Source organism: Cuculus canorus, chromosome 16 (assembly GCF_017976375.1).
Source record: "Cuculus canorus isolate bCucCan1 chromosome 16, bCucCan1.pri, whole genome shotgun sequence".
In the NCBI taxonomy this organism is placed as follows: Eukaryota; Metazoa; Chordata; class Aves; order Cuculiformes; family Cuculidae; genus Cuculus; species Cuculus canorus.
The window spans coordinates 14,645,293-14,717,015 of NC_071416.1; the positions used below are offsets into that span (position 1 = coordinate 14,645,293).

Here is a 71,723-nt window from a genome sequence, read left to right on the forward strand (position 1 = left end):
GAGAAAGGGTGGACCTTTCTGAAGCAAACCCAGAGCCGCTTTTGATCCCTGAGCATGGCGGGGCACTCTGGACGGGTCTCACTAATTTTGGTGGCAAATGATTGGGCCTTAAAATGCCTAAAAATAGCATTAATACTGACCAGCATTCTGGCTTGCCCTCTGTGCACCATACAATTATTTCTGCCAGATGCACAAACTATTTGAATTGTGGGGTTTAGCAGTGCCCTGAAAACCTGTGCCCTCTTTTGACTTTCTCAGGTTTTTATACAGTGCCTGTTACTTCGGCATCAAAAGCCAACTTCTGTAAAAGTCTGGCTCTGAGAAACCTCTGGGAAGAGAACTCCGCCCATTTTGAGAAGTCTGGCATCACAGCACAGTAATTTTACCACTTGGACCTTTGTCTGGCCTCAGATGTCATCAGGCACAGGGGTTTCTTTCAACTTGGTACGGGAATAAGGGCGATCTGTAAAATTCACACCCAGACTCAAGCAGTAAGTCCAGAAGTGGTTTTGGTTTGTGCCAAAATCAAGTATTATTTGTATATGTAATTATATAAAGCAGTAGATAGCCTAGTGTAGTCTAGGAGACTGCAGATATAGCAGTAAGCCAAAACTCCTGTATTCTGATCTTAACGCAGTGACTCAGTTTGCTTATCTTGTACAATGCAGATAATAATCGTGCTGACCGGCAGTGGCACAGGCAGCGTCAGCACGCATCCAGCTCGGTCCTGGCAGGGGCCGGGGGAAGCCGCCGGGAGATGCTCTCCCTCCACCTGTGCACCATGGTTGATGAATCGCTGCATTACTTTCCCTCCAAGCTCCAACTATCAGTCCCATGATTAAGCGTAAAATTTTACATCCCTAATAAAAAAAAGGTTATCCGCGTTTGTTATTTCTGAGGGAAGTTAAAATTGAGATCTGTATGCAGCCAAAGAGCTTAAAAACAATTTAATAATTGCTGTATTTTCTAAGACCCTTATGATTCCTAAGTCAGCTGAGGGGGTGAGGGTAAAGTGTGTCCTGACTTCTGAACGCAGGAATGACATTCCTAATTGTTTAGACTAATACAGATAGAGCATATTAAAACATAAGGCAGGAGGTTGTTTATCCCTCTGCCGGGGCTTCCAGGGGGTGCATCACACAAGAGTGCTGTTCTTGCTTCTTTCCTTTAGTCATATGCAGATGCGGAATCCAAATTACCATCTAGACATTAACCAACTATTTATTCAAACCAAATTCAAACAGCTAATTGTTCCCAAGCTTTTTCCTTCACTATTCATTATTTGGCATGTACAATCGCTCCCCTAGGACCCAGGTCATATGACATGCCTCTTTTTTTGGGCCTGTTTGGATAATTAGAGTGTGAAAGTATGATAAACAGTAAATACCAAATTTACTTGGCAGCAATCAGTTACAGACGCAACCACCCTCCGTTCCCATCCCCTAATATCTCTGCTAATAAAAACTCATTCATGCCAGGGCTCACAAACAGCAAATTAAATGGGGCACAACATTGAATGTAAAAAACAAATGTGCTTTGCAAATGTTTGCAAATCCTGACTTGTAGACTGCGTTAGTTCTGTTAGCCATGTGCAATACCCAGGGATGTGAAGGTGACAGATATCTCACCAGTGTTTGCAGTAGGACATCAGTCAACTATAATAAATATGACATCTTTGAAGTATTACATCTGGAAGTGGCTAGCATATTTTCACATACATTTTCAATCTTGTAGTTAAAATCTATTCTAACCTTCTGCTGTCTCTGACTAGTGAGTTAAAAGTCCAACATTCTGATTTGTTAATTTTTAACCTGGGTATGTAAAAATGTTCTGATTTTTTTAAATTAAGATGAAAAATTAGCAAACCTTGCCCACACGTATTTCTATACTTGGATATAAAACACACAGTTAAGTATCATTTGAACAATACATTAATAACTAAACTAGATGACCTATCTGGATGTAGTCCAGCCTGAACAAAGACAGCAGTTCAAGTTGAAACTGAAAGCCGGTATTTACTATATGAACTGGTAGAGGCAGCATTCAATTTAACTTTAACAGAATCATAAAAGTTTAACAATTGTGTGGGGTTTGTTTGTGAATTTTAACCTTCTATTTATTGCAAACAGGAAAGAAACATTTTTCAAAGAGCAGCTGAAGAAGCTGACAAATTAAATTACATGAATGTGTCTAATCTGGGAAGAAGGAAGTTCTGCTTCAGATACATGCTTTATGCAACAGAGCCGTTTACTTTATTTGTAAACCCTTCAAAACACTGTCCAAAGTTCACTCTTTGTTCAAGGTAAGAATGTAATTGCATTACCTGAAATGTAATATAAGTAATAAAGTTAAGATTCACTAGAGAAAGACAAGTTGGAATTCAGAAAAAGCAATTTAAACAATCTTAATGCCTCTCTTCCCTCCCCTTCTTAATGACTCTCTCTCGTCCCCTTAAGAAATCTTTGAAGTAAGTCAAAAAGCACGAGTGAGTCTGTTTAAAGGTCATGTGTATCTCTGCTCTGTTTCCCCTTGGTGCAGTATGCCTTTGATAATCCCAGGAGTGTACACTCTTGTTCTACATTTTCATCCAAGTTTCATTTTTAGGGAAGACACAGCAATGTCCAGGTTTTATATATAAACCTTTGATATGTGTTTAACATTGCTAATTATACTCGTATTCAGACTTTCAAAAGCAAAGACTATCATTTGAAGTTCAAGGGAGATTTATTTGCAAGCACAGAGCATACTTGCAGAGAAATAAAATCAGTGAAATAGGAAGGCATATTGAATATAGGCACTTCTTCTGCAAAGATAAATGATTTAGTAATGAATAGATTCTTCAGGCCATAAAAAATCCATTTATTTTCTTTTGAATTTCAACTAGAGGTCTTGCACTTTCCCACTCAGTTATAATCAGTTAAAGTTAGAATACAGAGAATGAAACCAGAATACGGGCAGACCAGACAACAACCGTCATGTATAATATTAGAAGTTAAATTAACAGACATTTTAGAAGAGTCAACATTTCCACAGAAAGGTACTCATTTATTACGTGGAATGAAGATGTGATCTAAAACACACACTGCTTTTACAAATTATCTGCCTCTTAACAACATGCTGCCAGATTTTAATCAACTCATTAAAATGAAGGATCCACTTGACCTCTTCTGTAATTGTGGAAATGAACCAGAAATATGATTAGTCCAATAACTTTTCAGGTTGCTCCGCATTAAGCTTGCCTTATCAAGGAATCTGGTCTTGCAGCAGAGTGAACACACTCAGAGCTGGTTCTGGTTCACTTGTGTTTTCCTGAGTTTTATCTACACACCTGGCTGTGGAGCACAACACACTCCCCTTGCTTTGTGCTCTGCTTCATTCCTCATTTTCAGAGGGAATGAACACATCAGAGGGGTAGACATGGGAGTTTGTCCAGCTTGTAGCTGCATGACTGGAATTTCTGGCCCCAGGACTTGCCGATGGCCACATGTCTGCTCAAAGGCAGAGTCCTTGGGGCAGGTCTGCTGGGACAGTTCTGTGGCCCAAAAGATAAACTCAGCCCAGGATGGCCAAACGGCCTTGTTAGGATTGAAAGAGTAGTGACTCAGTGGCTGGACTCAAAATACGCTAAGGAGTGATCAGCTGTGGCTGTAGCACCATTTTCTCTTCCCCCTTTCTTTTTGGTGGTTCCCAGGGCCTGACGGAATGAGGTACATGTATTTTTTTCTTTTTAAATACTAACTGGAAGCGGGTCCGGTACTGCTACCGTCTGGCCCACAGGGACTTTTGGTATTGAAAAGGTCCCACTGAGGTCAATAGCCAGAGCTATTCGCACGATTAAGGGCTTACTGAAACAAAGGCGAAGGACTGGAGAAATGTAAGGAGAAACTGGCTGTTTAATTTTTGTGTTACCTGTAGCCTTCCTATTTCGGCATTAATGTGAGTAAATATGTCAGGAGTTGGGTAAATGTATTGAAATAAACTGGAAGATTACAGAACAGTGAGATGCAAAAGCTCCATTCCCAACACTGCTGCTATTTCTCCTTGACACGAAGAGATAAAATACAGTTGCCTTCAGGACTAGTCAGACTTTACCACCTCCTGTCTGCCCCAATTGCTGAATTTACCACACTATTTTCATTAGAAAACACGATTTTCCTTAAAGCACCCTTCTGAACACCACAGTGGCTCAGGAATTATTAAGCAGTGATATTTGCGTGGCGCTGTGACCGGGCACACAGCTGGGAGCAAGGGCTGGATCTGCTCAGTCCTCCTCTGGAGAGGGGAACATTCAGACTAGATGTAGGGAAGAATTTCTTCCCCATGAGAGTGGTGAGACACTGGCACAGGTTGCCAAGAGGAGCTGAGGCTGCCCCATCCCTGGAGGTGTTCCAGGCCAGGTTGGATGGGCCTTGGGCAGCCTGAGCCAGTGGGATGTCCCTGCCCATGGCAGGGGTGGAACTGGATGATCTTTAAGGTCCCTTCCAACTCAAACTATGCTATGATTCTATGATTCTATGATTCTATGATTCTATGATTCTATGATTCTATGATTCTATGATTCTCCTCACTCATCTTATGGCTCAGAGCGTACAATAAACTCAAGTGAAGGGACTCTCTGCTTTAAACACCACATTGACCATTCCAGTGTTTTTTAGCAAACACTTTTCAGGCAAAAAGAATTGATCTTTAAAGTATTTTCTAAGTTAATGCCTATAAAAAGTTGTAAGCATTATATATGTTTTCAAAGCAGCATACAACTGTATAAAGCTTTGAAAACATGCAGATTTCACCATTTTGGTCTGCGCAGATTAATAACTGGAAAGGTCTGTATCCCAATCAACTGCCCTAAAACACAGAAATACCTGGATCTCATTTCTCTAATGATAATCCAGATAGTCGAGAAATTAGAATAGAAAGAGAAATAGAAGGGAATAGAAATTAGCTAGAGAGTAAGTAAAAACATTAGTTCTGATTTTCTCCTGTTATTGTTTTCTCTTTCCTCATGCTGCGTATCAGAGCTGTAAGGAGCTTCGCCCCCAGACAGATGCTGGAAGCACACATCTGGAAGCCGAGTGCTGCAGGAGGCATCCTGCTTGTTTATTACAGCTGTACTTGAAAAACACATTCAAACCAAAAGGACCTCAGGGCTTGATCCATACTTATTATCTATAACTCTACCCATGGAATTTCTGTATATCCTGAAGTCTAGGAATTTTAGTCTAACTGTTTATGTGGTTAAAGACAAGATCTTTTGGTCACACGCTCTCGCTGCTCAGTAGATCACTATAAATCTAAGCAAATTGCTGAAGACTGAAACTCCAGAAGGCAGGAGGAATGATGTAAACAGAAGGTCCTGTTCTGACTCAGTCACTTACCAACTTGTGCTACATTTTTATTGCAGGTCAAAAGTCGACAGAGTATGCAAATTAAGAAAAAAAAGGTTCTTGTTTTGGAAAAATACACCATTTTAGTATTTATAATTACACACTGAGGGGCTTTTATGCTCTGCCTCATTTATCTTGGATTTTTGCATAATTTGAATTAGAAGTGGCAATATATGTAGAGCTCATTTATTCAAATTATACAGGGTTAGTGTTTTCCCTCCCTTGAATATGGTGTGCATTTTGGGATAAGTGCCAGATTCAAGGAGGGAGGAGGAGTATAAAAAGAAGAGACTGGAAAAAGACTACAGTGATACTTATTGCACTTTTAAAATGGCTTCCAAAGCCTCATGAAAAATTAGATGTGTAAGTTAAATCCTCTTCCCTATGCAAGACAAATAGATTCTCTGCAGATCTCAATAAATCCAACTGACATTTGCGTATTACTCATGCCATCTCAGGTGTACAGAAAATTGCTGTCCTCACCTGTGTAATTTAACAGAAGGTGGCTTTTCTGCATCCTCAGACACCAAGTCTTTCCTTTTCTCTTGCCATTCTTTAAAATGACATATGTCAAATATATTAGCTTAAGAACTGGCTTACCTTGGCTGTGTACACCATGTTACAGATTTTACTGTAAGGATTACTCACCGGGCATCCTGTTGTAAATAATGTTGTGACTAGATCTTATCATCCATCACAATCCAGGCAAAACATGTTTACAGTGTGGTTATCCAGTAAATGCAGTGTTTTGTATTCAGTTTTGCGCTATAATAATGAACACAACATGGTTCAAATTAAAGGTATGAAACTCCTGCTAAACTAAAGTGTCCAGAGCAGCAGAACTACTGTGCTGGACAGAATGGTCTCAGCCCTTAAAGGGAGATTAGCACAGGACAGTCTTTAAGACTTAATTATTCCCCGATGTGATGACTGTAGTTTGTACTGCAGTTGTTCCATACCCTCATGTGCAAAATGTGATCTTCCTGCAGGTTATTCGGGAGAGGAGGGACTTTTGCACAAATATGTCTATTGAACAAACTGAAATGAAACTGTGCGTTTGCCATGAAAACTCACAGCTGAGCGGGCCAGGTTCTTCACTCTCACATGCAAACCATGTGCAGAACATTTTAATATATTAGGAGCCTTAGTGATCTATACTTAAAAAGTAAATTCGCTATATTCTCCACTGGTGTAAGTCAACATTCGCCCATTAAGTGCAGCGTAATTTTATGCCAACATGATGATCTATGAAACCCATAAAAAAGCGTATCCCATCAGTACATAAAAGAGAAGTTGCGCTTCTGTGGGCACAACACAAGATTCCTAAACAGAGTAATTTTTTGTGAGCTTAAATTTCCAAAATGCGCTTTGGTAAGCAGGAACAGATGCAGCACAGATGTGAGCTGGACATTCGAACATCGTTCCTGCCTTCCTTGCCCCCAGTTGCTGCAGCTCACGTGGCCAGGAGGCAGCTCAGCCTCACCACCCTGACCTTGGCCAGCAGCAGCTCTGGCTCCCACACGGGCTGTTCGAGCCAGGGTGCACCAGACCCTCACCCAGGTGGGGCTCAGCACGCAGAGAGCCTTGTCCCACCACCTTCACAGCATGGGCCGCCGGGCTGCCCTGCCAGCTCCCAGGTCCTGCTCTTTCCCAGAGACCTGGCCCTTCTCACAGTCTTGCTCCCATTCCCAGGACTGTGCTGGCAACTGAACTCTCCCTGGAATATGAGTGCAATTGTCACTACTGTGCTTTTTTTATGCAAAAAGGTAGTTTCCAAGCTTTCAGCTTGTGCCTCCTGTTCCAGGCTTGTGTGCTCATTTCCTTCTACATTTCCAGGTCGTGAACCCAGCTGGGTCACAGGCTTATCTTTGGGAACCTCTGGTTGAACGTATGATCGTAATTCCATTGCCAAGCTCCACTGAAGTGCTGTGATTAGCAGGATTTATTTTTTTTCTAATAATACATTTGTTATGGAAAGAGCTGAAGTTGATATTCTATTCCTTAGGAAACAAAGATGCAGTGTTCCTTTTGTAATGAGATGGCCCCAAGGAATGAGCAATAGGAAAAAAAAGGGGGGGCGGGGGGTGGAAGGCAGATATCCACTTTTTAAGATATCAAACACTAAATTGTGCTGTACAGAAAATCTTTTAACAGCTCCTGCTATGCTTGTTCGTCTCCATCATGGGCCATGTTGTTGCCCCAAGGAAATATGTAGAAAACTCTCATTAGAAAGTTGCTTTAGTGCTGCTGAAGGGCAAGTTCTGTATCTATACATGTTATGTTTTGAACCATTCTTTCTCCATGGCTTGGAAAAAAGCGCCACTGCTTCCACATGTAAAATATTAACTCCCAGTGATACTCTTCCCAAATGCTAATGCACAGCTGTGGAGTTTGGATATTCCAGAGCTGACTCATTCTGCAACACAGCAGATTCACAGAGATGAAGTGGAGGAGGGGCAGTGCAAAATAGCTCTTTCAGGAATTAAAAGAACTCCTAAACCCCAAAGTATTACTATTCCATTACAGTATTTCTTTCATTGAAAAGTTTGGGTTTTAATGACCCCTAATTGATTTTTTTTTTTTTTTGGCTTTGCTTTGTTTCAACATAAAATCTCTGTCACTCCAGTGCAGGCTGCCAGTCTTTTGTCTGATGTTACAAACAAATCCAGCCAAACATTAAGATTCATAAGGGGGGTGGGGGGAAGCACAGCTTCTTAAAGCCACATCAAGTATGTTAGAGACAAAACATTTAATTTAAATGGTAGAAACTAACACAAAACAGCTTCAAACCTAGTAAGCAGAGTTAGCTAAGTAGAAACACATGTTCTTTTGACATTTGTTTTCATGACAATTAGAAGAAACTAGTTTTCAGCTAAGGTCCTTGTTCATCCCTTTGAGGCTTTGGCTAATACATTAATTCAGAATTACTGCAGAACAGGTGCCGATTGGAACAGTATAGGTAACTACAAGCAGCTTTGTAGTATGTAAGGCAAATAAGCCAAGTCTGGTTCAGGCACATACATAATCATATATTCAATGAGTCAAGCAAATGAGGAACGCAAAATGCTTTCATTTTTATGTTGCTTTGACCTCAGTGTATGTTTTGTTCTAATATGTTTTGCATGCTCTGATCATCCTGATCACATGCATGTGTCTCATTCACTTGCAGATCATATAGTTCTTTCCCTCATTTGAAGACAAAGCCCGGTGACAGCTTGCAAAGACAAGAACGGGTTTTCAACTTGGTGTCATTAGCTGGTTGGGTTTGGTTGCAACAGTTTTAATGTCAGCCCAAACCCACTGAGAGGATTAACTCGTCAATAGGTTCTTCCTACCTTTTTTTTTTTTCTCTTAGCTAAGAAGTGAATCCTCATTTTTCTGAAGTCAGTGGATGGTTTCAGACTGATTTCAACAGGGAGAAGATTTCACGTGTGATTAGAGAGACACAGCTGAGGTTTCAAAAGGGCAGATGGGTCTGGCAGACCCTGCTGGCTGCCGGGAGGTGATGGAGGTACGGGGACCATACTCTCTTGAGTAAGTACATACATAAATCTTAGGCTTTTGGGATGATTCTGAAAGTCCTAAAGAACCAAAATTACCTCAAAGGTGTTCAGCAACGTGGGCTACCCTGAAATTTGTTGCTCCAGGAATAAAGGAACACAGTTTGGGCAAGGCCAGGCTGCTTTACTTGCAAATAAGGGTGGAACTGGATTGAGGAGACAAGGGGAGAGCCAAGAATGATTTGGCTGGCTATTCCTGGGTGCCTAAACCAGGTAGGAACGATACTGCCAGTAGAAATGTTGACACATTCACACCCTAGTCCCTCCTGGGGTGGAGCAGCATTGACATGCCTTCCCTCTGGTCTGACACAGATGCAATCCTGCACACTATTTTCACTATTTTGCATCCCCTTCCTTCCTATTGCCTTCGGCAACTGCATGCCTTATCAATGCGGTATCAGTCCTAAGAGCAGAGTGCCTTGGTAAGGGTCTAACAGACAGAGAAAAATCAGCAGGTTTTACCCCACAGTATATGTAACGGGAAGACATCGCTGGGAACATGAATATAACTTGTATGAACCCCTCTGAATCCCATTTTCAGAAGAGTTCTGAGAGCTAGAAGCACACGCTGGTGCTGCTGTCGAGGGATTTGTCCAAGTAGGTGACATTTTCAAGAAATCCAGTTGTTAGCCAATTAATAATTATTTTCTTTTTGTTTGTTTAAACAGGTTTACCATGCTATTGAAAGACAGGAGTAATCTTAAAAGTCTTGCTAATGAGTTCGGAAACACAGAAATACCACACCCTTCATTTGATTTATTTCAGTCATGGAATAGATTTGTATGTGATGAAGAGCAACGTAGATGGTGTCCTAGGACAAAGACTTTCTGGATCCAGCCTGCATTAAATGGATATGTATGTGACCTTAGCCTTTATTAAATAAACAAAAAAATTGGCTTATTATTCTTAAATCTTAAAAATACTATTTCAGCATCTACGTATGCTCTTGGCATACAAACATCTGTATATGCAGAGCTGGATTTTTTCCCATATAGCATAGAAATTACAATATTTCTAGCAGGATGTCACAGTCTTCCCCATAGTTCTGTCTATGGCAAGGAGCAGATGGCTGAGGTCCACATCCCTCCTCAGTTCTCACTTGGTGCCATTGTAAACCCAAGCGAACAAGATCTTAATTGCTGGTGTCAGCCACTGCTGTGCCTCCGCATTAGAGGTGGGCATTTGCAGTGGTGTGCATAAATTTTAATACCAGTACAGATTTAATACAACCATGTTAATTTATTTTACTTCATGTAATGAAATAGGTAAAATCTTGCTAGAAGTACCGGATTGAACTATGGTGTCATAAATGTAAGAACGGTTTCACAGGCAGTGAAGGTTCTTATCTTCAATCTATATCAGGTTTCCAGCAATTGCTCACCCTCTGACCTGATCAAACCTCACCCTTTGTTTAAACGTTTTTTGGTTTATTTATTTTTTTTTTGTTTGTTCTCAATTCTCCTCGATAATGTATATACATAGACATCATACACATAATATTCTACTTCTAGGACAAGAAAAAAAACTGTGTTACTGCCCGGGCAACCTGTATCTATCTCGGGTGGGGTTTGCCACTATAAATGGCTCAGTATAGCGACAAGGTAGACTATTTCTTTGTCCTGAGGTGTGGCAGGAAGCATAAGTAGTTCAGTGGGAGGCTCCCTCCCTCCCCAGCAGCACCCAGGCAGTGTACAGCATGATCATGGGGACAAAATGTTGTCATTCCCATGAAACATAACACTGATCCTACATCCCCCACCCCACCCCCCCACTCATCAGTTTTAGCAACAGTTTTTGCAACAGCAGGGCGTTCACTTCGTATCAAAATCAGATTCTTTTACTTTAAAGACCTTTACCTCCAGCTGGATCCGGTCCGGTATAATCTCACTAGGAGGAATATTGGTTATACCAGCAGAGAAGCTGTCCCTTAATTCCAGTTTGCTAAGCCTGCAAAACACTTCAGAATCAGCCAGAGCGAATGTTGGTATAAATAAATGCTACTATTATCCTGCTGTTAAATTATGCCTTTTATCTGATGATCCCAAGCAGTTTATCAACAATGAATGATGCTCTCACAACATCACTGTGAACCTTGTAAATAACTGGGATAAGATAATGCAAAAGAATAGAAAGAGCTTTATACCAGCTCTGTGCTTTTTAACAAGCTGTAATAAATTGGGTATCACAGGGTGCAAAAACACTATACAAATGACTCTTTTTTTTGCCAATGCTATATTTTGTGCATATGATTTTGATTTAATCTCACTTATTTCTGAAGTCTATTAAACCAATTGTCTTAATCTCTCTTATTCTGCAGTGTATTTGCTCTGCATAGCAACAGTATTAATAAAAATCCCTCTATAAACACACACCAGCTGGAGAAAGCACCACAAGAACCCAGAAGGGTGACCCACATGTGCAGCATTATCCATACTCTTTTTATTACAGATAAACATTTTGTCTGGTCCTCCTCAAGAATGCCTTCTCCTGGATGCCCTGCTCCCTCCTGTCCTGCCGGAGCAGCAGCTGCAGCTGCAGCACATCAGGCAGTTGCCATCATCCTCCCCACCCCATGGGGAAGTGGAAATTTCTCTTCCCCTCCCCTTTTCTCTCTGTTCAGCCAGAGGTGATAATCCCCTCGGAATGCAGCATTTAGCACTTGTCAGGTATATGGTAATTGCTGCATTCCCAGAGGATTAAATCCCTGGAATCTAATTACAGTGGGCTGAAACCTCCCTATAAGAGAGAAGCTCTTCTGTACAAGAGGAGTGAAAGTCTATGTATGTGGGAATTGAGGGAAGGTGAGGCCTTTACCTCTTTCCTATCCAATGGAAGCAATGTTGTGGTCCCTCTGCTCTTTTTGGGATGAGTGTGGGTATCGCTGTCTCCAGCTGCGAGAGTGGACCGAAGGCTGTGGGGAGTGCTGTGCTCTGACTGCAGCTCCTGTGAAGGTCTGGGTGTCCCTGGGTAGGGTACACTAGTGCCAGAGCCTGGAAAACCCTGGCAGTAAAGCCATTTTATGGCTATAGCAATACTTGAAATACATAGGAAAGGCTAATTTTTTCTCCCCCTAGATGGGAACACAGGGCTAGATTGGTGCCAGGCAGCCAGGAGTGGATGAGGTGGAGAAGCAGCCCGTGAGTAGCAGGACAGACCTTGGGAAAGCTCAACAGCAGCAGAGCCTCACCCTGAGAGCAGTGTGTCCATGTCCTGCACCAGCTTGTACGAAGTCATAGAATCATAGAACAGTTGGGGTTGGAAGGGATCTTAAAGATCATCTAGTTCCAACTAGATGACGTCACAACTTCCTTTGGAAGGGTGTTCCAGGTGGCCCTAATGGCTACAGACTTCTTTACTTCTCCTCGAGTATACCTATCACGACAATTTTTATCTCCACAATTCTGGACTTCGGTTAATGAAGCTTGAGCTTAATTGTACGTCTTTTTCTGGGTGTTGACCCTCGCATTTAAGGTGAGAAGTAGCTCTTGGGTTTGGCCTCGCTAGTGAGGGTTTTTTTCATTCCTTGAATAATACGGATGTAATTCAAAACCCACTGAAGTCAACTGGAATTTTACAACTGACTCATAAGGCTTGATCAAACATGATTTTACTAAATCAGATTGCAGTGTACATCAACAAACAGATCCATATACACTCCTCTATCTATGTCCATAAAAACTGTATTATGGATAATCTAAACTTTCATTGTTACTGAATTGTCATCGAGAAGCATTTTATTTCAATTCAATTTGATGTCATAAGAGCATATTGCAGAGGAGGAAAAGAAAATTCAACAGTATGTAATACAAATACAATGATCTATAGATGTTATCAGAAGAAAATGAAGGAGACAGGAAGAGGTTTCTTTATAAGAAGAACGATCTCACTACAGACACAAAGATGAAGTGTGTTGTGTCAAGGTACCATGTAAGATTTTTGCTGTTTTACTTAGATCAAAAAAAAAGAACAGATGTGCTGCAAACTCATCTACATAAGCTATTTTATTGCATTCAGTTTTTCCAGGGGATAATTATATTTGGAGAGTGAAAAAATACATATAAGCCCTCAGTACCTCAAATCAAAGCCCTTTGTAATTGTATGTCTGCTTATTCTAAGAAAAGGGCTCTGTCTTTGATTACTCAACCTAATATTCTGAAAACATGAGTTTCAAGGAGACGAGTTTCTCCTCTGTTAAAATCTACACCTGCCAGCTCTTTAACTGATGAAACACAAGTGGGAAGGTTTTAAACTGTTACTGTCTATCTGTGTTATCTGTGTTTTAGTATTTAATGCTACCAAGACTGTGTTGAAAAACAATAGTATTAGAAATGAAGTAGTAGAATTGACTTTCCAAAGCCTTAGATTTTAAAAATATTGGCTTCTTTTTATTTGCTTGTGATTGTTGAAACTTTATGTATTCTTGGTTCCTATTTTCAAGCTTTTGTTTTCATTCAGAAAGACTAAAAAGAAATAAATAACTTTAAGAAAGTACTTACGGTTCTCATGGAAACACATGAGAACATTTCAGCCTCCCAGAACTGAATCTTAAAAAAACCCCAATATTGTAAGACTTAGTGACACGCTTAGAGCTTACACACTATGTAAAACATCACTGCTGTTGTCCTTGAATTATTATTTACAAAACAAAAAGATGAACAAACAGTTCTACAACAAAAATATTAAAAATATCTGTACCAAGTATGTAAAATTTTATACAGGAAAACCTGCACTGAGAATTAGGAGACCTGGCTCTGTCCCTGCCTCAGCCGCTGGATTTCCATATGACTCTATTTCATTACTTCTTTGCATGTCCAGGATCTGCAGTATGAAGTTGACTTGTAACGCTTAATAAATGAATAATTAAAATCATTCTCTGAAATTCCTGGGTGGAGGTCATACACACGTGTAGAGTATCAATCCATATTATTCATGCTATGACTGAGAAGCATGCACAACTAGAATTTGGAAACATAACCGGACAGTATGTATATAGCCTACTATAGACACCTCCCCGGCGGAGAGATTATTTCTAACTATGCCATTGATTTATTTTCTCACTTGGGGTAAACTATGTCTGATGCTTGTTGTTTGCCTAAAAAATAGAAAAGGAATACTAATTTTTCCTATTTTTTCTGGAAATGCTTTTCTTCTGATTTGGGAAATGTTGAGTGTTTAAGTCCCAGCAATTTTAGTTAAACGTTAGTACCAATATAATATTCATATGAGAAATGCACCGATAAAGTAATTATTTATTCACTTATTCATAAATCACAAAAACCCCACCTGATTGTCCCTGGCACAGCTATCAGCTAAGCAGCATAAATCATTTTACATCTCTTCTCCAGCCTCTTTTTGGAATTTTGTTCTATCTTTTTTCATTTTTCCTGGGTATATTTGGAACAACATTTTGATATGCAGTAGTGTCCTTTTGTAGTTTCTTTTTTTCTGTTTTCTCTGTAGTATTTCCTGTAGTCACCCTCTATTACAGTGTACAATACTTTTAGACAAGAGGATGCACGCAAAACAAAAATGCTCATTCAAACACAGGCAGAAAAGCAAGAGTGCATTACAACCTAATCTCCATTAGTCCACAAGTGACAAATTACATTGCAGTCACCTAAAATTTCCTCTGGTATTGCACTGAATTTTTGCATGTTATTTACGAGCTGTTGCATCTGACTCCAGAAGTGGCTGCACTTCCCTCAATGAAAAATTCACCGTACAGTTTTGAAAAACTCATTAAGTTAGCTCACATTTAATTTCATCTTTGCTCAGTGTGTGACTGGGTGTAAAAAACAAGTGAGGAGTTGAAGAGCTGGTCCAATATCTGCAAAGTGTAAAGTGTTGCTTTGTCAAGAAAAATGCCCGTGTAAACAGAGAAAAGGCTCTTTGTGGGGATGCCTGTCGGTTAATATAAAATCATGTGTCCTGGGGAGCCAGCTGGGGGGAAAGTGTTAAACGTGGCTGGGGCAGGAGAAATGTACTGCAGTTGAGAAGAATGATCTGATGGGTTGAATGAGGAGTCCAGAGGTGTTTCTGTCTGATGATGGAGCTTTGTCGCTCGCAGGAGGCATTTCAGCCGCTGCTGCAAGCCCATAGAAGGAGCTGGGAGGGCAGGAGATGGCCAGGGATGCTGGGAGGAAGCTGGGTGCATCATCAGAGGGTTCTGAGAAAGGTGGTGACACGAAAAGGCACGTGCCGCTTTCTCTCCGTTAGCCCGCTTCTGTTCTGAAGGCTAAGTCTTCCCCCTCACCCAATTATAATGTTTTAGTGCATTATCAACGTGCCCCTTGCTTGCTTGTGGCCACGCTCAGCTCCAGCCTGCTCCTCTCCACGCTGCCCAGGCTCCCACTGGGCGTGCTGGGCTCTGCCTTGTCAGTCACCCGTCCCCTTCCCTGGGGGGCACAGCGCCTACTGCACCTGCTCTGGTTTATGGATCCATTCCTCCATCCGATAGCGACATGACTCGTTCCGTTTCCCAGGTCAGAGATCCAGTATCCTCAGATCCATGTCCACAAACACATCTATTTCGTATTACTCTTGTGTCAAAAGCCATAGACTTTAGATACTGATTTTGTGACCTTCAAAATCCCCCAGTGAGGCAGGCACCGAAACCCGCTCTTAATACTGACACTAACCTCTGTTCTTACCCCTGTAATCTCGGCGAGAGTCAAATGAGAGCAGTGAGTAGGTTTTTGTATGTTTCTATGAACCTGTGCATTTTTTTCACTACCTACAATTTATTGTAAGGAAGATCAAGTAACTTCGTGAATAACTTCACTCAATTTTTTTTTCAGTAGCTGCTCAGCTATTAAAAAGAGGTGGAGTTTTTTCCAGCGAAATAATAAGGGAAAATAACATTCTGATAAATTATTATATGACCTTGTCACAGAACATTTTTACTATACTATTTTCTTAGTTTTAACTACTGAGCTATTGAATGTCACGTTTGTTTGATTTTTTTCTTTACGTTTGAATCATAACATTTATGCAATAATAGCAGCAGAGCCTACTAGTGAAAAACAATTGCATGTGACTCCAACCCAGATGAATTTTGATTGAAAATTGTCACCTATTGATGAAACTGACCTATTAATTTAGTGGCTGCAGCTGCACAAGGCTCTACACCTGAAGTCCATCAGATTGGTGGGCAGTGTTGGTGCCTGGTGAGCGAATCTCAGGGAGGAGACGGTGATTCAATCTCTCTCCCTCCAGAGCTGCTGTTTTCAGGTCAGAGCTGAGCTTCTGGCTGTGTTTGAGTGGTCAGGACATCTTGGGAGACATTTCCTCCTTGCTCTATTTTTAGAGGAGGAAGAACTTGATTTCTCAGGGTTATGATGTTCTAATAAGTACTAGTATTTTTTCTTCCCCGAGGACTGGAGTTAACTCAAGCAGTAATGTAATAATATCTGATTACAGATAACTGGAGAGTGTGACCAAAAGCTTGAGCTTGATTGCCAGAGAAATTTAGAGAAGTCCCACCTTAGCAGTATGCTTTGTCTTGATAAAACACTGCGTGAAGGAAGTATATTTCTGATTAATAGTGGAAACACGTATAGATGGAATTAGCAACTGTCTACACACATAAAGTGAATTCGCTAAGTATGAAATTACCAGTTTGCTTCTGAGCTCAGGGTTGCTGCAAATTCACAAGGCAAAATACGCAGGAAACCTTGGATTAGTCCTCAAACTGTCATTTGCATTAAAAATATGCATATGCATGCCTACCGGGAAACATCAGAAGTAGGCAGTTTAGGGCAAATTTGCAATGCAATATGTAATTTCTTCTAGGGAGCCTGCAAGATGACTGGTCATCGTATGTTTAAATCTTGCAGCTGTTCATTGATTCATTCTCGTAGTATTTGTGCCAGCTATTCTTCCTTACTTTTTCCTGTGAAGACGAGACAAAATGAGTGGAAAAACTGGAGGGAAGGCCTCGCAGTTCTGCCTGTCGTGGCTCACATGGGCAAACGAATGGGATTTCTGCAAATACAGCAGAGACATCGGGGCTCTGGGGTTAAGAGACATCATCACTTTATAGAGCAGGTTAAAAAAATTATTTTACCTAAATCTTCCCTCAGAGACATACTAATGCAAGTGATTGGAGCTCTCTGTGTACACAGAATTAGCAGGCTTTTAAAGGGAATATAACATCTGATGAGCAAGAAAGGTACTTCTTATTGTAGGTGCTTACTGAACTTTGCTCACGGCGAGATCTGTGAATGTGCTGGAAATTTGTGCATAATTATTTTTAGAAGCATCAAATTGATGTCACTGTGACACTGCGTTTACAGCTTCGTGTGCTGCTTTCCTGAATTGCTCACCAGTTCTTCATCTCATCAAGACAAACTATCAGAATCATTTAAAAAACGAGAACAAAGGATAAATCATTCTCTGCTATTGCCAAATCATTTTACGCTCTTGCCAAATGGTAGGACTTCTTTTTTTTTAATTGCTTGAAACAATATTCAGAAGTGTTTTTTAATTTAATTGAAATTGCATGAGGGGTGAGGAAAGAGAAGAAATATTTTCCTTATCAGAATAAGTGACATCGTCCACGTAGTGAAAAAGAACAACACATTTCTAGGCATTAGATATAAAACCTATATTTTAGCAGACTAATCTGCAGCCATATAACGACTGTCAGGCTAAAACAATTATTTAATAGAATAGGTGGTGTTTTCCTCCTACCCCCCACCCTGCCAAGCCATCTATTCTTCCATTATTTCTAATCACTACATGTAAGTGCTTTGCTAGGAATACATTATCTCTGTTTGCAGACTGCAAACTTATATTTCTGATGATAAATCTGCTGAGACATTGGCTTCGTTATGAGCACAACACATGGGTAGCTGGATGATATTTCATGTACTGTTTTATGTCTAAATTCGGACAACACGAACCTTATGTTCTTAATACTGCCAATTCTGAAAATGTTTAACAAATGTTAATATTATACCTAAAACTAAGTTAATGGAAAAAAGTAGGAAAACCCTTAAGCTGAAAGCAGGACTGTCATGAGACAAAAAAAATGTGTATACTTCACTTTAGGTACTTATTGAGGTCCTGTTACACTTAGGTTTGTTTTGAAACGATGTCTTAATGCAATTATAATTTAATGTCTTCATATTGTTAAAAAATATATACATTTAACTTCTCCATGCACTTCTGAAAACAGCGTACCTTTCCACCCATAATAACCAGTCTGAGCAGTGGGTATTCACAGCTGGAATTATACTCAACGAGGTGTCCTGTGCGTTACAGCAATCTCTGAGCAGGTACAGCAGTTAATTAGTCCCCTAGTGTGAAGTTTGCAATCAGGTGTTGAAGCAGTTTCAGTTACAGTGTTGTGGTGAATCATTTCCTTCTGATGCTTGTGGTGATCAATCATGTGGGGCCCTCTTCTAGATTTTCACACTAGCTTTGAGACAAAAGACGTTCACAAAGAAAAACAAAATATTATCCATCTGGGTACCCAGCATGTATCTTGCATTTGCTTATTTTCAAACTATAAGGTTATACAAACATTTCACTTTTTAAAATTTAAATATTAGTCTAAAACAGGCTTCACAGGTAAATGTTCTAGAAAAAATATCAGAGACTAAAATACAAATACTATATATATATTTTAAATGATGGTTTGGGTTTTGTTTTTTTTTTTTTCCAGTTGCTGGCCTTCTTTCTGAGCATTAAATACACGATCAATATAACATTTGGGAAAACGCCCTGATTTTCCAGAGGCAGCTTTTAAACTGCATAGCATATAAAACTAGATACTTTCTTTTTTTTTCTGAAATAAAGGCAATACAGGCCTGCACTTGTCTGACCATGCATATTTCATTACGTACACAGAAAGCACGTATGAAGAATTTTTACCTACAGCTATTCTGATAGATTGATTTGGATTCAGGAATGCATCCCTGTTTGAGACCACGCTTAAGTATGCGGTTAACAACACGCAGAAGGTAGAACTTAAAGCTGATCACGCACTTAAACGCGGTCTTGAGGAGGGCAGGATTTGAGCATGTGCAAAAGTGATTTTTTGACTTGTGGCCTTTGTCGTTGCAACACAAAAATATGCACAGGGAACGCCAGTCACACACAGCAATTACCACAGCCCAACCTCCTGTGCTCGGTCATGTTTTAATATATAAAATAATTGTGTGATGATGAAGACCTTCAGCTCTCAGAGGTTTCAGTGGGAATTAAGGATCATTGGAGGTGGTGAAACTAACAATATTTGCATAAAAATGCACATGGGAAAAACAGAACATCAACCAGATAATAACATTCCAGGCCTATTTTCAGTGGCTTCTTTATCTTTTTAGCTGACTGCCACATTCAGGATGGATTTTGCTAGAAAAATAAAATGAAAGACATTTCCAAAGTTATGCCATTTTTCCTTACCTGATGGTAATAAATTATAGAAAACAATTTTTAACTTCCCCCATTGTTTCCTCCATTTTCCAGATCTGTACCCTGGGGTCTGGGAACATTATTAACTGTGAAGATTGCTTCCTTTCCATTGCTACTTATAATTATAAAACGGTTAAACGAATAAAGAATAAGGAACGTGACCTTGTCACCCTAATCCATGAGTGATTGTCAAGCAAGGTATCCCACCAGGTCAAATACTGAAGTCTTCGTTTATTTTTTTCCATTTCATCATGAACTAGAAATGGAAATCCTGATCTATCAAAGACTTGTGCGCATTCATACTTTTAAGCAACAGCAAGCAAGCCTGCACTTTAAATACATATATGTTATGGAAAGGAGACCTAAGGAAATCACAAGTCAGCCCCGTTGACTTCAATAGAGATTCTCCCATGAAGGATTGCAGGATCAGATTCCTGGGTGATACAAAGGGAGGTTTACAGAAAGTGCTGGGGGTGGGGGAGCTGTTATCGAAGATATAATTAAAGTTGCAACAGTAGTTACTAATGATCAGTTCTGATGAAAGAGGCACACTATACGCCAAGTAAATTTGAAGGTCTCTGCTCTTCTCTCCGTTTAATTTCTAATGATAAGGATCCTTCCTGAAAGCAAGAGGGGGGTAGGTCCGGGGGATGGGTGCATTTGCATTTTTGTAAGAGATGGGGAAAGTACAGGCTAGCGATTCTATGGAGACACCGGCACTTGAACATTATTGCTCCTGGTACAGTATTTTGGGTAGCTGGATCAATATAACACTGGCTGTCCTTGCAAAACACAACAGGTCAATAAATAAATTTGTCAGCATTTTTTCTAGCTTGCCACGCTGGGAAATAATGCAGGTTACTAAAGAATCATCACCTTTGATTTATAAAGCTAATTAAATGTAGGTGGTTTGGTTTCCCTCAAATCATTTAACAAATTAAAAGATACAGGGGAAGAAAACTCTACAAGTGAACCAGAGAAACAGAGCACATCTGAATACTTCTCAGCTTATGGAGACATCTGACCTTGATTACTACAAATGCTCTTAACGTAGTGCTTTAGTGCCATTTCCCCTTTATTTATTGACAAGATATGATATTCCAAATAAACCTGCAATGAAGCAGTTTTAAATTAGCAGTTAAAATTCTAGGAATTCATTCCGGCTTCAGTCTTGGGACAACATACTTTCCCTAGTGATTTCCTAATTTTGCAGCACAATTTTACTTACTATTTTTTATTGCTTTGCATGATACTATAGTAATAATATTTAAGTTTATTTCTTTCATTGGCATTCATTTAATTTGCAAACTGGCTTTATTCTTATATTAACAAATATTTCAGTTCTTCTTGTAGCCTTTGGAAATACTACACACTATTTTGTCTCGTCGTGTTATAAAGAGTGGCTCCTGCAAACTAAAGCAGCAGTTCCAGGGATTTTTGGACTTTTCCTTATCACATTTGGTTTGTAAACAATGTGAGAGTCCCAGATGAGAGTCTCTAACATTCCATCCAATCAGGATTCCTTTGTTTCCTTTTTCAAAAAAAACTTGGATTAAGGTTTTCTGCATCCGACTGCAGCGGCCCAAACTGTGCTCCCAGTGACGCTGTGCAGCCTTTCTGAAGGAAATCAGAGCCCGGCTGGTACTTCCTGCATATTGCGGGATGAAAGAGCAATTTGGACAGATTTAGTCCTAAGAAACCTACAGGAATGAGTCGGGGGAAATGAAGCTGACACGGTAATGGAAATTTCCCATATTTCCCCTTGGGATTTTACATTGAGGATGATGGGTATTGTCTCCAAAGCCATGAGTCAATATATTCCACTCAGCCCTTCTTGGCTATGAAGAGCTAATCTGGGGCTGATACATTTCTGTCTGGGATTTGCTGGACAAAAATACACGCACGTGTGCTGTGTAACAGCACGTAGAATAAACCTGATGTATCCAGGGTACATCAAACCTATTGCACATGCATGAATCAATCAGATGTCCTGCGCTCAATAAATCCAATATTTCCAAGAAAAGTGGTACAAGAGCTACACATCCACTACGTAGATCCCAGGAATTTCAGAGCTATGAAAATTCATAGCCAGAAATCCCAGATTAGAGGCAAATCCAGCACTGAGTTTTTCTTGAGCAAAGAAGGAAAGGACAAAAAATGATTTTCTTCATCTCGGTGACAGAAAAGGATGCGCTTGCCAATGTCAAAGCATACAGGAGCCCTGGCTACCCCACTGTATTGCATCCTCCCATTCCATTTCTCCATTGGCTAATTACTGACAGATCCATCGTTTGTCAGAAGACGTCAAACGGCTATTGTATCGTACTCTTTAAAGTTTTTATACACTTGGTTCAGTGGCTGCGCCTCATACTTTTAGTAGCTTGGGGGAAATACTGTGCCTCTCCAAGCCTCAGTTTCTCCATCTATAATACAAGTGTGGTGGTGCCTGTCACTATTGTATTGCACCAGCACACATCAGTGGTTCTCGTGTTCTTATGGCCATCTATGACTTTTAATTAAATGGTGGACAGTTTTAAGTAAGATTTCTGCTGCCTATGCAGATTGTGCCTCTGTAAGTCACTCACTCCTACACAATGCAATTTTTTTTAAGCCACATAAAATTCATGTCACCTTTGACCTACTCTTGTTTCTAAGACACAAGACATGAAAGTCTAGGACATTAACATAGTACACGACCCTCTCTAAGCTAGCATAAAAAATTTTATATCGTCACAGCTATCTTCAAGAAGTCTTTTTCCTCCCTTTAAAAATGATCAAGTCGAAACAAAGGCTGTTCAGATGATGAGTGTTTCTTACTAAGAACAATTTAAATCAATGAAAATATTTATAAAAATATATAGTAGGTGCGTATAGTGAGTCTGTTGACTTTATGTAACTGGTTATTATTATATTAAATACAAGCCATACTGTTACTACAAATCCATTATCATTCAGTATGTGGCTTCTTGTTCAAAGCAGTTAATTCAGTTATGAAGCTTTAAAAAGGATTAGTGACTTTCCTGCCTTAGAAAAGGATTATTTTCCCTTTATTTTACAAATTATGATTTCATTTTCAAAGCTGAAACAAAGGCAAGACTGTACTCTGGCAAGGAGACGCACTGCTTAAGGCTGACAGCTGGAGTACTGTATATAGGATGGCAGTTCTTGATTTGTCAGCATGTTGCTAGGGGTAGGGAAACTGAGAGTACAGTAAAATGCCTATTGAGATATTCCTGTATCTCATGGTACATATGCACACTTGCTCATTCCCTCGTCTATCTTTATTCACTGCAACATCTAAAAAAAAAGAAAAGACACATCCTGTGTTTCCTTTCTTCTCTCTGCCTTTGTACACAGATCTAAAAAGTAGCAGAATGAGGGGCAGCACAGAACCCAAGTGTGAAAAACAAGTGGGGTTCTGGGATGGAGGAACAGTGCAGCAAAGCTGCGCTCCCAGGGCAGCGGGAAAGGAGATGGGGAGGCAGTCAGCAAGCTGGCACGGCCAGGGGCACCGAGAACTGCACGGTCTCCTCACTGCAAAGGCAGTTCTGTATGGGGATCCATAGCAGGATACAGAACCTTATATATATATATATATATCTATCTCTTTTTTGGTCTTGGTGCAGGTAGAAAATGCAGAGGGCGCGCATTCACAGTGAGCTCTTCTGATTTCTCCTGAGTGTTTGTACAAGTAAAGTGAAATAAAAATTTGCCCAATTAGCTCTTTCCATGTACAATTAGCTGGTTTACATACCTGAATTAAAATAATTACACGCCTAAAGCAGCCATCCAGCTTCACGCATATTCGCAATACTCCATCCAGCTCCTATTTTCTCTTTAAAATCTGCCTTTGGTGACAAATGTCTAAAACAATTTTGGTCTCTAACCCAGTAGAATAGATTATGGAGGTTTTCTTACCCTTCATAAAATGATCACATTTACTATTACCTTTCAACATTTGCTAACGGTATTTATCTAAATCTCCACGTACAACACCAGAGGACAGAACAATACCAGTTTAGAGATTTTCCTAAACTTCTCCGTGCTGCGTTCAAGGCTTTAACTCACTACGCAGCCCGATAAAGATGTAACGTCTGAGACAAACTGGTCGGTGCCGTTCCTGCAGCAGGAGCAGGAAGTCTGCAGCAGGAAGCATTTTTTCACTCTTACGGTTTATAGTGTCACCAGAAGTCCTTGACAAAGCTATGGTTGCATCTGCTGGGCAAGGATTTTGTCAGCACCAAAAGCTGTTGTTAGGAGACATGGGAGAGAGGTCTGCTTCTCTACAATGTTAATAGCTAGCTACTGCTGTGTACTTCTGACAAACATACTTCTTTTTCCTGTAAGTATGCATGTACGCGTCCTCTCCAATTATTATATATAGATTATACCGAATGACCTGCTTTCTTAATGACAGAAACAAGCTGTCTTCTCCCAAACCGTGTTAACAGAAAATTCATTATTATTGAACTCTAAAATCCTATAACTTTGGAAGAACATTCCCATACTAAAAAAATCCCTGTATAAAATTTTCCCCCTATTATCTGCAGTAACACCATCTCAGATGAATGAACTGAAAGAGGTTTACATTTCAATTGTACTCATAATCTCATTTCTGATGGTTTTGTTTTTGCATTTGCTTCTACAGAACAAGTCACCTTCCTCTTTGTCTGATGTCAGTAACTTCAGCTTAAAATGTCCTCAGTTGCATGTGTTACTGTGAGGATTCAGTGTCTTTTTTGAAAACAGGCTTTTTAACTGTAGGAATTTTTCCAATCATGTTAATTTCTTCCTTAAAAGCCTTCTCAAAAACTTCCATAGCTAATTTAACTTTTTTTTTTTTTTTTTTTTTTGGGGGGGGGGCGAAACACACAGGAAATAATGTAACAATGGCAAAAATGAAGCAAAATCTGATGATCTACTTTGAATAATATCCTGACACAAAGAGACTGCAGGGACAGTATTACTCTGTCCCATATACAGTACTGCCATTGTAGATGAGCACCAATTCCACATGAGTGGCAATCCTGCTTGTTGATGGGCAGACTTCAAGGGGCTTGTAAAGCCTGTAAGATCTTGGATTTTTGGTGTAGATCAACTTATTTTGTAACAAGTGTGAACAAAGCTCATTAACGGAGCGAGGAAAGTTGTATTAACACATACAGAATTTAAGCATTGCCTCGTATCAAAACCATGTCCACACCACCGCCTGCTCATCACTGCAGGACTAGCGCTCACGGGACAATAATAGGTTTACAAAATCAAAACTCCTCTTAAGCATGCTAAAATGCTGTGCTGAAGCCACAGCTGCTGGAAATTATTGTAGCTCCATTAAAGGCAATAGGGTGATATTGATATGCACCAGCTGAAGCCCTGCTCTGAGCAGCCCCTTGCTGGCACCATCAGCAGTGTGCCCCAGCCTTCCCACCCAACTGCACCCCAGCAGCGTGTGCAGACTGCAACTTGGCATTTCCTTACATGTATTTTGATTGGTAAGCTTTCTGATGCTGTCTGGCTCTCAAGAGTTGCCTGTATCTAAGCCAGGGTATTGGCAATGTATTGACAAAGCTTCTTTTGGGTGATTATTTGGGAAATTTTGGCACAGGTCAGCAGGCAGGAGTTGTGGAAGCTGTGCAAAGAGGTTGTGCTTTGGGCTGGGTTTCGAAAGTTACGTGAAAGCTTTTTAGATCTGGGAAGTGTGGGTTTTCCTGTTCCTCCTCCCCCTTTAACCCAGAACATAGATGGCAAATGTTCATCACCTGTTTATCACAGCACCGACTGTGTCCTCTCGCACAGTTGCAGAAATGTTATTTTTGCAAGAAGAGGGAGGCAGAAAAATGTAAATCAAATAAACATAATAAATGTAAGCCCAGGGATCAGGTTACTAGTTAGTTGTGAAAGAGGGGGGGAAAAAAAGAATCCCAAACTAATGTGTTTTGAAGTAAAATGATATCTTTTTATGGTGTTGGAACAATAATTCTCAAAATGGGGAAGCACATTCACCGTGTGTGCAAGGACACGTGAGGCAACTCCCTCTTGCTCAGATCAAGGAATACTTGTTCTCACTAACCAGCATTAGAAACCAGTGAGACCTGGCAACATACCATGCCTTTGTCAACTGTCATGCTAATACCTCATTTTAAACAATTGCTTGTCTCTTTTTTTATAACCTTTCAAATGCACATTTTTGTCATACCAGCTCCATGGCATTCAAAACGTTAAGGAGCCTCAGGTTTTTCTTCCTGAATTTCTGATACAAAGAGGAAATGCTGATGAAGGTACAATAGGGAGAAACAAATAATTATAACAAAGAGCCAAGCTCGGGGAATTCTTTGTGTTATCGGGTTAGGAAGAAGAAAAAAAAAGTTGCAACCCTCCAAGAATGGTAATACCACTTCAGGATTGATCAATATTAACTTTCTATTTATAGAACATCTTTCATTCTGAAGCTGTGCGGTGTTTATAAATTAATAAACACATGTGCAAGAATCCCATCATCCATTATTAATGTATCAGCACTTTCAGTTTATGAGAGACAATTATTATTATTTCAACATCATGAAAGTTTTGGAAATAATCACAAAATTGCTTTTTGCATCCCGTTCCCTCTGCCACACGACTGAGGCATTTAAATGCTGTCATAACACCATAGCTGAGTGTGAGGACATTCTCTAAGGTAAATATTTTTCAAAAGTATGACTCAAAAAATTAACTCACCATGTTTTTCCTAGGGATTACACCTAATCGAGTCTCGGGTAGTCTTGTGTAAAAACCTTTACTTTTAGGAATATTTCCTTACCTCTGAATTAATATGCATAAGTGTCTTCAGTTTCTCTGCTATCTTAAGGCAGACAATTTTGTTTCCTTGCCAGTGGGTCAGTTCTTGGAGTTCTGCCTCTGCATCACAATTACAAGCAGCAGTAACTGCCTTCGTTTAAGTCTTTGAATACACTGTATAAAGTAAAGGAATTCACCTAGAGATGCCTCTCGCAGTTTGGGGAGGTGGTGTGAAACTCCTAGAAGCGACTTCCATCATTTTGAATATGCACCCTGTTGCAAATATTAGTGGTGTGCCTAAAATTTCAACTCAATTTCTTTAAGATCAAAACAAAGACAAGTCAAACTTCTTTAAGGGAGGCAAAATAGAAAATGACCCCTAAAAAGAGAAGTGGTGAATAAGGTGAAATTTGAACTACACCTACAGCAGAGCAAAAGTGTCAGAATTGAAATGAGGCTGTAAAAGTCTTGTTTTACAGAAATCTGTAAGATCTTGGATTTTTGGTGTAGACCAACTTATTTTGTAACAAGTGTGAACAAAGCTCATGAACAGAGTGAGAAAAGCTTTATTAAGAAATACAGAATTTAAGCATCAAAACAATGTATTTAGGTTTCAATTTTGGAACCAGTTCAGTGTGCACCTACCTCTGGATGTGTGAGCAGTCAGCTCAGGGTTGGGCTCTTAATAGGAGATTTTTTTTGTTTTTTAATTGAAGAATGGTGTCAGGTGCTAATTAGCATGGGTCAATACGCTTTTATTTTGTCATATCCAAGCAGCAGAAAGTAGTTTTTATGAACTGAGAGTGAGAAGACTGGAAGCTCAAACTAATGAAGGAAGAGAGAGGATTAACAGCCAGTCTCTAGATCTGACTCTTGATATTCAGAGTAAAGGCCATGTGATACCAGGAAGGACAATTTGGAAAGTTACAACAAAAGTTTAGGGCCTCTGGTGCTGATAACTCAGCCAGTCTGGGCAGAGGGTAGGACTTCATTATCTTCGGTTTGTTTATCTTCTCAAGCAGCCTTTTTTACATCATTTATATTTCACTGATGTATTTTTCTTCATTCACTGCACAGTACAAATGTACGCATGCTTGAAGTTTGTTTCTGTTTTCAGTCCTGAGGAAGAAGCTGCATGCCTGAAAACTCTCTCTTCTCTTTTCAGCTAACAAAAGACACTACTTCTCCATGCGAAGCTTTATTCTCTATCACCACAGTAGCAACAGTGCTGCTGTTATTGCTATTGTGATATACCTTATCAAATAACTAACATGTTCTTGAGTAAATTACAGTAAGATCCCAGAGATCTTTCACCCCACGAGTTATCAGAAAAGAGAACATACCCACCATGGTGTGCCGTCATTTTGAAAAGGATTCATTTGCAGAACAAAGTACAGGAACAAAACTGCAGGTTGAGCAAAATGAACTTTCAGAAAAGGATATGTTTTAGAAATACACGTTATTAAACGAGTTTCTGTTTACATGTCTTTTTCTAACCTATATGTACTGTGATAAGTAAAAAGACGTGTCATGCTTAAAGTCTGTTTAAAGTTCATACGCAGCGAAAACAAAACAAAATCAAGGTCAAATAGAAAATCTTTAATAGCTGTACTGTCAACGTGCCTCGCAGGACTTGAAATCTATGAGTTTATACAGACAGGATGTATTAAAAAACAGAGAAAGAAAAACTTTGCAATTTCTTTCTCATTATAAAAACAAACTGTTCCGTGTTTAATGCACTGCTTGGAAAGTAACTAAACCTACACACTTCAGCTGAGCATAAAAATACCTAGGAATGCATTTTTAAAGAATGCAGCACTTTGGTCTAGAAAGCAAAGGGGGGGCGGGGGGAGCTGCTCTTGATGAGAGAGAGCCTGGTAACTGAATATGGGTTGAGGAGATAGTTACTAATGCAACAGCCAGGCGCATTCTTAGGGGGGGAGGGCGCGGGGAGCCTTCTGCATGGTTACTGCACAAAGTCGCTTCATGGATTATCTGATGTTGCAAGAACCTGATTGCTTGCAGCTTTCTCATCACCGTCTCATCTGTGTCTTCGTTTAGTAAATCGAATCATGTGAGCATGTTAGTCAAATCTGAGACCGTGTCTAACTACCAGAGTGCCTCTGCAGCAGGCATTTCCTGTAAACACACCACTGCCTGCGCTTCTGCGGAGGCAAAAACAGGAGAATCATCTGACACGATGGGATTTTCTTCTACTCGTTGCTGAAATAATGCTGAAAGAAGTAATTTGTGCAAAGAGGAAATTCAAAACCAAGCCACAAAACACTGATAAAGACTTCTCATTAAAAAAAACTGCCTATTTTTCTAGTCTTGGTCTCATGTGAACATTGCACAAGTAATTTATGAACAATTTTGTAAGCAAAGAAGCAAAATGATCCTGACTTTACACACAGAAATTGTTGTGCAGTAATGAAGACCGTAGAATTTTATATTCCAGATTATGGCCCAGGCACCCTGTTTTAAACCAGAGTTCTAAAATTTGTTCTCTAACTTCGAGCCATTAAGTTACGCTGATCGTAGTTTCAAGGTTATCTCCTTAAAAGTTAAAATATTGAGCATTTACTTTATTTCTCTATTCATGCCAGCAAATGGAGAATTTCATGTAACGACTTGACTGCTAGAGCAGGGGCTGAAAGCAACCAAAACCCTAAACCTGCCAAATTCTGTGTGCCCTGTGAGAAGACTCGCCCAAGATCGTGCAGGAAGTCTGTGGCAGAGCTGGGACTGAGCCCAGATCCCCTAAATCCCACTTGTGCCTTAACCACATGGCGGGGCAGATTTAATAGCTGCCTAAATGTGAATCTAAAATAAGAGAACAGCCGTGCAAAAGAATGAAACTTGGCTGGTCTCCTGCTGCCAGGTATAAACCAGGTATTTTTCTCTTTAGGTCAGTTGTGCGAGACAAACATCCATGCTAACCCTCGAAACACTTTAAATTTAGGTAGAGGCTTCCCGTTGCCTCGTCAGCTGTGTTTTCATTCACTCTGACAGTGAGGGTTTTCTCCTGGGCAGTATGCAGAAGAGCAAGCCTTGAATAAGTTTGCAAAACTTTTAGTATAGATTTTTACATAATGCAAATCTACATAATGCAATTTAAAAGAACTCAGAAATTTTAAGTGCATTATTTATTTGGGGACTGAAACTAAACTCTTCAGCTTTTGGCAATGTTATTTTTTTTTTCCCCCGTTGTTATGGAGAAGATTATCACAATTTTAGGCATTCTGCCTGGTTCCAAAGTCTAGTTTGGGGCTAGGTTTAATATTGTGAGACTGTGTAGTAACATATAGCGCAGAACAGTAAACACAGGTCTGTCAGTCTTTCCTGTGCATTTGTTGTAGAAGTTTTTACTTCATACATAATACATCGATTGCTGAAACTTCTCCAGAAAGGCAGCAAATGTCCTCAACTCAAGGCAAACAGAGGGAGAAGAAAATATAAGATTTATTTTTACAAGTTGGCCCTTGCCGCATATCAAACATTTCCAGTGCTATGAGCGTAAATCACAGAGGTCATCATGGCTAATCTGTGAAAATAAATTGGATGTTTTCATTTTAGTCATGTAATGTGATATTACATGATACGCTTTGAGGGAAAAAGAAACAAAAAAAAAAAAAGGAGAAAAGTTTTAAGAGATTCTAAGACTCTCATTTTTTTCCAGTAATAGACTTATTTTCTTATGTTTTTCCACAGAGGTACCATATCTCAGCGGATAAAACCCATACGGCTTCTATGTTCTCTGTTAAATCATATTTACAGTCATCCAGAGTCCTGGCTCCAGTGAAACGCCCCTTGTGATCAAGAAGGTCAGTTCATACTCCATATTTCATATTTCATATTTCACCTGAAAAAGTATAGTCTTTAAAAAGGGGCAAAAAATGAAAGGAAGGGGAGGAAATAATGGGTTCTGATGTGTCATGAAAACAAGAAATATTGCGAAACTTGACTCTGAGTCTTTCAAGAGACATAGTTAAGAGCAAAAGTTTAATATTTTTAAAAGTTTGTGGCCCTTGAAGTTGTTTATAACCGTTCAATATAAGGACTTAAAAACCTGTTAAAATTAGAAGACAATAAAAGGACTAATTTTTTTAAGAGTCATGATTTTTAAAAGTCATGTGACTTGGGTAATAGGGTGTAGCAAAACTGGTAACTCCCACACCCATTTCCAGGGAAATTCTCCTTCGTTCTTCTTGCCATGCTGCCATTTGCAGATAATCTATAACTTACATAGCAAGTCCCGCTGAAGAGAGCTGGCCGACTCCTGTGCTTAAACTTGGGAGTGTTTGAGGGATCAGGTTTGATCACATAATACAAATTAATTACAAAGAAATCTGAAGCTTTTGCAATACAGTGGAATATTTTGCATGCATGTATAAACACCTCACTCAGATACATCATACTGCCAAAAAATCACAATGAAAAAGCCAACTGAAATTGCTCATTGTGTTGTGTAACAAGCCCTCCATCAGTTTCCTCCTGGATCAATTCAAAACTCTCAGACCATTCAGAGCACCAGGAGAGCCAAAACCTATTGTCTAAAAACGTGTAAAGAAGTAGACCAAGGCAAAACTCCATGATCTTGGCTTACACAGCTGATTCATGTAGTGTTTTGGGTTTTTTTTTAATTTTCAGGAAACCAGTCAGTGCACCATCTATCTGTATGACTCCTTGAAGTCAGCTCTTCAACACATATATCTTAGAAGTTTCACCTTACTGGTTTTGACTTTCTTTTCATGAAAAGAATGCTGTTTCAACGCAGTCTGAGGCAAGATTAGAATTTGCCAATAAAGATATTTCATCTTCCAGAACTACCTGGTGAGTAAGAATATTACCACATTCTGTGAAGTTTTTGATTAATCTTTATTTGCTATTTAAGTGGCCTAAATTCCAACCTGAGTAGCACAGCTTATTTTAGACAGGGAGAACATTTTTGAGGAAACTTTAAAAATCACATAACAACCCCCTCCCCCCCTTAATTTTAGTCGCAATTATTTTAGAAATGCCCGACATTCAGGCAGGATGATTTTTATACTGAAGCAAATAAGCCCCTGGGTGCGATCTGAACCCAGTGATGTAAACCGAACTGACTTTAACAGGTCTCGGTGTGTCTTTGGGGGAAAAACAAGAGAGACCATATGGAAACTCACCTCTTTCTTATCCCATTTAAGTGAAGAAGGTGTTAACCTCAGAGTCTAGCAGAGATTAAGCACTTAACGCTATGCAGGCTGTATTGAACTCCTAAACCGCTCGTTTCCAAGCGGAATACTTAAAAATTAATTTAAGTCTTTGTCTGCTGCGTTTAGACCCACTTCAGCGCCCATACCTCTGGAGGAGGAGTAATGCAACGCCAGACAGAACAGCTGAGCGCTTACGCCTGCCAAAACAAATGCAAAATTACTAATGCTTGGCGGTTTTTAAGCGGAGTGTCTGCAGCGAACGGCCCCTTTGCATGGGGCAGCCTTTCCCGTGAGGTACTCACGAGGGGCATCGCCGCCATTTACATTTGCAAAGGGTTGGCTCGGGGGCAGCCGGGACCGCTCCGACCCACGAGGCGCTGCGGAACTGCCCTCCGCCGCGTTTTGTTATGCGGGGCGATAAGCATCGCCTCCATCTCCCTGCATCACAAACGGCCGACGAGGACCCCGAACCGCGCTTCAATAACCGCCCCCCCCCCCTCCGCTTCGCACAAAGGGAACAATCGCGGCGGCCCCGAGGCACCGCCGGGCGCCACACGAGGTGCCCCCGCGCACGGGTTAGTGAAGGGCAGCGACTGCCCGGCCGCCCCGTCGGGGGGGGGGGCGCGGCCTCTGCCCAAAGGGGCGTGACCTGTCACAAAAGGGGGCGTGGTCTATAGGGAAGGGGGGGTGGCCTGCTCCACTGCGCGGCATTATCTGCCACAGATGGGCGTGGTCTGTGTCGCTCAGGGTGTGCTCTGGCGCCGACGGGGCCGTGGTCTAAGAGAGAGGGGCGTGGCTTGTCACTAGGGGGCGTGGCCTGCGCGGGGGGTGTCCGAGCAACAGCTGCCGCGGGAGCCGTTTACAAACAGTGCCGTGAGCGCCAGCGCCGCCGAGTCCGGGCTCCGGCTGCACCGCGGGCGGTAGCCCCCGCTCTCCCCTCCTCCCTCTGCCCCCGCCTCAGGATGCTGGCCGGGAGGCGGCTCAGGCACAGGTGAGGGAGGGATGGGGGTCAGCTTCCACGGGGGCTCCGTTCCCCGTCCCCTCCTCCTTCTCCCCCTCACCTGCGGGAGGCGCAGCCCCTTCCCCTCGGGGCGGTCTCTGCATTCAGGGGGCAGCTGCCCCCGGGACGTTGTGAGGGGACCTGGGGGTGGTGGTGCCCCCCTTTGTGAGGAGGGGGTGCATCCCTTTGTGAGGAGGGGAAGCCCAGGGAGGACACCCCCTCCTCTGAGAGTTTGCCCGCCCATCTCCGTGCTGTCCGGTGGCCGCGAGGCGCCCCGGGGGAGAGGAGGACGAAAAGCAAGTGGCGAGGGGGGGTGGGGGGGCGAAGGTCCCGCGGAGGTGGGTGGAGAACGGGGGGGACAGGTGTGAGCGCAGCGCAGGTACCGACCCCCCCCGTGCGCATCCCCGGGGGCAGCGCAGGTACCGCGCAGGTCCCGCCCCTCCCGGGGCGCGCAGGTCCCGCCCCCCCGCGCGGGGTCCGTCCCGCAGCGCCCGCAGGCGGGCAGGGCAGCCAAAGGCGGCGCGGTGGGTGCGGAGAGAGGGGAAGGGTTTCCCTCTCTCTCTCTCTCCTTTCCCTCCCACCCTCCTTCCCTCCCACCCCTAAACTTCTCGCCGTCCCCGATTTCCTTCTCCTGCCTGGGATCGCCTCCCCCTCGTCCCCCCCCCCCGCGCAAGTAGGTGTCTCGCACTGCCATTGTATACCTGGGTGTTTGCTTTCCAACGCTCGAGCCCTGGTTTTGGGGTGCTTTTCTGCCGGGAGGGGGAGCGGGAAGAGACTATTTCTTTGTGAGTCAAAGATGTTCCTGGAAGAAGGATTTGTAGTAAGTGGCTCATGGGGCGGAGAGGGTGTTAATGAAAAGTTTATTGATCGGTTTGGGCAGTTTTTGTTTCGTTTACCTTTGTCTTCTAAAGACTAAACCCTTCCTGATAATTTCTTCGGCATCGCGTTTCTCTCTTTTTTATTTATTTATTTATTTATTTATTATTTTTAAGGGGAATAGGAAGTTTAGAAAATAAATAAATAAGCCTCAACTGACTTCTGAAGCAACAAAAGACGTTGCCAAGGGAGGACAATAAAATCCTAGAATATCTAGAGATTCGATTTCATTCCCGTTCTGTGATACCCACTGGACTTTCTGTCTCTGGGTGTGGGGTTTTTTTTTTTTTTGTTGTTTGTTTGCTCCCACACAGAAAACCAGCAGCGAAAGTAAGGGCTATGTGTACTCTAATGAGCCATCCCATAAAATGTGCTGTGTGACTCCCAGTAAGTATTTGAATTGAAGTGTAATAGTTTTGAAGTGGTGGTGAACAAAAATCTATATGTTGGGTTATTGATCCGCTGATGAAAGGCGTTTGAATTTGAAAAGGGTCTAGGTTGGGGGGGGGGGTTGTGTGCTTTAAGGGTTTTTTTTTAAGGCAACGTCTTTTTTTATTATTATTCATTTCTGAAATGACCTTGAGAGCTTTAAAACTACATCAGTTTCTTCCAGTGGGTTTGAGGAGGGGCAGTAGCAGAAGGATCTAGTGAAAATCGAAAATAGAAATAGGAACTGAAGTAGATGCAGTGAAATGTTTTCTTATAGAAGTATGTGAAAAGGGAAGTTTTTTGTAAGAATGTGTGAATAAGAAGAGAGGGAAATAACGCAGTTTCAGATGCAAGGAGAGAGAGGGAGCATATCATTCTTCACATTTTATTAGGCCCTGAAATGCAGGAGTGATATGATCTGTAAGACACAGAAATAAAACGCCTAACTACAAGTTGAATAGCAGGCATTGACTTGCTGACCAATGCTTACATGCTTGTTGGTTGGTGGGGGCTGGTTTTGTGCCTGCAAAGGTATCAGAGCAGTGCTGTGACAATGGCTTGCAAATGCTTTAACGCCATGTTTTATTGCTCTTAGGATCTCCTATTAACTGTAGGTTTGGGAATACGGCTAATACTTTAATTTGTGATGTCCACACTAAGGTTTAAGCGTTTCTTTGGATAATACAAAAGGACAGTTTCAAATAAGTAGGATAAACTGCATTCTTTGGCAGAGGGGGAGGGAGGGGGGAAAGGGTGGAGGAAATGTTTTTTTTTTTTTCTTTCTTCCCCTTTACTAGTTTCTGTAACTGAGTCAATATTTTAAGATTTGTATTAGGAATGTGGCTTTGTGATTACTAATCTTTCTGTAACGTTTTTTTTTTTTTTAATGAGCAACATTGTAATTTGGTGCAAAATATTTGGATTTTGTATCTCGCAGCTCATTCTTGCAAGCAGTAAGTGTTCTCAAGTTTTGCCTTTAAGTTTTTAGGATGACAAATATGAAAAATAACTTTAGAAACATGGTCATTACAGTGATTATTGATTGGCTTGGCCTGCAGCCAAGCAACTCTTCTGCATGCACCAGAGTTGCTGATTTAAATTCTATAGATTCCTTTTTCATATGTTAGCCTTTTAGAATCGTTCAACAGTATATGTAGCTATTTAAGAACACTAGATCAGTTTTTTAGTTAAGGTTGTTCAATTATGTCTTCATCGGTTTGGAGTTGTTTGAATGACTTGACATGAGATTAAGCACAACAAAAGAAAAGGCAGGGGAACAACAGCTGCCTTCCAGTACCAGAGCACCAGTACTCGCAGCAGTTCAGCGTTTTACCTTTTAATATTACGTGGTGTCAGGTTTAAATGTTAATATTTATATGCGTGTTTACAAGAACATTAGGCATGCTGATAAAACATCACACACTCCAATCCTGGGTATTCGTGTTTTGGGGTCGTTTGTCTTTGGCATTTTTAAGAAAATTATCTTAAGATCTGATACTGAGGAGTGAATTGATCTCATTAACTTTTCAGACAAAAGTAGCGAACAGTCACCACTAGTTTGTACTTGTTTAGTTACTGTGTGGTAAGAACTTTAAGGTGTGTCCTTAATGGCAACTGACGATTCTTGCTGCGAAGCCTTGTTTATTTTAGGTAGATGTTTTATACAGAATTTCCAGTGGGACAAATTACTCCACTGACTGCACTTATTCTTTCTGAAGACTGGCTGTAAGCAGAGGAGAATAATTTTGCCATGCTGCAATCAGTATATATTTTAAAATTGAAGCCATTAAGTTTTGCTGTGTATTTTTGAGGCTTTTCCTACTTCCTTTGTTTAAACAGTCTTAAACAGTGCATATCATGTATGAATTTAAAACATTCTTATGGCACTATTGGGGCCGAATTTAAATTTAAAATGGGCACCTATGTCCTTGTTGATCAAAATAGAAAAAACATTTCTTGAAATAAGTGGATGTTTTCTGGTTTTGAATGTGGTAAGAAGGCTATATTTGTATCTTGTAAACAAAGTTTCATATTAAGTAGTCTTTAGAGAATGGCTTCCAGGCTTTGGATTAGAGGATTTTCTTTTTTTTTTTTTTTTCTTTCTCCCCTTCCTTTTAAGTGAATAATGTTTTTTTTTGGTTTTGCTTTGTTTTGGTAGAGGTGGGGAGAGTAAGATTTAGGGTAGGGGCTAGAAAGAGGAAGATAATAACTTTAGCACCTTTTATCAAGCTGTCTTACACAAAAGCTTACTTCATTTTGGTTTCCTCTTTTATTAGATCATACTCAAAAAATTCCTTTTTGAGCATTTAGTTCTAATCTCCAGAATGTATCTTCTCCTTACTACTAGATTTTAATTTAGAACTATGTTGATAGATTAATATCATTTTATATGAGCAAATGCAAAGTTATTGCTGTGATCAGGGGGAAATATTTTTAAAAGGGAACTGTGGGTTTCCCTTAGACTTTCAAAATGGTGATTACAATAAACTTTTAGTTACAAAAAGCTGAGAGTCTGTAATTAAGAAGCTCTGGGGAAATCTTATGTACGTTTTAACTTCCCTTTGTTCTTTGGGACTTTCTGTTGTCCCAGCTCTTTCTAACCTGAATCTTGATTTGGGATTCATTGTCCTAGTAAAAGATTCCATACCCTGTATATGTAAATACACTCCCTCTTTCCTGTGTTATGAAATGCTGTAACTACCGCTGGCATATGGAAAGAACAGTCCCCCCTTCCCTAAGGTAAAATGGGCTAAGCTTTCTTTTCTTTGCAAGAAGCTGAAAGAAGAGTTTGACCTTTGAACTCACCCTCACACTTCTACACTGCTTTCAGGATGATTAAATAACCAAGGATATTTGCCTGTGTCTTATGCTTATTTATCTCACTTAAAATGTTCTAATACTTAACTGTTGAGGTATTGTCTTTAAATATAGCCAGACAGTACATTTCAGTTACAGCAGGGCTGCCATTTGCCAGCTCAGCCCTCTTATTTTTGAGACTCTTGATTTAGAACATCAGCATTCCAAACAGATACTCTTTCCACATCTCATAACTACATTAATTTCAAACTTCTATTTACTTTTGATGGACTTTGGGTCATTTCTGATGACCCTCGACCCCTTTCTTTTAAGGTGACTTTAGGAACAAAAAAGTTTTTCTTTCGGTGCATTAATACAGTCGGGGGATTCTGCTGACTACTGTATGCATGCTTTTAGAGAGATGTGACTCATGCCACTAGAGATTTGCAACTGAATACAAAAGTAAGGAAAAGGATATGACCAAGCTATGTAAGAGTCTCAGTATGTGTTGTATTTTAGGATTAAAAAAAAAAAAACCCAAACACACTTTTCCAGCCTAAACTTACCTAGATTTTTGTGCACCTCTGAACAGAAAGCTACTCTCAAAACTATTTACTTTTGGAAATCAACTTTTTTTTCCTAGTGAAATTCCCAAATAATCTTGTTTTGTTTTTCTTGAAAACCTATTTATGCTAAAGTGTGTATTGATGGGGGGGATAAAGATTAGAACTTCTACTGTTACAATCATATAACTTTGGTCAGAGCATAGTTTATAGCTTATCATAAATCTGGCTTTTTTGAGTCTTCCTCAATTTTTTTTTTTTCTAAGAGGAGCAGCAAGTTAAGTGATACAATAAGAACAGACTTTCTATTTCAAAGTAAAACATAAATACTAGGAATAGATACATGCTAGGAAAATACATACATACTAGGAAAAAATAAATAACAAAACCCACCATAGGTGACCTATTGTTTTAAAATAAGTCTTTTGAGTTCATTGCAGATGATGTAGTTGATTATCAGAGTGCCTTGAGAATTTCAAAAGAAAGTACAAAAGGGAATGTGGTAAGAGCGTGTAGCCTGACTTAAAGATCTGAGCAGAAACCCATCCAAGTATAAGTGAATAATTGACTGGATAGTGATTTTCTATGTGCTGAAGATTTTATGTAACTAAAAGTATCAAAGTCTGAGTTTGTTTATGGGCAATGGGTACACTTGCATTTTTCAGTGTAATAAAGTGAGTGCAGTTCAGCTCAACGTAAACTACATGAGGGAAATTAAAGGCCCTTGTATTGTGCTTGCACTTTATCATGATAGTTGAGAACTGGTTGGGTGAAGTGAAATCCTTGAGGTTGTGTCAGCCTCTCTTGGCACACAGGTAGGAAAAAGCAAATTAGATGTACTCCATAGACTGGTATTTAGTACACTGTAAAGGAAGTGGATGTAAAGGTGGTCTGGAGAAGCCATGATTTCTGTTTAGCTTTAATGTTTGTTTCTAGTATTTTTTTTCTTATGGTAGTAAAATATGTATATGAAACTACTGCCTGTTTGAAAGATCAGTTTCTTGAAGATCCTAACTCTTCTTTCTAGTTTGGCACTCTGTAGCCCGGTATGTTGGAATACTTCATCACATACATCCCTCCAGTCCACTAGTGTGAGATAATGTAATGCTTGGCAATTGAAAAGATTTAGCCTCTGTCAGTCTCTGTGGGTCTCTGGAAGATCTCCCACCTGCATGGAAGAAAGGAGGCAGCTACTTGAAATGTGTATTTCTAGCCCTTTTCTATTTTAGTATCTTCAGATGCTAGTCCAGGGGATGACTTAAGTAGAAGTAAATGTCTTTCCCTCGGACTGTGTACCTTTTTCCATCTTTCAAGACTGATTTTTGCAAATACCTAATTGTGGATATGTTTGAAAGTGACAACTTCGAAGTCGGTGCTCTTCAGAGGAGAGGGATACAGACTTGCTGCTTTTTGTTCAAAGGTACAGTGGCTTGAGCTGTGTTGGGTGAGAGTTAGATTCAGAGTTGAAATCAGGTGAGAGCACTAGGGGAGATTAATGACCTTAAAGTGAACTCTCTGGAAGTGAGTACCTTTCTCAAATTCGGGAATAGTAAAAGAATCTTTTCCTGTTATTTCACCTATGCTGCCCAAAGGGATGCAACTTGCATATAATTGCTACAGAGGAACTCCTGGCTCTTGAGTAATAAGGAATTAAGTCTAATTTGGTAAACTCTGAATTTACCACTTCTTTGTAGTTGTGGTCGCTGGAGAGACCTAATATCCTTCTGCCAAGAAGTAAAAAAGTCAAATTTGCTTTAAAGGTCTCTGAAAAGATCTTCTTTCAAATGAAGACCAAGACTAAACATATGAGGCAGTCTGTGTAAGGTGGGCAGTCTGTGTAAGGTGAGACTGACTCAACAATAAAAATGTATCCCTCACTCCACCAGGAGAGTCTTTACCTGCTGGGAGAGAATAATAAACTGTTTTGTAAGGTAAGGGGTCATTGCCAGTTTAAGTGCATGTAACTTCTTAATTTAATGAAGTTGCATCATCTTATAGTAGTGGTGAAATGTCACAGACTTATTTAAAATAGGATCACCCTTGTGTCTTTCAGCCTTTCTACAACACGTATTTGCCACTTCATATTGTTTGAAGTATACTTTGGTTTTGTGGTGCCTGAGAAATTCTCTCCTAATCAAAGGGGGGGAAAGGAAAAAAATCTGGCTGTTAGAGCAGTCCTTCTGAACTTTAAAAGTCAATACTTATTTGTAGCACTTCCTCCTTTAATGCCAAGAATTAGTCTCTTTTATATTTGCTCTTGCTCAGTGGAGGAAAAACATGTGCAAAATGATGCAGGCTTATATGTTCTCTGCTTTAAAAGGAATAATTACATCTTTTGATAGAAGAGGCATTCAGTTCACTGAGGAGACACATTCAGCTCATCCATCCTCTGCCAAAACAGTTAGACATATAGCCTTAAAGAAAAAGAGACTCCACAGGAAAAGGTTTTTTAGAGAAAGGATATCCTTTGTTTCTATTAGTATAGATGTCTGAAATTGAGGGAGGGAGTTTTCCTAATATTGTTCATTATAAACTATTATTTTCCACTGATGATTAAAATCCTGTTTGCTGGATTTCAGGGAGAAAATTACTTGTATGTATGTCTGTCTTATCTGACTACAAAAGAGCTTTCAATACAAAATATTTCTAAATTGTTTGTGGATAAATGCCTGGATAGTGACATTCTCATGTTCTGTTGTATGTCTGTTTCTTCAGTTCTGTTTTTATGAATTGTCTTTATTGCATTGGAAAGCTCTGCAGCCTTGCTAGAAGGGGCTGTAACTTAAGGAAAGAGAGCAGCACCTCTCTTAGGATAAAAAGATAAAGCACAAAAACCCCTCTAAGAGTTTAAATTCAGGATAACTTTGGAAACTTCAAGCATGAAGGATGAAGACTAACAAGGGGACTTAAATTTACAGATTTAGGGAGTGGAAATTCCAATTTGGGGTCATCTTTTATGTTCTCTTTTCAACCTGAACGTCTTCATTTTGATCTTTCCTGCAATTGAAACAAACAACTCTCTTCCTCCCCTTCCTCCCCCTAAATCTCCATTTCCTTTAGAAGTATTCATGTTAGTTCTTTATCAGACTGAACTGTTAACAAACTTTATGTAAAAATATTTTTGTATGCAAACACTGGGATAAAAACATATGTGGATGAGAAACACCGTTAGGTGTACGCATAGGCTCTTCCATTAACAGAGAAGTGCACTGGGAAGTTGTGTTAAAATGATTTACTGTTAAAAGATAGAAGGGAGTAGCTCTTCCCTTCCCTAGAAAGCAATAGAATGCGCAGTAATGAAGAGTAAGTTATTGGCTTCACGTAGTGTTATGAAGAAAACCTGACTCTTCTGCTATTCTGCAAAATAATGTTTTATCTGTGCTGACTTTTATGGCTTTCCAGTGGTTTAACTTAAGTCATAGGCAGATGGGTGGTTGTACCCTTTCAGAAATAAGGTCACAATCTGTGCAGCAAATAGTGTGTCATCCTCGCTAGGTTTAGGGCCTATCCTTCCCTCAAATTGGGGTTAGAAAAGGCATTTTTGTCTAATACAGGAAAACACCTTATTGCATGAGGTGTGGCATGTATGCGTTCATTCTTAAATGGGGAAAAGGAAGTTAGTGGTTGCTATAAAAACTCTAATACCTGTCGGGACAAACTTGAAACTTTGTGCTGTGGATATTTGGAAATCTGACTAATGTTTTGGAGCAGTTGGTTAGTTAGAACCTCGCGATGACACTTTGCTTCGCTTTCTGGCTAAACGTAGGAGGCTGTGAAGACCACAGCACCCCCAGTACTGCTCATACAATAGAGCCACTGTCACTGATGGGTTCTGCAAAGGCTACACACACTACAGGTACTGTCTCGAGAGTTTGGAGCTCTTGAATATTGTTAGCGGCTACTTAGGGGTGGTATTTCTGCTTAATATCCTGTGTGTGTATGAGGTGTGGTGCAACTGACTTAACTTTATGCAATGATATATACGTATTAAAAAAGAAAGAAAAGGATATACTCTAAATAAGATAAGTTCAGCCTCAGCTCAGGCTTTTAATTGACGATTTGAAGTTGTATTTATTCATGAGCTACTCTGCTATGATTCATATTATACTTGAATGTGTATGTGACCAGACAAAATAGCTAATATCCATAAGGTATTTTTTTTTATTTGTGGTCTCAGCTGAGGAACAGGTGACATCAACTGGTTCATTTTATTTATGTTCATTAGACAGAACTCGAGCAACTATTCTGAAAAAGCAAAACTTTTGGATTTAAATAAAAAAGGTGTCTAAATAACTTGTGGTTTCCTATAAACAATCGGCAGCATCAAATCAATTTCATTAGCAGTGCCGAAGAGCAGCAGCGTGTTCTGAGGTATAAACATACCAAGAGAGAAGAATATTTCATGTAAAATGACACTTAATATCTCCAAACTTCTTGAAACATGAGGAAAGTTGATTTTTTTTTTAAGTGGAATTGAGAGTTATGTGGAAGTTTCTCAAGTCATATAGACACAGTAGTAATTAAGGTAGTTAATGTGCAGCAGCTGGCGCTGTGGAGGGGTTTTGAGTATGGGTTTTTCCTTCTTTGCTGGCACTTGGTTACGTAGGACTTGAAACTTTGTGGAACTCGGGTAAGGTAGTGAAAGAAACTCTGGTCATCTGTTAAACAGTGGTGGCTTTGCTACTGGCCTTGAACTTAACTATCTCAGCAAACTGCTAGCAGATCCTTAACTCAGTACAAATCTTCTAGTATACAGTAGAGTAACTAAGTATCACAGGCTTAGTTGTAACTCGTCTAGTTTTCTCACTTCTGTTTTTAAGAAAGTGTTGCAGCAACTAGGTTAACTTCTGTAATTGTTCCAGCTTGCTTTTTGCAGTTTAACAGTAGTTCTGCTAGCACAGAGTTAGCAAGGTATGGTGGTTTTTCCTGATAGTAGTTACGCAACTTTTATTCCCAGTGCTCTGTAGTGTTTAAAATGAGAAACTCAATGTTTAGACTTTACTGTTCTCTGGAAGTTGTGTCTAGAGTTTTTATTACGTATTCATGGAAATTTTGAAATGCAGGAAGTAGAAATGCAATAAAATTACTACTGATAGGTCATTTCCCAAAGAAATCTTTGAGACTGTAATATGTTGTCTTTGGTTGTGTAATTTAATAAAAAGAAATTAAACTTCTTTGCGGACACTTAATTAAAAAATTCTCTGTTTTAATAATCCATTTATATGCTGCAGCTTCTTAGTGTGGTTCTCAGGTGATGTGGCAAGTGCAATGAAAGCAAGATATTCTCATCTGTCCAGTTCAATCTTTATTTATATATGTTTTGTGGTGTTTATACATATAATGAGTATTGCTGTTGAAATATTTGTCTAAAGGCCATGTAGCCAAACATGACTCGCTTGTGAACTAAAGTTTGCTAAGTGCTCAGGCTCTGAACTGTTGGAAGAATAAAGTACAATAGATGGTGTCTGGCATTGAGAAGAGTTCGCCCCTTGTGGACAGACCACTCTAGGAAATGTCCAGATGTGCTGAGTGAGGCAGGTTCCTCCCGACTTGCTCATTCACCTCAAGGCAATTGCAGCAACCACTGGAACATGTGGGCCCTGAACTCTGGCGTGAGGTGCATGTTGACATTTACAGATGGACAGGGGAGTCAGAAGTCAAGATTTCTTGACTCACTTTAGTGTGAGGAGGGATCAGCATTCTTCATTTTCAGCCTTGAGTTAATCTGTAGCAAATTTATCACTCTTCAGCTTTTGGAAGGAAGGATTTCCTGTTTTGTTCTTTTCCTTGATTCAATATCTCTGACTGATACTGGTGTGCCGTGTCTGTTCTTTTGTCTTCTGAAAGTGAAAGACAGCAGAAGAAACCTGAGGTACTGTATTTTTTGGTTATTGTTGAGCTACTATGCAGACCTTCAGCCACAAATAGTCACAGTGCTCTTCAAAACTTAAGGTTGTCCACTTTCCCAAGGAAGCAGTAGTACAGCATTAAGGCAACTCTTGACAGTTTTGCTACTGCCGGCAGGGGTTTGAATAACAGGAATGTAATTAATCAGCATTTCTGGCCCTCAAATCCAAGGCATAATATTATCTTCACTAGGAAGAAAGGTTTTGTTAATAACGGATAAAATCCTAGTGTGGATATTTGGATTGTAGTGTGGATATTTGGATTGTAGTTCTAGCATGTGTTAGCTTGTCTAAACAGTGAGAGCGTAAAATTGTGCCTACTTGTAAAAGCCATATACCTAATCAGAGTGAAGCGTGTAATCACCAGATAAAAAAAATTAGACTAGAGCTTTATAGCTCACCTTCTGACGCTAGCGGTATTATCTTTCTTCTTCTTAGTTTAAATATAATTCTGTCTCATTGCATCCGCAGTTTTCTTCAGAAATGCTACCTGTGGTTGTTTTCAGCCTATAGGTACTGTCTCCTATATGTGATGGTATATCCAGGAACAATAGTTGCCTGAACTGCAAATAAGTGTTTCAGATTCCTGGAACAGGAATATCTTGCTCTGCTTTGCAATGCTGCCTAGAGAATAAGCTGTGGCCAGTTCTTCAAAAGTGTTCAGAGCCTGCTATTAAAACCAGTGAAAGCTTGAAAAGCATTCAGCAGCTAACATGCCTTGGTGAAGGTGTGTAAAGGGCTTTGAAGAGCTATGGAAGAAGTCTCAAAAGGGCTTGTTCAAACCTACTGATAGCTAATAAAATTTGGATCCAAACTCCTCTCATAATCTATGTGTTAGTTATGTGCTCTGTATTTATACGTGCAGTTGTGTGAACAGTTTTATGCAGCTGAGTAATGTCTGCTTTGATACATTTAAATGAGATGAGATTGAAACAGACCTGTTTTCAAAGGGCTTACCAGAGAAGATGTTATTGATTGATGGAGGTGGATTTTTCACACATCAGTGACCTTCCCTAGGTCTGATCTATGTCTGTCCCTTAATTCTAATAAGACTTTAAGCATACAGGTTTTACAAGTGTTTGCATTATCCTAGGTTAGGTTTGAGTAGAACAGTGTGTTGTGGTCCCTGTTACAAGAGCGTCTTTTCTACCTTCGCGTCATCCCAGAATGCTAAGGAGAATAGGGGATGGAGTGTGGATTTCTGCTCTTTTTCATCTCTTTTTCTCTTTACAGTGACTTAATTCTTGTTGCTCTATTTGTTGTGATGCCACAATGGCTCTGAATGTAAATGCATTAAACTCTTAAGTTTGGACAATTCTTTTATCTCACTTGGATATTCATTATTGGCGCTGAGGAGTCTCGCAAAGTTGTTGATTTTTTGATGTGTAAATAAATTATTTTCAGGCAGATGGTCACCGTTTATGCACAGGAGCTTTGCGGCAGCATGTTATCCTGTTGTAAAAAATACCTCTTAAAACTACAGTGGAAATAGAACAAAACTGCTAGTTGAAACATGCAGTAAAACATGTTAACCAGCACTCTTTGATATGCTTTCCTTGTGTTTTATAAAAGGGAAAGCTTTTTGAATACTTCAGCTTCAAACTTTTGTTGCAGCTTCTTCACCTGCCTGTAGGGAGTGAGTCAAAGCCAGAAAGTCAGAACTGAATGGAGAAAGTAGAAGGGCACAAGCAAGGGTGGCAGCAGTAGAAGTGATTCAGAGGTGTCACATAATAAATTGAACCTACCTATTACAAAAGATTTTTGAGTCATTATGCAGAGAGGAAGTGGCAGTCATGGCAATGATAAAACTGGAAATTGGGATAAAGGGCTTCATTGGAAAAGAAACTGTGGCTGCAAACTCCCCACATTTTAGCCCACAAGATTCCTCCATTTGTCTTCAGCTTGGCATATCTTGCGTCTTTGGCCCAGTTTGTGTGGGGGAAAAAAAAAAAGGAAAAAAACAAAAGGCAAGCTAGATGCTTCTTGGTGTTAGATGTTAGATTTGATGATTGTCTAGACCTGGTTTAGAAGGCTGGACAATACAGGCAGTAAACTCTGGAGGTATGGATTAAAAAAATGGAAGACATAACTGGCAACAATTTTATTCTGTATTGGCATTTTGGTCCTTTTGTTCACTCATCTTTATTAGGCTCCAGAATCTTGTTGTCTGCATGGTGGTGGAGAAAGAGATGCGTACTTCTCAAATCAAAACTAAAGAGTCTTCTTTATTGATCCTAGCAACACGTTGTTGTGTTCTTTCCCAGGTGGTTATCTTGCTGGGCTTGACTGTTCTGTGGTAGGTAAAGGTATCCAATAGAGTTGAAAGCATCATATCAAGCCTGCGCATAGAGGTAGTTGCATTTTCACTTCAGCTGGTGAAAGGTCCTGTCCCACTAACCTCCCATAGCTGTTGCATATGCTGGCTCTGCTAGCAGCTGGCCTGGCAGGAGCATTATCTGCAAGCACATTTAGGCCACTGAACTGTATAAACAGTTAAAGTTCTGGTGGCTGAATTCTGCTGAAGTTATTTAAGATATGATGGCTTAAGATCACCTTTTCCTGTCTGGCTAGAATCGCTGCTGGAGAAGGTAAACTAAGCTGCATAAATGGCCACATCTTTACCTGCTGCAACTACTTGTCGTGGAAATCTCTGTAGTTTGAACTATTTATTACAAGGTTGTGTTTGGATTGTTTGTCTTTCTTTGAACGAAATAAAACAAAATGTTTCCATTTTTTTCCAAATAAGAGCAAGGCAGAGGTGGAAGTTAAGATGAATTTTAAAATGCTGCTTTGCCTATACTGTCTTCTGGTATAAGAGCTGTAGAGCATATTGTGTTTTCAGATTTATTAATTCAAGTAATGTGAATCACTGGCCAGCTGTCTTTTATGAAATAATTTGCAAAAGTTTCAATCAAATTTTGAATGCATTGTTTTCATTGGATATTCATGTGTTGGGAAATGTGCCTCGTCTCATAACGATTCCTCTTCAGCTTATGTAGTCTTGTATTATTTTGGTAGACTTTTCCTTTAACCAAAAATTTGATCAAGTGTAATCCTGAACTCCACAATACTAAAGTTCGACAGCCCAAAGAGTAGTGGCCATTAATTGCTGCTAGCAGACATCAGAACTTTTACAGATTTGGAGATTTAAATTTGAGTTGCAATTAACTATTATAACCCTCTTTAGTCTTGGGGAATCTCGAACCTGCCCTCTCCAGCATAATCAATAAAGCTCACTTTTTGTTGCATGCAATTTGAAACTAGAAGCATTTATTTTTTAGGTATAATAGTTATCCTCTTGGATGGCTTAAACTTCTGTTCAAGGAATAGTATCATTAGTTTAAATAAACTTTGAGATTATCTAGTTGTGCGAGTCCAAAATTGTCGGAAAGATTGTAAATATGCAGAAAATAGTAAAAGCTTTGAGTTCTTAATACAAAGATTTGTACTGACACTTCCTGTCTACCAGAACTATGAAAGCTAATTCTAAGCTGTCTAGTTTTGGAATAAAATCTTTCACTGAACAGCATTCGGAGAACAAAGACGTAAAGTTTCATTGTGCTTCTCAACACTGGTTTCACAAGTTTGAGGAAAGGTTACCTTGGCTTACTGCATATAGTTGTTATGAATTCAGTATGTATTGAAATATGGTATCAGCAGCTTTGTGTGATAGGGTAAGAGTAGGTTTAGAATAGATAGTAGACAAAGTATGGCTTTTATGTAGCAATCTTAATGCAGAAGCCCAGCTAATGGAATACAGAGATATTTAAGATCATACTGTTTCACCTGTTTTGACAGCGAGTAAAAAAGTGACCAGTGTCTTGTAGTTGTCCTTCTTTGACTATTTATTCTAAGTATGCCTTCTCTCTTCAGGATCATTCAGTAGTTCCTAGCCCTAATGTTTTCCTTATTTGAGAGACAATACTTTCCTTTTCGTTTGAAAAATCTGACTGTTTTCTCTCTTCCCCAGGTGCTGGAGTTCTTTGTGGCACTGAACTCATCCTTGAGTGTATTTCGTCCAATGCAACTATTTGAATTGCTTGAACAAAAAAACTAAGTGCAACTGACTGTTTCTTCAGACTTGAAAAATTAGAAGAAATAGTTCAAAAAACCCTCACTCTGTCACTGAGAGAACCAAGGGATACACTTTCAGCGACTTGTGAACACAGATAAATACAAAAAAGAAATAATTTTTTGCTTATGGAAAAAATCTTTTTCCTGGCAGAGGTCTTTTTAGCTTAGCGGACTTGTAAGCACATGTTGGAGAACTTTACAAGTGTCCTTATTGTGAACGGTGAGCATCCCCAAAGAACTGAAACCTTACATTAAAACACGTAATAGAGAACAGAACATAGGAAACATGCCAACTCAGCCTCTCTTGGCATACATGGATGGACCGGATGGAATAGCCAGTACTGTTGGTGCACAGATGGAGAATAATGATGCCTCAATGACAATAAAAGGAACAAATACAATTTCTTACAAAAGCTTGCAAGAAAAGTTTCTCATGCAAGCTGAGGGATGCATGCCTCTGGACTGCATGTTTTGTGATGAGACTTTTAAACATCCTGAAGAACTTGGTAAGCATGTTTTAACTCAGCATAGGCCCACTCTTTGTGAACCCGCTGTCCTGCGTGTTGAAGCGGAGTATCTTAGTCCTTTAGATAAATGTCAAGTAAGAACAAACTTGTCTTCACCAAAAAATGAAAAGGACAGTGAAGAACTTAGTTGTAAAGTTTGTGGACAAACATTTGATGAGGCTTTTGACGTTGAGGCACACATGAAAAAGCATAAAGATTCTTTCACCTATTGGTGTAATGTATGTGGAAGAAGATTTAAGGAGCCGTGGTTCCTCAAAAATCACATGAGAACGCATGCTGGAAAGCCTGGTTCTAAAAACAAGCACCAACAAGGTTCTGAAAGCCCCGCAACAATAAATGAGGTGGTGCAGGAACACGTAACTGAAAACGTAACGTCACCTTACAAAATTTGTATGGTTTGTGGTTTCCTATTTCTCAATAAAGAGACTCTAATTGAGCACAGTAAAGTGCACACCAAAGAATCAGTACCCAGTGGCGAAGGCCCCCAAGTGACTGGTGAACCTCATGCAGAAGAAACGTCTCAAAAAGAGGAATTTTTTCAGTTCTTGAATTTAAGACCAAAATTGATTCCAGAGAATGACAAATCCCAAAAACCTGTGAAATGGATAGCTGAACTAGATCCTTTCAACACATATCAAGCATGGCAGCTGGCTACCAAAGGTAAAGTTGCGGTTGGCCATGGCCAAATTAAAGAACCAGGGCATGAAGGATGTACAGACAATGATGATTCATCTTCTGATAAAGAAGAACTTGGTGAAATTTGGAATGCAAATAAGGGTAGCCAGGCTGAAACTACGGGGAAGTCAAAGGTAAATAAAACCAGCAGTTACACAGGGAATGGTAACTTATCCCAAGACAAATTGAAGCATCCTGGTGGTGAAGTGCCTTCTATGGAAATGGATTCTAAATTGTCACACAACAAAGAGAAACCGACACATTGTTCGGAGTGTGGCAAAGCCTTCAGAACATACCACCAGCTAGTCCTTCATTCCAGAGTACACAAGCGAGACAGGCGGACTGATGGAGAGTCTTCAGCTGCTTCGAGGACATGCTGTGGTGATATAATTACAAGTTTGGATGAAAATGGAACAAGAGAACGAATAGAAGGAGGTTCTGAGGATGGATCTGAAGATGGGCTTCCAGAAACACTTACCATAGGTGAGTAGCGTTTTGAGCACTTAAGTTTGAAATTACTGTTGCTGTAGTATTTAGGAACTCTTCAAAGCTGAAGAACACATCTCACCTTCCTTAGTTATCATGAAACAGTATGGTGGGAGAAGGGTAAAAGGGAAAAAAGGCTCTGACGCCATTTTGAGGTCTTCGAGGTTGTGTTGGGCCTTCTTGCAGCTATGATTTGGGTTCCTAGAGTCACTGAAATACTTTTAATACTGATCAGTCTAGGAAAAGTCACTGTTTACGTATCCCCTCTCTCTCAATGTGTGTCTCTCTCTCTCTCTCTCTCTCTCTCTCTCTCTCTCTCTGCCATACCCACAATAGTAAGAGTCTTGTTTTTGCCCTTCTTGTCCAGCATATGTTTTTAACAAGCAGTATTTCTAAAGAAGTCCTTGCAGTTTCACTTTTTTTCCCCCCTGCATCTTGTAACAAAGGGCAGAAAATGTCCAGTGCTTGATACCAAGCAATTTGTTTGATTACACTTTACTTCTCTGGATCTTAACTCTGTTCTGTTAGACTGCAGGTTCTATTATTTCTTTTCAATGGTATGTTACTTGAAAGCCTAGATGTCAGAACCAGCAGTTATAAATTAATTGCATAAGGGCGTGCGTGCAGGCTATTAATACGTGCACATCCTGTATGTGAGAGGTATATATTTCACTCTTCTTTCTTGAAGGGTTGCTAACAGATCTCTTCAACAGAGTAGATGGACCCAATCTGTATGTTACCTAGGATTAATTCTGCAGCTTGCTGTGTCTTAGAAAAACAAGTGATACTGAATGAGTCCTTAATTGAAAAGGATTGCATGTCTGGGGGCAAAGAGGAATAGCAAACAGTCTACTAGCTGATCTAGCACTCCTGTGTGTGACATGCTTTGAGTCTGCATTTAAAGAACAGACACTTGCATAATCTCAAGAAAAGACGCAACGTACAGAATGTCCTGGCACACACGACTGACTTTTCCTTTTCTGGTAATGCGCAGCCCTTTATTTTGCCTCTAGTAACAAAGGAATGGAATTATTACTTAATGTTAACTTGCTTGTTTTGTTTCTCAGTGTCTTATCTTAAAGTACAACAGCTTTCATTGTGAGATGCTGAGTCATGCTTATTGAGACATTATCTGTTTGTTTAAAACAGCTATGGTTTGTCATAGCTGTAGCTTAGCAATACTTAGTATTTCCAGTGTAGAAGCTTTTCAACAGGCAAGAACTTCAGAGAACCATTTTAAGCTGTTACGTATCTAACATCTTAGTCAAGCAACGTTTCATCTTCCTTCTCTTCCAACTGTAGCCTTCTAGTTAGCTTTGACTTGGATGTTTTACTGAAGTTGTCTTGATGATTTTTCAGTTCAACCTGCCAAAGAAATCATGTTGATTTGAATGCTGTATTGTGTGTAAGCTTTCTGTTTCTCGTTAGACATTATGCTGTACTTGCCGCCCTCCAGTGGTAACTTCTGGTGCCTACACTTGAGTGGAACCAGTTTTTAATCTGTGAATTTGTTCCTTGAGAACATGTTTCGCAGAATAGGAACCCCTGCCACTTTCTTACTCCCATATTTGTCAAAGCATCAATGCTTGTAGTGAAAGAAGATTACACGTTACTGTTAAAATAAAGTAGATATTGTTATACAGGCAAGACACTCCATTGATCAGCACAGAAATAATAATATTAATAATAATATTACAATTAATAAGAATCTGTCTTTCTCCTCACCTTCCTGTCCCAAAACGCCTTTGTGTGTTTTGCCACAGTGCACAGAATAGGTTTAGAGTCTGGATCATCACACTCACATGTACTTACTCAAGCACTCCCTTTAGTAAAAGGATACAGTTTATAAGCTCTGTGAATTTTTGAGATGGGCTGTTTTCCATCAAGTTCCAGTAGGCCAGTAAAGATAATTTTTTTCTCCTTTGAGAACTAGTTTGGAATCTTGTTTGTTTGTTCTCTGGGGCTTCTTTGTTACATTCACTAACCACAGTGTTACTTGACACAGAAACTTTTTTAACTCTTTTGGTCTTCGATTGCTAAGTGTGCAGCACTATAGAACAAAAGATGCTTGCAGACGGTAGGAGTTCACAACGGTTCATTCTGTGTTTTCCCTTAATTAAACAGTTGGAATAATTACATATACTTTTAAGCGAGACTCCAAATTTGCATTTGCTCTTCATAATTTAGGTATATTTTCTCCAAAAGAGAAAAATGAAGATTGTTTGGAAAGAGCAAAAGTTAAAAACCTTGGAGCCTCCAGAGAATGCAGCTATTGTGGAAAGTATTTTCGCTCAAATTATTACCTCAATATTCATCTCAGAACTCATACAGGTAAATGGGCTTCACCTTTGTGGGAGGGGAAGAAAGTCTGCTAAATCCAATTGGATGGAATGTTTGGTTTTGCTGAAGAAAAACAGAAGTTGCCTTCAAAATTATTTATATTAAGAACAAAGTTTTTTCTAATGCTCAAAAAATACAATTGAAATTTCTTAGAATTATTTACCCAAGTGTAAATATTTGTGAATAGGGCTAATTACATTAAGTACTGTTAAGAATACGTGTTTTTTCTGCTTTTAGCAGTCTAGCAAAAAGGAGCCTGTTTCCCAAGCATTAAGTTGATTGCCCGTTTCTGCTACCTGGGGAAAAAGCTGTGTCTGTTTTTCAGTGCAACTTTTTGTTTTCTATAGCCAGGCAAACTCCTCCTACTCCTTTTAATGTATGTCCCTGTTTCTTTTGAAACAGCTCTATTTATAGATGAACTGTTACATTTGTGCTGTTGAATAGCATACTTGTGGTATGATCAAGGGCTATAAATTGTTGGAGTTGACCCACAGCTATACTTCTTGCTTACCTCTGCCAAACATATTGTCAGCTACCATCTCCATACATAGCTAACGTGTGGAAAATATCTTCATCATAGCCAGAAGATGTCACTGTAGTTAGTAAAAGCAGTAAGATGTAGTTTAAATGATTCGGATAAGTTTGAGAATTATGAGTATGTGGAAGGGGAAAGAAAAATCTGTTTTACTGTTTTTCAATCTACATTATTCCATTGTCTTGATTTGAAGTCTTGAATACAATTAAAATTGTATCAAACTTATTTACTGATAAAACTGTGTTTCAGGTGAAAAACCGTACAAATGTGAATTCTGTGAGTATGCAGCAGCACAAAAAACTTCACTGAGGTATCATTTAGAGAGGCATCACAAGGACAAGCAAGCTGATAGTGCAGCAGACGTGAAAAGTGACAGCAAAGTTTCTTTACAGAGTCAGGAGACGGAGCTCTTGCTGGCTGCTGATGGTGCTCAAGAAACCAAAAATTTGAAGAGGCTTTTTGATGGTGCCAAAGATGCTGGGGACTGCCCACCTACCAAGCAGCAAAAGGAAGTTCTGTCTTTGAACAATGCAATAGGCAGCACAGTCCTTCTAAAAATTAAAAGCAATTCTAGGGAATTGAACAAAGGTTCTGTTTGTAAAAATTCAAACAGAATACACGAGAATGTGCCTACTCCTTACCCAGAAAAACTAAAGGCTAAGAAGGACACAAAGGAAGCTCAGCCCAATATTCCTTATAAAAGAGAGAGAAAGACTTCTGTGGCATCAGAGGAAGATGATGTCCAGTATGTTTGTGCTTTAAAGGACGGAAAAAGTGTGGATGATGTGCGAGAGTTCACTGAAAGCTACATGCACAAACCTGTGGTGGATTCTCAAGAAAAGCCTTTGAACTTATCTATTGGGACTTCACAAGAATGTTCAGTGATTTCAGCTAGAGGCCTGCGAGCACCCAGCACCTGTCCGTTTTGTCCTTACAGAACACTTTACCCAGAAGTCCTAATGATGCACCAGAGGCTGATGCACAAATACAATCCTGACACCATTAATAAAAATGGCTGTAGAAGCAAGGCTCCAGTCAAAGCCAGACGCACTGGATGCCCTCCAGCTCTGCTTGGTAAAGATGTACTTCCTTTGTCTTTTAATTCTAGTAAACGTAAAGCTTCCCCATCTACACAGCAGAAACTGTTGCAAACGGGGAAAGCTAAGCAATGTCAGCCTCCGCAGAACAAAGCCCCTCTCTTTTCAGTGACTGACTCAAGCAGCGCAGCCCCAAGTAACCTCAAGTTTCATAAACAGCAAAGTAATATTGGAGCTCAGGCAAATAACTATAGACAACCTCAGCAAGAAATGCACTCCAGTTCCAATATCTCTCCGGTATTGGACAGAGTAAAAAGATCTGAATCTAAAGTAAAAGTTCTAAGTGTCCCAGTGTCGCAGTCTGGTCTAGTGAGCAGCAGTGTGAATGAGGCTCTTGACTCTCACCTGAATGAATCTGCCTGGCCTTGTCATCAAGGAAGAGACTATTTTTGTAGTAAATCTGTGAGCAATGTAAATCTAGACTATGGCGAAACATCTGCTAAACGAATGAAACCTAATGTGTTAGCTGTTGAACATACTGACTCTCCAATGGCTAATTACAGAAGATACGAAATGAGCAGATTTCGTATTGTAAACAGATATGCAAATCTGCTACCTCAGGAATGTTCTCGCACCAAACCTGCATCCTCTGTTTTGCCAAACAAACAAGGGCTTCTGAATGCAGATGATGTTGATCCTCCTAATGTATTGACTGTTCTCAAACCTTACGAGTCGTATAGCTCTGGATCACTTTACAGTTCTTGTGGATCTAGCAATGGCCAAGTAACCAGCTCTACAGTAGAAGGTACGGTATCTCCTTCCTAGTTAAGTGTCTTACACTATTGCAAAGGAAGGTGAATGAAATATAAGTGTGTAAAATAAAAAGAAAGCTGTACATAGCATTTCACCAAGTCCGGTTAGTGGTTGGATTTTGAATTTAAAATCCAGATTCAGCAGACTCCTGGCTTGGGGAATTAAAGCGTGGAAGGTCTGAATTTTAAAGAGGGATTTAAAGTTCCTCAAGTTCCTCCCCCTGCCATGGGTCTCTGATAGCAAACATGTATTGTTTGCTCATCAGAGCGCTCCAGACATGCTAACTAATCCAGGATATGGAATGAGCCTTTCTGCTTAATATACCAGAAGTCTTAGACCATCTGGAATATTAATAAAACTTCTTACAAAAGAAAAAGGCCACTCATAGACAATTGTTCCCTTCAATTGAAGAAAAGGACATATTGCAAATTGTAAGGCTATGATTTAAATCTTATACCTGTATTCTTCAATAGGTTTTTATAAAGTTTAGGTTTTAGTAGGAGCAGAATACTTTGTTAAATCAAGAAAACGTAGTTCTGCTAGTCAAATTATGGTGTCATGTTGCACTAAGTAGTAATGCTTTGTGGAAAATTCTGGGCCTAGCAGAAATAATTGCTTTGCGATATATTTGGAAAACTTTGGTACTTTTATGTAATACATGATTTTTGTTTTGTTCTTAGTCAACATTTTTCAAAACTTATCAGGAGGGTGAGACTAAAGGTATTAGGTGATATTTAATCGGTTGTCTGACTATTTGTAGAAGATGGCATTTATGACTGTGATCTGAAGGCAGTATGGACTTGGCACTAAATACAGTGCTTTGAATTTTGAAATGAAGATCCTGTTATAAAAATGAATAGTGTGTGTGTGCACTGTGTAGTCTTAAAGTCTCTGCTAAGTTCTTAAACTCTGTGAATCCTTCCATTCTCCAAAAGCAGTATTATTCTTCTGAAGTAGTCTGGGTTCATTGCAAGCAGGGGAGGGGGACCTGAGGTCAGAGTGAACTGCAAAATACCTAATCTGCATTTAGTTACATGGCAAAAAATGTATTCACTGTGTTCTGGTTTTTGTTTGCTTGTTTAAAGGTTGTGGGCTTCAGAAGTATTCAGGCTTGCTCGTGGATTATGGAAGGGTGAAGGCAAATTAACGTTACAGTTCTGTTTCCAGTCTGGTTAGGAAGTGGATAAGGGAAAAGCCAGCATCGCTGTTGACTCACTGAAGTGCTTGTGAAACGGAGCTAGTTCCTAGTTTCATGAAGAGCATTGACTGTGTACCATAAACTGTACCATGAATTGCTTTGAGGAATGCAGAATGGGCACTAGGTTATGCAAGAATGCAGAGAGACAGGCAGAAGGACAGATGTTGCTGCCTCTTGATTCCTAGTGATCTGAGAGAGTGAAATACAAGTTGTTTTTTTTATCCTGAGCACAAACTATGTTAATTTGCATGAACTGATGACTTGTGCTTCATTACGCTGTCTGTTGTGCAGACAGAACATTCAACATTTGAGAGAATCCTTTCGAATATATATAAAAAAGTATAATATCCTGTTCACTTCTATGAAAATGGGAAGGGGAAAAGTTAAAAAGTCATACAGCTTCAACCAGCTAGACCAGAGTAGTCTGTACCCCAAGGAACAGATGGTGGCCAGTGTCTTGCTCCATAACAGCATTATTGTATGCTGGGGAGAGGGAAATTCTCTTGTTTTGCCAGTGGTCTTAGTGAGGTTAGACTATTGAAGTAACAGTTGATGCAGTACTATTTTTAAACAATGACTTAATTGGAATCCACCTTGTTCTTCTTTTGAAAGCTCCACCTGTCTGCCAGAAAAATCTGTGGTAGGCCTTTCTTCCTCTTCTTCTGTACAAGCCTGGAGACAGTAGCCTGTAGTCAAGAACTTTGTACTGTTTCTTGTTATTTAGAGCTCTCAAAACTATGGCTGCAACTAATTTGACAGTATTGTTGTCATGGAAATAAAGATTTCATTGCTTGTTACGCAGTGCTGTCTGAGGGCAAGAAAAGCAACTTTCTGTGTTTATTACCTGCATTGGAGAGACCGGTGAAACAAGACCCTCTCTGTAGGTTTTCTTAGCAACTTCAATTAAAGCCCTGTGTAATAAAATGCAAGGTCTTAAGGTTCATTTTCTAGTTTTCCAACCATTCTGTTCAGAAGTACCTGACCCAAACAGTGATAGTTGTTTGAAAAGGTGGAGGGTAGCAGACAGGGAAGCTTCTCAGTATTAAGGTTTTAATGCGGGTGGAGATGGTGAAGATGAAAGCTTGTGCAAATTGTTTTTCTGTTAAAAAGCTGCAGTGCAACTGTTTGTCTTAAGAGTCACGGCTCCTCAGAGGTGTGTTTTGTAAGCTATCATATGCAAAGTACTGCAGGTGTAGACCTGCAGGTTTCTGCAGTTTGTTTATTGAACCCTGGTGATACTATAAAACATGATGTCAAAACCTTTTTTAAGGGCCGATGTGCCTTGTGGCAACATTATTTAGGTCCTATGAACATGTTATGTCGCATGTTAAATGCTGGATCAAGTTGTCATGAGAATATGTTCCACTTGGCAAACTTGATTAAAGCATGATGCCTTCCGTTACTGCTTGTAAGCTCTGCCATTCTGTGTTGCCCTGAAGAGACAGAAACATTCTGAAACCACTCAGTTTGTGTTATTTTCAAATTAGTTGCCTTTGCAATGGCAACGTGCTATCAAGGATAACCTGTTGGCTGATTGATCTGGCAGAGGCTGCAAATTACAGACAATTGCTCATGACACACTCCAATGGCTTCATGCATTCTGTTGAAATATTAATTTAGCTTTGCCATTTTAATTTAATTAATGCTTGCTGGGTTTTTTCTGTGCTGCATTTACAGCTTTCATGGAATATGAATGGAAGTTGGGTTTCTTGTATCCTGTGGGAGTAATAACTTTTGACTTTTTTCTTAATTTTATGAAGTGTTTCTGACTGCTTGCTTAAGCTAATAAGACTTAATATGGAACAGGCATTGATTTCATATATAGAAATCTGAATTAATGGTCCCGGATAAACATGAAATTACCGGTATACTAGACTGAAAATTGTTTAACAAAAGTCTTCAAGTAAATGTATATTCACACTCTTTAAAGTGCCACAATCACCTTATAATCTATGATGGCAGTAATGTAATATAGCTGTTCTTCCTCTCAAATACTCCTATTCAAAAATTCAAATTTAAAATATACTGAAACTGGATATGTAGGCACCATGCTGTACTGCAGCACTGTAAACTTAAAGCCTGCTGTATGATTAATTAAGCAAAGATAATTTTTTTCTTGCAAATAACATGAGCAAAATTTACAGATAGACATCATGCGTATACAGCTTAGAAACAACATTGTCAATATTTGCCATTCCTCTTGTGTTTGTTCTGGATACTGAATTTTATATAATTTTTCAGTAGGGGTAGGGATATCTTGTCTTGGACTCTGCTCTTGAGATGATTTGTGATAGCATCTGTGGTCTTTTGGGATTCTGGGTGGTGAAGTAGACCTGCTCACAACTGAATGTCTGGCCAACTAGATTAGCAGGAAGTAATTCAAACTCCTCTAAACTTATTTTTGGCAGGAAAGAGATCGGTGTCATACCAACACTTATCTAGCAGTGTGCTACAAAAGAGAAGCTATGAAAGTTTCATTGGTAGTGCACACTTTCGACCAAGTGACAAGAAGAATTAATCATTCACTTCAAGAAACGGTAAACCTTTTGAACTAATTGTTGATTAAATGTTGCATTGTGTACTCCTAACATCAAAGGTTGCTGCATAGTATGAGAGCTTATGAAAGCCTGAACCAGAACAGCTGAAAATACAAACCTTCCTCTTATGAAGTAACCCAAATATTGGTGTAGCAGTATTTGTTGTTTTAAATACTGGTAATGGCTTGCATAAAAAAAGTACATAGATGCTCCTTTCCTATAAGAAGTGGAAGGGCTAACAACAGATAAATCTATTAATTATTTACAATCCCAGTGGGAAGTGTTCAGCAAAAGGGCTTTCCCCTTTAGTCGGTATGTGGGGGTGGGGAACCATCACTGTGGAGAACTAGAGGAGAGAGGAAGTGCCTGTTGTCACAGCTCATGAATCCTATGAGAGGTTATGTTGGTTAGTCTTTCCTGAAAATGTAGGCGTTGCTCATTTTACAGCTTCTGAATATTGTGAGGATTGCCTCTAACAACAAGATGCTTTTGGGTGGATTATTTCATAGGGAAGTAAGGGTTTCCTGATAGCTCCTTAACAGTTTATCTTTGTGTACTAGAGTGGTTGTTCCAAATAGTTTTTCCTTTGTTTGACTGCGAGTGGGTGTAGCCTCTTAGGGGAACAGGTCAAGCTGAACTCCGGAGCTTCATCTCTTCAGTTCTGTAGCTCTATCTCAGAACTTAACAACCCCATTGTGTTTGCAACATTCTTAGCTGCTAAGGAGATAAGTACTCTACAAGACTATAAATAAATATGTCTGGATGCTTTTTTCAAACCCAGAGCTGCAGATAATTTTCCTCATTCAAATTTAAGGAATGCTATAGTACCTGGACCAGCATGCACTGTTTTATGAAAAGAGTTTACCTGTCTGTGGAGCAGAGCTATCTCGCATCTAGCTGACAGCTTTTAAAATACTTTGCCTTATTTCTTGATATTATTGTAATCGTGCTGCTTTTGTTGTTTCCCTACTACGCATGTTTTTGTCAGGTTCTGCTTTTTTAAGCTAACTCGATTTCCTGCCTGTAATTCTACTTGGCCCTTGAGTATCTTCAACCATAGGCTTGATTGCCAGCTTTTATTTGGCAAATAGAAGACGCAGTGCTTATATGGCAGTCTCGGTCTCTAAATAACCATATGCAAGGGTGTGGAAGAAATTCCCTTTGTTTTAAGATACTCTTCACAACAAAAATATGCGCTGTAATATTTTATAGTTATTTACCACAACTATTTTTTTTTCTCCTAGGTCTAAGGACACAAGTGCGTGTTCTATGGAGTTATACTTGCAGTTCATCCCTTGAGGAAAAATGAATAGTGAAAGCTACTGAATTAAGCTGTGATTGTACTGTATATGCAAACACTACAGTTCTATAATACCGGTTCTGTTAACATTTTGTACCAAATAGCCATCAAAAAGTAGTCTAAACAATTGGGTTATGAAGGTGTGTGGAGAATGTATATCTTGACATTGACTTTAGTATTTTTCATTAGAATTAATTGACCAAATATTAGTTAGGAATTATATTTTTACATACTTGAGCGCTGCTGAAGAGTTTCTCTTTGAAAGAATATATAAGCATTGCACCTCAGGTAAACTATCGATACTGAAGTTGAAATCTTGTTGGCTTAATGCTCTTTTGTCATAAAGGTGAAAGTTTCTCATCTGTTTTTTCGATCGAGCTGTGTTAGTTTCTTAAAACAACTTCCAAATAAACTGTTTGAAACTGTCCAGTTAATAAATGTTGTGAACATCAAAGCAATGGTGCTGACATTATGCTGATCTGCCTTGTATATGTTAGGACCATAATGTGTTGGAGGGATCTGTTTCCCTGGGGTTGTTTCCAGCGTATTTTTAAATGCAAGGATGAGGCAATACTTGACATTTGGATTTCAGTATGGCGTTCCTGAAATACAGTTGGATTCTTCTCTTGGTGTTGGTTGCTGTTCTTGAGAAGCCTCTTAAACATCTCTACCAACAGACTTTGACAGCAGAGAAGGACTTGCATGAGAAACGATACTAATCTAAATGATTCAAATGTTTAGTTTTGTACTAAACTCAATACAGTTACATTTAGAGGAAAACTACTTTGCACCTTTGTCCAAACTGTAAACTCACAAACAGACTTGCAATATGAATATGGGATCTACAGACTTCAAAAGGGATGTGGCTATGGTGTAGCCTGCTTGACTGTGCTTGGAAGCTTCTTGATGTCGAGTTTTAGCATCTACTGGGTATTTAAAATAAGTGAGAAATAACCCGTTAATGGGAGAACATCTCCTTTTATTTTTTTTGTAAAGACAACAAGAGTTTTTTCTAATGCACATGCAGTTTAACTTTTGTAAAGGGAAGATGGCCAGTTACCAGCCAGTAAAGCAGAATTGTTGTATATTTTGACTTGCGTTCCTAGTTGCTTCTCATAAAGCCTGCAGTTAAGAGTTAATTTCTCCTGTACCTGGCTTTGACTTCCATATATTTTAGTAAAACAAAAAATGGAAATTTTTGCACTGTTCATTTTGCTTTCTTCCCTCATACAGCAAATGTAAAATAGCAAAAACAGAGAAACTAGTTTTTTCATTATGCAACTTGAGATATTCCAGTTGTATGTCTTAGTTCCTGTATATGGGACCTATTTTTAACGTCTCTGTAAACTGGCAATGTCATGAAGTGCTGTGTATCAGGAAATTGTACACTATTTACCTTTTTTCCTGTTCATAAGCTGAGCCATATGTACATAATCTAGATTTTTGTTTTCCTAGTTTTGCACTTTTATAGCCTATTTTTTGAAGATGAATTCACTTGGAAAATGGTTAATCTATTTTTTTGCGTGATCTTTCAATGAGTCTTATAGAATGCATGCTGTAACTATCATCTGTGTACCTTATGGGGTTCTGTGATTGAAATGTACGGGGCTGGTTTTTAAGATGTTTCAGCAAACAGGCCTAAGACTTGTTTGTTTTTAATCAACCTTCATGCTGGTAGTTTCCCTCAAGGCTCGTTTTGGTAGGTATCTTGGGGCTGGGATGGAAAAATGGACATAAAGACTCTATGTCATGGCACCACAGCCCTGTACTTCAGAATACACTTTGCCCATCAGTATTAACTATTGGGATACTACTGGTTTTATATGTTTCTTTGGAAATAACAGTGCATATATAGAGGTACAAATTGTTGATTTTTTTTTTTTGTTTATGTATTTATTTCATTCCATTCTGTTTTATTTTAATTGTTGAAACCGGAAGTCGTCAAGCAAGTAGGCACACATTACTTGTTTAATTTATGATGTATTTCACTTTAGTTGAGTATATTATTACATGTGGATGTAAATATAGACTTGGTGTTTTGCAAAATTGGTTTCTGTGTCTTGCTTTTAAAACTTGAAGCTAGTTACCCAGAATGTAGTGTTCACTTAACCTTTTGTCAAACCTTACCACTGGGGAGGGGGACAAGAAGAACCTGCCACCAGGTTCATGCCCTGTGCAGTTGCTTATGTGAAAATACTTCCTAGAAAAATCCAACTGCAAGGCTTAAGAGTAGAACTCTTAAAATAATGAAGAAACCCTTTTGTTTGTTCTTTCAGGGTTTTTTTTGTCTTTCCTTTAAGGAAGAAAAATTATTTGTATGCATTCTCTCTGGTAATAAAATGGAGGGAAGCATGGGTGTTTTGTGTGTGGCTGTGTGTGTGTGAGGCTTCAGAATTTGTGTGGGCTTAACCTGTCTTTGAAACTACTTCTGTTCTTAAAAATTTCTAGGTCTGATGTGTTCTTGGAACTTGACTGAGGTGGCAGGTCTCGCCAACACCTCTGGCCGTATCTCAAAACCAGATGGTGAGCTTGGAAAACTGCTAGAAAATACACGTGCAAGGCAGCTCATCCTTGAGAGAACAGGAGCTCATCAGGATGAGATCCCCAGTACTAATCAACCACGTTTAAGGGCATCTAAGAGTGACCACAGCCTCATGGACATCGCAGGTGAAGAAATGAGCCTAGCCTATTGCTACAAACCTTATTGTGGCAATGAGTGCCAGCCTAGCATGGAAACCAAAAGCTAAACCTAAGTGAGGCTTTTATCTTCCCCAGTAGCACCACTTTTAAAGTTTGTGATTAAGAATAAAATGTGATGTGTGGATCTGTCACTTAGTCTGCAAATAGCAAGTTCTTACAGTGCCCGTGGTTTGTAAATGCGGACTCTTGGAATCTTCCTGCTGAAGATGTTCAGCTGGGCTTTGAGTATCACATGGCTATCAAGAAATGTCTGTGCCGTGGTGAATGCTGATGTGATTAGACAGGATACAAGAGGTAAGTGTGAGTTTTGCAAGTCATCTTTACTATTAACCACGGCTTTCCTTTGGTGTCTCTTAGGAGCGCTAAGGGTCCTCATTTGTGCCATTAAAAGACTGAGTTAGACAATAGATATGTATTTCTGTGACCTTAGGTAGCAGATGCCTACACTGCTATATCATTTTGTGAGCTATGCAAGCTGTTGAATTAAAAGTCAAATTAAAGAGCAAATCTCACTATGTGACTGAGAGGGAGGTGTTAAAGATATGGAACCAGCACAAGGATATTCAACTGAAGGAAGAAAAGTCGTTTTCGCTTCAAGTCTCTTGCAGCTTCAAACAGTGTGGGATTTTGGAGGTGGATTTTTCAGTGCTACCATGTCTGTTTTGTCACATAATTGGTTTCTCGGTTGTGAGCTACATTAATACTGCTAGAACTCCTCCTTCCCCCTGCATTTCTTTGAGATAAATGTTAGTCCCAGCCTAAGCTGTGTTAATTAAAAGGTTGAGACAGTCTTTAGGGGGAGGCAAAAAAGCCCAAAAAAGAAATTAAGCAAAGTGAATAAAGCTGGGGTGTCTTTTCACTGTTGAGGAAGCTGCTCCAGTTGAGGGACTGGTGAGATGTGCTCCTCATGTCCATGAAGCTTTGTGTTAAGTGGTTTGCATAGTAACTTGCGGAGTGACAGGATCCGTTTTTTGCCTCCTTTCAGGGTACCGGAGGACTTCAGGTATTACCTGAAATGCTCTCTGCAGTGACTATAGCTGTTCAGATTAGCATTATAAAAACTTGTGTGATGGATCCTCCTCCTATGCTTTTAATGAATTACCGGTTAAGACACCTAGTGAGGCTTCCATGTGTCTTGAAATGACAAAGAAAGAGCACTCATTTTCTCTTGCGAGGGAGATCTAATATTAAATCACAAAACATTTTTTTCTTCCCCTTTGTGAAAGAGGAAAATATGCAAGTGCGTTACTAAGCAGATTTCTCTGTTCATTTGCACACACTTAAGAAAAGTGCATTTAATTAGGAATAGCAAGTCTCTAAATTGCAGATGGTTCTCAGGGGAAAAAATAGTTATGAGTACATTCATGACATTAAAATCAGTACATTTAATTCAATTTCATCTTAATATTAATTCATAACATCTAAAGTAGTAGTTCCTACAGAAGATATTCATATGACTTATGATTACTGGAGAAAATGAGATCTAGCATTTCCAAACATGCTACAGCATGATTAGCATGTGTAATTAGGCAGATTGTATAAGTACATGCTAATTACAAGCCCATTTTGACATGTATTCTTATCTGTAACAAAGGTCTGTTGTAAGATATGCAGTTTTATTTAGTTTGGAGTTTGTTATTGAGAGATATTGAGCCCAGCATTGGGTCGTATGCAAAATACTGCAAAAATCGATAGCTGTTGGTGTAGGACTGCAGAGAGAGCGGGCTGCCTGCTCCAAACGAGAAACTATACCTTGTTGAACACTTTTCAGATTGCCTTGTTAGCCTCTGTTCTCACCACAGATCTGGAAGTATGTCATCTCTTTCTTTAAAGAGTTAAATGCAAAAGTGTGGGATCTTCCCAGATCATCCACTCTTCATTTTATGATTGGCTGTAGTTGAACTGGCCTTGATCTGCTTAGAGCAGGTAGAGCAGCGTTTGGTTCCTACATAAATACTGTGTGTATTTGTATGAAAGCGAAGTATTGCACGTTTGTATGAAGGTTGGTCTGGACCAAGCTAGTTCTTTCTGCAGGATAATGAATCATAGAATGGATTGGATTGGAAGGAACCTTATAGATGCATCTAATTCCAGCCCCAAATGAAGCCTGGAATTGGGGATCTCTGCATTTTGGAAACACCACTCCCTCTTAAGAAGTTTCCACTGAGGTTATCCCTAGGTCCTTGCGTGCAAAATGGATTGCTCTTGACTTCCAGGCCAAGTTGTGCTCTCTTCTGCTGTTTGATGCTTCACAAATTCCCCTCAGCTTCTCTTAAGACAAGGGAAGTTTGTTTCCTCCTGTCTGAGGGTGGAGCACTCCCAGAAAGTGTCATCACTGCCCCACTCTCTTGCCCTTATGAATGGTGGAAGCTCTGGGGTGGGCAAAGGGGCAGCAGCCTTGTGGTCAGGAGATGATGCTGAAAAGGCAATTGCAGCATCGCGTTTCCTCCTGCTGGTGAGAGCTTGGAGCCTGTTTGGGCATTAGATGGCAGTGTTAGCCAGGAGGAGCCACCCTGCACCAGCTGAGGGAGGAGGCAGCAGCTCCCTGGGCTGCAGGGGCTGGATAGCTTAAGGCCAAGTTTACTTTGGATTCTTAAATTAATTAGCAATTGCATAAAAGTAGATAGAAATAAAATAAACAGAGCTGCCCCGGAATAGACCATACGTGCGGAAAGTTGTTGACTTATTTAAATAATCTGCGGAGAAGAAATCACAGCGTAACCAGAAAACTTCGCCGACAAGTGAGATGAACCAAAGGAAATCGGTAGATACAGGAGCGTTATCTCCAATTTTTCTCTTCTCACCCTATCAATATTTAGTGAAATGTGTTGCTACAGAGCAGATTTCGTGTGCAGTTTAGCTGCTGGCTACTATTATTTTTGACTGCTCAAGATTTTATGATTAATTAAATGATGCATTTTATAATGTGATACGCATCACTATGAGACAGACATTTCTCTGCATGAATCTTAGGTACAAAACTCTTTGCATGAGCAAATCTGGTCTAATACATAATTACGGGATACTTTGGCATTTAAAACTCATTTTGCACATCTAAAATGTTTTCATTAATCCTCTATGAAAGTCATGACCTAATTAGCGATTTTTCATCTTGTCAAATAATTACTTGCAAAGGGCCTTTCTGTGATTTCATCCCTCCTTCTTCAATGCCGTTTATTGAAACAAGTGAGAAGAGGTGAACAGGAGGAGCAGCTGTTACCTGAGTCAGTTGGGGGAACAACAGACTTAGTTCTCTGATAATTATGGAAAATAAGTCAATAGTTTTCACTTAAAGCAACTGATGCCCCCCTTTTTCAATTAAAAAAAAATAGTTCCCATTTTACCATGAAATGTTATTTCAGTTTAACATACTTCTGAATTTTTTAATACATAGATGTACTCAAAATCTAATTCAACATTGCTAAATAAAGCAATTCTGAGCAAACTGAATGAAATTTTAATGTCAAAGTTAAGCATAAATAGTTAAGGAAAAGAGAAGGTCAGCACAACTGAGTGAAAATATAATTTATTCAGAAATGCGTTTTTACCAAAGTAGATTTTTTTTCCCCTCTCTTCTGTTCCTCCAACTGCCTCTCACCAAACCCTCCCAGTTCTGAAACTTCCCAGTTTTTCAGCCAGCAGGCTGAGGTATGTCGTACATCTGCTTACAGGTTTCTGTTCTCAGTTAAAGAAGGAGAAATGGCTCTGCACTTCAGTCAGTTTTATTGTCTAGCTGACAGATTTTCCAGGCTCAACTTTGGGTAAACTTTAGTGCAAATAACACCTTAAGTGAAACACCTCCCCACGGCACTTCTCGGTGTTAGCCGAGCGCGTTCCGCAGAGTCGGCTCCGGATGAGATCTGGCACTGCCTAATTCCTGTTTCTCTTTCATTTACCTTCATCCTTGTGTTTGGGTTTATATTGTCGGTCTCCCTTCCCTGCTTGAGGTTAGAAGGTAATTGAACTCAACATTTCGAGTCAAATGGGGTCTTATAAATGTCTCTTTTAGCAGAACCTAAACCTGGGCCTTTGACATTTTGACAGAATCTGTTTTCAGATTCAAAAAAAATTCCCCCCCTATGAATTTTGGTTGTTTTCCTGTTTGACTCCGAAAGCCTGAGCGGATCATCTTTAAAGCATTAGCACAATTGCTTACAGATGGACTTTTTATATATAAAAAGTTATTCCCCCTTCTCTAACACAGCGCTGTTGCTGTTTTCCTAAGCTCAAGGACTCTCATTTTGTTAATTTAATCTGTGTATTCTGGGATGGGTGTATCCAGAGCTGTCGATATTGTTACTTCAGAAAAACAAGCAAACAATTCTTAAAGGCTTGCGATGCTGTTTGGTTCTCATCGACTCAATGGGAATACTCAGATATCCCGGTACAAATGTGTGGTTTGGATTTGGTTTTGGTTCTGGCTTTTTGTTTGTTTGTTTTTTTCAATTGTCGGTGGTTTATGGAATGATGGAGCCCAGTTTTCGGACACCTTAATCCCGCCTAGACCGCACCGTGCCACTGAGCTCTATGCTCAAAAAGCCAGATTCAGTGAATTCAGTTTTGAAGGCTTTGAAAATAAAGACGAGTGTAGTCTACCAGCAAAACCAGACTTTTTTGGTGGAGAGTCAGCTCTGATGGCTGAGGAACTGTAGCTATACTTACATCATTACAAATTAAAGTTGAGTATTAAAATAAAACTGGCATCAATTTAAAAATAATAAATAAAATATATAAAGCATATTTTTCTGGGCAATATTTCTTTCGTGCAGTTTAGTGGTTCCTTTGCAGTAGCAGCTGAGATGTCCAAGCGCAGCACGGCAGCCCTGTTCTGTCTGGACATTGTGGGAACAACCACTGAGAGTCTCTCCAGCATTTCGAAGGTGGTGTTCATGGCTGCATCTATACAAACTCCCTATGTATAATACAGCCGTTGAAGCACCACTTTAGCAGGAAAAGTATGTTTTCTCTATAAAAATGTTGTAAATACCTTTCAAGTGACAGTACCGTTGCAGTTTTCAGTATGTAGCCAGTTTTTGTTTCCCAAATGCTCTTGTTAGTTGCGAGGTCTGTCTGATGATGTCTGCAAAAGCCTCCTCCTCCCTCAGTAGGGCCTTTTAAGGCATATGATGCACTTAATATTTTAGGGATTTAGGTGTCATTTGCAGGATAACCAGAGGAGGCATCAAAGGGCTTAGCCTGGACTACTCTTTGGGCTGCAGACAACTAATTTTAGTCCTACATTTTACCAAATGGAGCGGTCTGGACCCTGCTCTGCAAGACTGTAGTGGTGTGATGTGCTGAGAAAAAGTAAAGGCAGTATTTGAACTGTGTCCCCAAAGCACAGCTTGTTTAAGAACTCCTTTAGGGCTCAAGGTCCCACACGCTCCCAGGGTGGTGCGGGGCTGCTGCGTAACTACTGACACCTCTCGTACCGCTTTGTGCCTTCCGTACCCTCATATTGACGGGATCCCTTACGAGCACATGGATGGTGCCGAGTGCACTGCTGATCATCAAACCCCGAGCAGAGGAGCAGAAATCATTGGAAGAGGGTTCTGTTCAGTCCTCGTGTACGTGGGGTCTAAACCTTGCTGCGTGTCTGGCTATTTCCACCTGCTGTGAAGAACACGTGGCCCTGCGCACGACTGCTGAACACCACGGCTCCCCGTGTGAACTGCCGATGGAGTGGGAGAGGATCCCAGCTCGTCGCCCTGGGCTGGGTAAGTGCTGGCAGCTGGGGCTCTCTGTGTGTGCTGCATCCCAGGAAGGTCTCCATCACCACTCCCAGGGCCTTGGTTCCTTCCCATGAACAAGGAAAGATTTTCCCAGTAGTGGGGAGCCACTTAATACAGCCTGATCTTTTACATTCTGTTTTGAATTGTTTTTCCTATAATATATATTACTTCTCTTTTCACAAGGACAGCCTGAGGTCTGGAGCCCAGTTAAAAGCTCAGTTTGCTATGGAATTGCCTCTGAGATGGAGCTGAGGAGTCAGTGTGAGCCGGGAACAGATGCTGAGGGTATGTAGTGTTGCCTTTTGTTCCTCTCAACTTTTGTTTTCCCAACCACAAATCTTCCTAGTAAACTTCTCTGAGTGACACGAACCTCCCGGGCCACTGCGGTGGCTGTGGTGCGCTCAGCAGCCGAGCCCCAGGCTGCCTCCAGAACGCGGGGCAGCAGCTGGCTACGAACTCCTGGGAAAACTCAGTGTGTGCCCAGGAGTAAGCGCTGGCCCCACGCCTGGGTACCCCCACGCTCACCGAGGGGCTGGGGTGTGGATGGGGTTGCCCGTCAAGGGTGGACAGCTCGGGGGGCGCACAGCTCTGCTTTCAAATTTCAGAGCAAGCCGTGGGTCCTTCCCATTTGGTGGAGCCTCAGGAAGGTGAGTCAGAAAATCCCACAGCAAACCCCAGCCCCAGGTCTCCTCTCCTGCCTCCTACAGATTTGGTGATGGCCCACCTGAAGTCCTCCGTACCATGACCTCGGTGCCCTTCTGGAGCTAATTGATCTCTCCTTAGTACCCGGACTTCACTGTCAGACCAGCTATTTAAATTGTAAAACATTCAGCAAAGGTAGACGGAATTAAATTTATTCCTGAATTGTTGAATAATGTAATATTCGTGTTGTACATAAAAGAATCACAAACCACCCAGCCTGATTTTCCTATGAAAACATTTAACTTTTATTAAATCAAGACAGTTTTAAGGAGCAGCAAAAAATGAAAGCAAAAACAATTGAACCAGCTTTCAAAGTTGCCCTGTAGCCAAAACATCCATCTGGGAAGCTGAAGGCTTGATTTTATTTGTTTGTTTGTTCTTCTGTTGGAGTGTATCACCAATAATTAAAAAAAAAAAAAAAAGAGATGTAAGTTCAAACCCTTGGAATAAATTAGAGCAGTCTCTTAAGCCTGCTGAGAGCTGCCTACAGCTTGTTTGGCAGTCTCCATCCATACGGGAATGCTGCGGCATGGGGAAGCGCTTGATCCTGCCCAGCCCCGATCCTGCCCAGGCAGCCGGACCCAGGGCTCCGGGATGGGTGGGACGTGGCTCCTTGCAGAGTCCTCGTCCTGGTCCAGGAGCCCTCAGAGTGCTGCGGAGCAGCAGTCGTGTGCGAGGGCTTGAGGTGAAAACATGCTCGGGTGGTGCGTGTGTCATAGAGTCATGCGAATAGTTGGGGTGAAAGGCTGCGCGCCGTGCAGGTGGGACTCCGTCAGGCCAGGATTTGGCCATGTACCTATACAACATGCCTAAACCATTAACTGTTCTTCCCAGGAAAGTGGCAGAGGACCCTGCATGCTGGAGTTAAGTCAGAAAGGCTAGACAAAGCCCTGGGGAGCGGTCTGCAGGGAACAAACCTGTATTGGCAGACAGCAAGATAAATTGGATGATCTAATAGTCCTTTTCCATCTCTAAGTTTTATGATTCATTTGTTATTTTAGCCATCTATATATATTTTTTATTTTACCCTAGAGGGGTTCCTTGAAATGTGTGCAATATATTCCTTAAAAAAAAAAAAAAAAAAAAAAAAAAATTAAAAAAAAAAAAATAAAAAAAAGTCAGTGTTGCAGGATCCGAGGCACTGTCTTGTCAGCGTTCTCACTAACGAACTACCCAGTGTGTCAAAGCTGAAGGGTGGCTCGTCCCAGTGAGCTCTGTGGCTGTGGGATGCTCACACCGAGGAGCGGGTTGGGGTTGAGGAGGGTGCAGAGACTTACGGAGGCTTTGGCTCTGCGCGCCGGCGCTGGGTGGCTGAAGAAAGGATGGGTGCTGCCCTGGGAGCCCCTCTGCTCCAACCAGGCTGGATGAACCCCAAAGGGGAGTAGGGAAAGCAGGAGATTTGGGGGGAAATCTGAGCGGAACGGTGATGACAGGCTTGGGGGGCCACATCCAGCACTTTCCTCCCCTCCGAGTGGGGCCAATTGGCCTCTCCTTCAGTGACAGGAGAGCTCATGGATGGGACGGAAAGGCTGGAGGATGTTCTGCCCTCGGGACGTGGCTGCCCACCGCCAGCCAGGCTGTCTGGACATGGGCTCTCGCACTCATCGTGGGTTTTATCATGGTAAGGAGAAGCAGCGGCGATTAAACAGGTGAGACTGTACCCATCCAAATTTAATGAGTACGAGTCCTGGGAACCTCTGCCACGGAGCGCTTTGACTCTCCAGCAGCAAATAAGCCGCGTGCGGGCACATCACCCCACTCGGGGACCTCGGGGGGGACCAGGGAGCGCTCAGGGAAACTAAGTGTTAAACAGAGCCATCCGTCTGAGGTGGAACACTTGAGAGAAGGGTGTTGGGTATCTCAATCACGCCTGGTTTATGGCTAGCGAGCCTTGAATTTGTGTGACAGCAGCCCAATGCCTCGCTGTAGATTACACCATAAATAACCCAGGCATGGAGTGGTCAGAGGAGCCAGATGAGGGAGAGGAAAAGATATGTAGAAACAAACGCAGGGCGGTGTAGCTGGATTTTTTTGTTTCCTTTTTCTTATTTTAAGGGATTATTGTTTAAGGGAAGAGAGGCTGCTAGACATCGTTCGTGATTTTTACTGAAACAGGCACATTCCTGTGGTTTTTTACTCCCACAGCCTCTCCAGGTCAGTCTTTTTCTTTCTCTGCAGAGAAATGAAGGGGGAAAAAAAAAAAAAAAGAATGAAAAGAAAAACCCACACAAAAATCAATCCATCAAATGTCATTACAGATTTATTAAGCCTGATGTAGAAAGACTTTTAACAGTAACATCTTCAGAAAGCATAAAAAGAGCACTTCTGTTCAGTCTTGTGCTTTGAAAATCTAAATATATTTTTATCATATAAATAATTCTTTTCATGTTTTAAGTGCATCTGTTTTTTTTTTGTTTTTTTTTTTTTTCCTTTTCAAATTTCCATTTTACAATTGGCCAAAACTGAAGTCTGCATCGACTGAAATGAAGCCATTTGCAAAGCTAATGATGTTGTGAAGCATGTCTATGGTGAACCATATCAGCTAGATTTCAGAAAGGTAGTTCAATGAGTGCAGCATTAAAATGAGGGACAGCCTCCAGCAAAATCATAATTGAACACACCCAAGTCCTTAATGTCTGCAGTTGGGTTTCCTGATGCAAATTACGATAACATTTCAGATGTGAGCAGTCGCTTCCCAATAGCTGCAGTGGAAAAGAGACATTTTATGCCACAAAGGAAAGAATTACCATGTTTAAAAATGTAAATAATATATGTATAGAAACCTTTTTTATGGAAATGAGGCATTCAGGATTATGGGAACAGTTTGGGCTATTTTTTTTCCTTTTAAACACAACAGATAAAGATGTGTGATCTATTATTCAGGGCTTTAATTACAGTTCTAAAACTGCAGTGATTTTATTTAAAAAAAAAAAATAAAATCCCTGGGCATAAAAAGTAATGTTTTCTGTGGTAAAGTTGAGGGATTTTTTTTTTTTTTTTTTTTTTTACAATGTATTTATCACGGTAAAAATACAGAACAAAAAAATCACTGTTAATAGATTTCAATGCTGCAAAATCATACACAGAAATACATCTTAAATGCATTGAAATAGAGTCATCTTCCCGTAAATCAAGAAAGGCCTTAGATAAATAGGTTTGACCTGATTTAAATTTAATGAGATACATAGTCCTGATTGTTAATAATTGGTTTGGGGGAACCCAAAACAATAAAAGCAGTAATCTCCTCTCGTATAAATTATACGAATTTATTTAGCAATCAACCAAAGAAAGAGATTAAAAAAAAAAGATGCCATTAACATTATCAATTTGTTTAGTTTAAGTTAGTTGTAATAAGCAAATAATTTGAGGCCCAATTGCCAGTTAGGCTTGGAGGGAGAGCCTGTGCCTGTTGGGAAGCTGGAGCTCAGGGCCACTAGGTGGTATGGTCTGCCCAGCAGAGAGGGCTTCCCCACCAACCACCACTCACAATCAGCAAAACCAAGTGAAACATGGTTTTGATTAAAACAGCCTGTTGGCTCAATAATCTCAGTAATTTTAAAAACATCCTTAATGTGGAAGAAGAACACTGCAATGTCAGAAATGGCCTTGGGGCCCATTATAAACAGCAACAAAATAAATAAGGAGGAGAAATGAGAGGTCATGAAAACAAAATTAAGCTAATGTTTCAAATTTTGACAATTATGAATTGTTCCTCCAAGAAGACATTAAAAAAAAAAAAATAAAATTCAGGCACTAGTAGATAAAATACAAAGAGAATAATTGTACGTGTATGAGTTTTCCCGTGGGAGTAAGCATGCTTTAAAAGCAAAACTTGAGTTAGGTTTCCCCTTCTCCCCCCGCCCCCCTTTATAGCCGGCAATTGGGCAGGTCTCATGCAAACACAGACTTGCTTCTCAGAGTTCCTCCAAAAACTCATCTCTAATTCTTTTATGAACCATTAAAAGATGATGACCAAGAAAACAAACAAACAAAAATTACGAGCAGAATTTCTATACAGAAAAAAATAACATCCCCCGATACGGACCAGTTTTTGTAAGAAACCGAAACAAGCAAATATAACAAAATCTGTGTTCATAACATGGCAATATAGTTAATATATACAAATATGTACAGTATAAAAATGCATCAAAGGCGTAACTTTTCA

The 71,723-nt window shown here is 40.0% G+C and overlaps 2 protein-coding genes and 1 long non-coding RNA gene across 9 annotated transcripts in view; 2 read left to right on the plus strand and 1 right to left on the minus strand.

Annotated features, from left to right (window-relative positions):
• Positions 1-1,896: 1,896 nt before the first annotated feature.
• On the plus strand, positions 1,897-10,438 carry LOC128853810 (uncharacterized). The gene is made up of 4 exons (XR_008452590.1): positions 1,897-2,030; positions 2,130-2,302; positions 8,740-8,918; positions 9,613-10,438. It is a non-coding gene; the product is annotated as an uncharacterized LOC128853810 (long non-coding RNA).
• Positions 10,439-23,577: 13,139 nt separating this feature from the next.
• Positions 23,578-60,552, plus strand: ZNF217 (zinc finger protein 217). Of its 5 annotated transcripts, XM_054081494.1 has the most exons (8): positions 23,578-23,702; positions 29,849-29,961; positions 30,788-30,970; positions 46,873-48,661; positions 50,852-50,995; positions 51,789-53,381; positions 56,996-57,124; positions 58,369-60,548. In XM_054081494.1, the coding sequence occupies exons 4-7, from the start codon at positions 47,263-47,265 to the stop codon at positions 57,103-57,105; spliced, it is 3,246 nt and encodes a 1,081-aa protein (XP_053937469.1). In that variant the 5' UTR covers positions 23,578-23,702; positions 29,849-29,961; positions 30,788-30,970; positions 46,873-47,262; the 3' UTR covers positions 57,106-57,124; positions 58,369-60,548. The 5 variants fall into 5 exon arrangements, with proteins under 5 accessions (XP_053937469.1, XP_053937468.1, XP_053937471.1 ...); XM_054081493.1 differs by lacking the exons at positions 23,578-23,702; positions 29,849-29,961; positions 30,788-30,970 and adding an exon at positions 32,168-32,323; XM_054081496.1 differs by lacking the exons at positions 23,578-23,702; positions 29,849-29,961; positions 30,788-30,970 and adding an exon at positions 32,837-32,856.
• A 9,280-nt stretch (positions 60,553-69,832) lies between these two features.
• The window catches only part of TSHZ2 (teashirt zinc finger homeobox 2), a 228,119-nt gene continuing 226,228 nt past the window's right edge, over positions 69,833-71,723 (minus strand). For 2 of the 3 annotated variants that reach the window (XM_054081328.1, XM_054081330.1), the window contains exon 3: positions 69,833-71,723. This exon is cut by the window's right edge and continues 7,652 nt beyond it. The gene's annotated coding sequence lies outside the window, so the exon portion shown is untranslated. The other variant, XR_008452571.1, reaches the window with a different exon arrangement.

Excerpts from the sequence above, each read along its gene's own strand:
- ZNF217 (XM_054081494.1), top strand. The coding sequence starts at position 47,263 with ATGCCAACTCAGCCTCTCTTGGCATACATGGATGGACCGGATGGAATA. Across the intron at positions 48,662-50,851 it reads TCCAGAAACACTTACCATAG|GTATATTTTCTCCAAAAGAG; the intron begins GTGAGTAGCGTT and ends TTCATAATTTAG. Across the intron at positions 53,382-56,995 it reads AACCAGCTCTACAGTAGAAG|GAAAGAGATCGGTGTCATAC; the intron begins GTACGGTATCTC and ends TATTTTTGGCAG.